Below are 72,089 nucleotides of genomic sequence, written 5' to 3' on the forward strand. Positions count from 1 at the left end.
TCACACGGCAGCAAGTGTCGGGTCAGAATGTTGTTCTTGAACAACAATTTGGCTACACATCAGATCTTGCGGCGATTCGATGGTCACTGGGGTGACACAATCTGGAGCCTCAGCCATGGCTCGTTTTACTCTAGCCGAAGTCTGCGTAGCGTCATCTTCGGTGCAACTATCCTTGACACCGGGAATATTGCCTACGATTAGGTCAAATAAAGGTTCTGGCATGACAACTGCGAGTGTCATACCAGTATAAAATGGAGATGCCACCTGGATACATGCCTCAGGGAACAATCTCACTGATCCATCAATAAGGTTTGCATGGATCTGTCGACCTGTGTACTGCTCAGGCCGAACTAGACTCTGCTTGACAGAGCAACCTGAGGATCCATTATCTCTCAGGACCTTCACAGGGATGCCTCCCACAAACCCTGGCTGAACAAGGAAGGTACTGTCACCTGTGGGAGGACCTATGGAGGAAGCAGCTAGCTACTGATGAGGCTGCTGAAAAGATGATGCAGCAAACATAGTGCCCTGAGAATTTGATACTTGAGGGGTTGTACTCACTGCCTGTGGAGATGGAACATTGGCCATCTGTGGAGGGGGGTTCACTGTCACTGTGGGACTAGTGAACTGTGGGGGAGTACCCGTACTGGTAGGGACGTGACCATCGTGCTGCTGCTGAGGAATGAAGGCTGCATTTGCTTCCTGCCTCTTATTCACTTGAGCTGGTGGTGAAAAGGACAGTCCCGACGGTCGGTTGTGTGGCTGATATTGCTGCTGGTTTGGGTACTTGTTGTACCTCTTCCACTCAGGTTTCTGAGTGTTTTGCCCTTGGTCCTTCCACTGCGGTTTTGGACCTTGGCCATTACTCTGAGAATGGCCTTGTTGCTGGGGTTCAGTCTGAGACGGCTTCCCAGACTTATCAGCTTTACTGTTCCAGGTATACTGCTTGCGAGTTTGATACCCGTATGCAGTGAAATATGCGTCAGCCTTTTCCACCATTTGGCTGGCATCTTTCACCTGGCAGATCTTAAGCTTTGCCATGAGCTCAGCAGGCCACGACCTCTCTAGCTGTGTATGTAGCATAAGGTCAATTATCCCCTCACGCGTGGAAGGAGTTTCATCTTTCTCCATCCACTCACCTAAGCAAGCAGTGAGACGGTCGAGGAACTGAATAGCTGTCTCCTTGTCTTGGAGACGAGCTCGCATGAACTGAACTTTGGCGTCGTCTACTGTGAGACCATACGCCTTAATGAGTGCAGCTTTCATCATCTCATACGTGAGATTGTCTCAACGAATTCTGTGGAGAATATCGAGGGCAGGGCCCTCAAATAAACTAAGAAATTGGAGCCGCTTAGCTGCCTCATCCAGTTGATACATGTCTGCCATGTCCTCAAAACGAGCTATGTACGGCTCGATTCGCTCGCCTTCCTTCTATGAAGGACGCTTGATGTGTGGGGTCGCCATAACATGTGCAGGGAGAACGCTCGTGTAGCTTGGACTAGCTGCACCAGATGTGTCTGAAGCCAAGGAATCTCTCTTGAGCTTCAGCACTTCAAGTTCATGGTTTTCGCATGCTTTTCGCTCGGCACGTTCGTGTTCTCGTTCTCTGTCTCGTTGTTCACGCTCGTATTCGCATTGTTCTCGCTCGTATTCGCGCTCTTTCTCACGCTGCTCTTGCTCATATGCACGCTCTCTTTCACGTTGTTTGCGCTGTTCTCGCTCGTATTCGTGCTGAATCTTACGCTCTTCACGGGCATCATTCTCGCGCTGCTGCTCCTGATTATGCCGTGAGAGTATGTACTCTTTAATTTCCTGGGGCTTGGTAAGCCCCATGTCTTTGGCTTCTTGTAAAAATACAGTGGTAGACATGATGCTAATTTACTAAACAAGCCGAAACTGAGTACTGACTGCTGCTTCGCAAACGAATGCTAATAAACACAAGTAAAGAATAGACACAAGCTAGTGGTGACCAGTCTTATCTAGTTAACTGGAAAAGAATAAAGCAAAAATGCAAATGACTGGGAAGACTCAATAATCAATGCAATGGGTACGGCGACTTCCATGGAGCGAATAAAATCGTCTGGCATTACCAAGAATAAAGTACTAAACAGAGTTAAGTACTCTATGGATTAATAAAGCAAAAATTAACTTGCTAAACTAATGGTAAGCACCAGTAAGCTTGTGCCTATAAACTTTAATGATAAATACCTAAATATGAACGAGTGAGTATTTTCTCGTGAATAGCTTTAGAGCTAGGAGTTAATATCCTGGAATGAGGTTACCAATTGTTACGTTTTTTTTTTTTTTTTAATAAATGCAAAATTAAATGATAATTCTCAATAATACTGAAGAACAGGGACAATGAATTGTCTTGCTAAATCAAGCATTGATTACTTTATATCGGCTCGCTTCGCCGATTCTCTCAGAACGAGAATTTATAAACTTTCTCAACAGTACACAGCAGAGACCTATTACTCACAACTGCTGTTTATTAGTACTGTTAGCCTCTGGAGAAAGTTACTTCACCCCTGACAATAAATAACTAATACTATTAATGACATCAGGTTCTTGCTGATGCGTTAACTCCTAGAAGGCACAACGGATTTTAAGCTTAATACAACAAGACTGGCCTAAGTACCAGTTATGAATGGCAAAGCGTTTATGCAAGCTAGGAGCTATAAGGGAAATAAGCTTAATTATGGAGAAATGAAACACGAGTTTACATTACATTAAGCTCAAAGAAAAAGAACGGTTAAATTTATTGATTACAAAGGAATAAATTTAACGTTACATTTCAAAATGAATTCAAATAAAGAGATCGCACTCACTCACTCAAAAGCTAAATTCTTAAACCTAGGAAAAGCACCTTAACTAAACTCTTAAATCTAGGAAAACGAAAAGAAAATACTGGTCAATGTAGCATATCACCAAGGAAGGGTGGGAGCCTGGAGAACTGTATTCTAGTGGAGTCTGGGTGCTAGATGACCTCTCTCACTCTCACTACTGGAGCATAGAACCTCACTCCGTCACGACAGACAAAAGACTGAATTCAAATACGATGCGTGTGGTAGGATATTGAATATACATGCACAGGTCAGCCAGAAGAAGGTGTGGACAACGGTTGAGGCAAGCAGGGGTGAACAATAAAGAAACAATAATATTGCTCAGTAGAGCACTTAATGATGTGCATTAGAACGGTCACTTTTGAAACAGTGATGAATGTTTTGAAAAAAATATACCACCGAAATGGAGAGAGAAACGGTCAACTGAACGATACACAGTGAGTTTTCCACTAATAATTTGTGGTTTCTCACAAAGGAAAATGTCGCGAATTTGATTCGTGACATATTTGGAGTAAATGCGAATCTGTTGAATGCGGTGGAGAGTTTTATGAGGGCGCTAAGGTTGCAAGGCTACAGTGTGTGTGGGTCGTGAACTGAGTGAATTTTTCTGTCTGAATGTTGGATTGAAACAGGGATGCGCTATGTCTCAATGGTTGTTCAGTCTGTATATGAATGGGGTTATAAGAGAGATACAAGGTAAGACGGTGGATGTTGGAGCGTCAGTAATGAGAGAGGGCAACGTTTGTAAACTTCCTCTTCTGTTGTACGATACTGCATTGTTAAATGAAGACGAAGGGAAACAGCAAAGCTTGGTGCATGAGCTTGGGAGACTGTAAGAAACGGAATCTACAGGTGAATGTAAGGAAGAGTAAAGTTGTAGTTTTTGAGAGAAATGAAGTCACTTAGTGATCAATGAGGTTGGATGATGAGGAAATGGAAACTGTGAGTGCATTTAAGTACTTGGGCAATGTGATGAGTAAGGATGGAAGTTTAGAGAGTGAGGTGCTTGAAAGGGTACAGCAATGAAGAAAGGTTGCTGGTTCTTTGAAAGCAGTGATAAGGAACAGAGAAGTGAGCATGAAAGTAAAAAGTCGCTGAATTACAGTATTGTGATACCAGCTGAAATGAGTTGTTTGAAAGGAGCATGTGGAGTTAGATAGAGTGACATACTGACAAATGAGGAACTGAAGGACCATTGTGGTGTGGATGTGGATGTGATTGAAAGTGTTAGAAATACACTAAGGAAGGTTGGCCATATGGTGAGGATAGAGTGAGAGATTACCGAGGAGAGCGTATGTGAGTGAGGGGGAGTACAAAGGAGTACAAAGGAACGCAAACAGCAACAGACCTTATGGTCCTTTCGAGGCTGTTTGGTACAGAGTAGACTATGACTACAAGATCTAACTCTACATGCTGAAGGATAAGGATAGTAAAGCAAGAAGGCTCCCCCACGTCTCGAAACCCTCCAGCCAAAACTGACAAGAAAAAGCGAGAAAAACCACCATGCAGCATGGAAAAACTGACATGGAAATTTCATAGGAAAGACTGAAAAGGAAAACTACATTCTATAATACATTATGTATAAGTTACCAGTATGAATAACCTGAAAGAGAAAGGAGTAAAGTACAATGAGTAATTGAATAAATAAATAATGCATGTCGCTGTACAGGTACATTGAGTTGACGGGGTGTCTGCGGACACAGTGTGGACATTGCACAGTGCACATTGTGGATATTCAAGAGTGGTGTGGCAGCCTTGCCTGGCGCTATTAAGGTAGGCAGCAGTCAATCAGGCCCCAGCTCCATTCATTCCACTGAAACTAGGAACTTTCCCATGCAGGACAAGCAAACAAGTCACCTCCTGAAGCAGTGACCCCTGGTACATTTAAAAAATCCCGATGGTGGCCATGTAACTAACAGGGACCCTCAGTGATCCACAGCCCATCACAGGTCGAAAGTATGAGTAGTGACCGTTAACTCAAGGCTATCTGTGTATATCCTAGTCTGTGCATATACTATATTTGCATTTAATAAATTGATCCAGGCTCTAAAAAACTAAAATAAAATAAAACAGAAAATTATGCGTACACAAGTGCTTTATTCAGGAGTAAACATATTAAGCTAGGGGTTGGATGCCAAATACTTATCCAGGCAACCTTCAAAGGTTTGTACTGTATTACAATCTATTACGTTGGAGGGCAGTTTATTCCATAAATTTACAACTCTATTGAAGAAGAAATGCTTAGCTTCATGCAACTGGAATCGTTTGCCAATTATTTTATGCCCATTGCCTCTAGTGTAGTTCGAGTGATCAAATGTGAAGTATTTATCGACAGCCATGTTATCATGTCCTTTGAGTTCTTTGAATACTTGAATTAAATCTCCTCGTATCCTCCATTTTGTTAAGGTAAAGAGATTCAGGGCTTCTAAATGTTCCTCGTACAGTTTATTTCTCAACCTAGGTATCATCTTTGTCATCCTTCGTTGCACTCTTTCAAGCTTTTCCATATCCTTTTTATAATACGGTGACCAAAACTGAACGCAATACTCCAAGTGCGGGCGTACTAAGGAATTATACAAAGTGAGGACGATATTATCGGATTTATATTCAAATGCTCTGCCTATGAACCCGATCAATTTGTTGGCTTTTTTCACAGCTTCTGCACATTGTTTGCTTGGTTTCAAATCATTTGTTATTATAACTCCTAAGTCTTTTTCATGGTTTACCCTATTAAGCTGGACATTATTCATGCTATAACTTGCTCTTACATTTTTACTGCCAATGTTTAACACTTTGCATTTATTAATATTGAAATCCATTTGCTAGACTTGGGCCCAGTTAAACAGTTGGTCAAGATCTCTCTGAATTGTCTGTCTTTGCAGTGCTGTATCTGCTCTGTTACCTATTTTAGTATCATCAGCAAATTTTGAAATCTAACAACACAATCCTTCATCAATATCATTCACATATTTTAAGAAAAAAATAGGACCTAACACTGAACCCTGCGGCACTCCACTTGTAACGTTTATCCAGTCTGCCTCTTTTCCATTTATTATGACTCTTTGTTTTCGTCCAGTGAGCCAATCTTCTACCCACCCGAGAACACTGCCGCTGGAACCGTGTGCCTTTAGCTTCTGAAGGAGTCTTTTATATGAAACTTTGTCAAAAGCCTTTTGAAAATCGAGGTAGACCACATCAACAGATTTAGTCTCGTCATACATGTTCAGTATATCATTGAAAAAGTCCAGCAAATTCGTGAGGCAAGAGCTATTATTACGAAAACCATGTTGCGAATCTTTTATGAGATTGTTTGTTTCTAAGTGTTTTACAAACTTATCTCTGATTATAGTTTCAAGCAATTTGCAAACCACCGATGTTAAACTAATTGGGCGGTAGTTTTCTGGTTGGGCTCTGTTGCCCTTTTTGAATATTGGGGTTACGTTAGCAAGCTTCTATTCCTGTGGCACCTTACTGCTTTAACTGATAAGCTAAAAAGTTCAGCTAAAGGCTTTGATATTTCATTCTGTAGTTCCTTCAATACACGTGGTGATATTTTGTCCAGTCCTGGTGTTTATTGCAAGCAGTACATTGCGATCAATGACTGTAATGTCAGTGATTATGTTGCCCTCTTCTATAGGAATGAGGGAAACAGTAGGAATTGTATGTACATTTTCTGTTGTAAATACTGACGTGAAGAAAGTATTAAGAATTTTCGCCATCATAGTTTCATCATCAGTGTGCTCTCCGTCATCTATGACTAGGGGACCGATTGATGGAGTTATTACCTTTTTGCTTCTTATGTAACTGAAAAATTCTTTGGGATTTGATTTACTGATACTTGCAATATGTGTCTCAAGATTTTTCTTACTGCATTTAATTAATTTTTTGGCTTTTCATCGAAGGGCATCATATTCATTTTTATCACTTTGACTCTTTGTGGTATAATAATTCTTATATGCAAGATTTTTTGCTTCTAGACAATGTTTAATGTTGGAGTTCCATCATTTGGGTTTTGCATTTTTGGCGGGCCTTCTGTTGCGCATAGGAATACATAATTTGATGGCACTGTTGAGAGTTTCTGTAAAGTAACTCCAAGCGTCATTGATATCTAAAGTTTCGACAATGGGATGCCAGGTAGCTGCACCTGCAATTGCCTTTAATTTCTTAAAATTTGCTCTCTTAACCCTTAAACTGCGGGCTTGTTTTGTTTTGACTTGCGGCTCCCGCGGGCATATTCGCACTCCGACAGACTCTCTAAAAATTTTTGCCAAAAATCAATTATTAGTCCTAGAATATGAAAATCACATTTGCTTATGGCACATACTTTCAGCTTTCTCCTGGGGTGTTTGCTGAGCCTTCATCGATTACCGTAGGACTTGTGGAGACCTCTGAAGCTGGGTAATGAAGTCTCCACTTTACACTTCCCAACAACTCGTAATATGATTACCACAGCCTGATATTATCACTAGAAACACTATTCTATGATTCTCAAATAGTTTGGAATCCATATTCCCCCCCAAAAAAAAACACTGTGAAAGCAATGAAAATTACGAGGGCGTATGACCATCCCACTTCCGATCATTCCCAGCTGGTGATGTCATTTATTATTCATAAAAACACTCACAGTTTATATTTCTATTACTATATAACACATATATATCTACAGTCTTTATCCATAAGTTTCCTTCAGTAATAGTAGTTTATTGCCACTGTAGGGATTCAATTTCTTTCAGCAAAATACGTAGCATTCACTTTCTCGTCCTGTATACTAGCATTGAGAGTGAGTGTCACTTTCACCTTCACTCTCATAACTCATAGTATTCATACATGCTAGAGTGAAACTTTCACTTTCATTACTCCTAGTATATATACTCGTATTCTTATAATACTACTCATTTACATTTCTATTTACGTTCTCTATTTTATTTACATTATTTACATTTCTATTTTATTTACACTGTGTTATGCACTGTCACTTGAAGTAACTTATAAAACTATTTTCCACTGTTCACTTATATTTACATTCATTGCTTTCACTTGCTGTTTACAAATTATTTACACATTATTTACAATTTCACTTGCACTGTTTTACTCAACAGAAAGATCGTAGTCACTCTCTTTCAATTGTCAGGCCTTTACCTCTTTCCACACGAGGTTTAGTAGGGGGTAAAAGTCACAGGGCCCTTTGCATGGGGCTAAAAAGCGGCAGAAGTTAGCAGGAGCGAATCCAACATACTTTCACCTTGAAAGACGACAGTGAACTGATGGTGGTGGCCTCCTGCCGCCTGGCTAGGGTGAGTACAATACTGCCAACTTCAGCCCTGTGAGACCTGCTAATATATAGCAATGAAATGATTGGCAGGAAACCAAGACAATACATAATAAATTAGGTAGTTTCAGGTGAATGTAAATATCACTTAGGCTTCTCCCTTCCTTTCTTATATATATTTTTATTACGAAAATAGATTATATGGCATATTTCAAGGGGAAATAAACAGGGAAAATTAGCGAACGAGTGCACGTGAGGTGTTGTCAGGTGAAAATTAGCCAATTCTAGGTGTATGTCACTCTCACTTACCTTATTTCTTTCTTGTATATATTATTTGGTATAAGAACAGGGCATAGGGCTTATTTCAATGGATGAAATCAGCGAAAAATTCCAGGGAAGATTTACTTAGCGTTACACGGCCGGGCAGGCGAGAGGATAGGGTAATGGTGGGGAGATAAGGAGGGGAGTCAAGAACAGGGAGAAATGGCTAAATTGTCAACAATGGATGGGAGTACAGATGAGATTAGGAGTGCTGACTAGTGTTGGACATTGGCAGTATTGATAGATGATACAAGCCACCACTTGGAAGCCCAGGCGAATTCAAAATAACACAGAATCACAAAAGTGACGCCCCATGGTATGATCCCTTGCTCCCAAATGTCACGAAAGTGATGCCCTGCGGTTAAGGGGTTAAAGTAGGGCACTTTCTTACAACTGGCCTTGACACTGTCTTCACTGAATTTAATGGTAACTGTAACTATGCGATGATCACTTGTACTAAATTCTTCTCCTACAATAACATTACTCACTACATTTTCTGATGTAGCTAAGACAAGATCTAGAATGTTAGCTCCACATGTCGGATAATTTACAAATTGATACAAAGAACTTTCCTGCAAATTTGTATATAGGTCTGACCCTGTGTGTCAGGATAGGGCTTCTCCCCATTTTGGAACTGGTAAATTAAAGTCATCAAATATTACAGTGCTTTGCATACAAGATAGTTCAGCAATTTGATTGTAGATTTCATTATCAATGTTGAGTGGCTGACCAGGTGGACAATAAATTAACCCAAGAGTGCTTTTATGACAATACTCATTTCTAAGCTGAATATAAATAGTCTCAATGTTTTCAATACATGGCTTGGTAATTTCGACTGAATGAAATCCTGATTTAACATATAACAACACGCCGCCCCCTGCTCAATTCTTCCTTTCACAACTGAAAATGTGATAGCCTGGTAAATTAAACTCTGCTAGAAAATCTCTCTGCTCAGTATTTAGCCACGATTCTGTTACTCCAATTACATCATAATCTTCGGTAAAGGCAAGGGCCCCTAAATCAGGAAATTTATTACATAGACTTTGAGCATTTGCAAGGATTGCTTTAATGTGCTTTCCTTTCTGATGATGGGGAGCTTCCATTATTGATTTATCAGATCGTATGACATCTACGTTTGCCTCCCGTGATGCTTGTTTTTTCTCCAGAAAAAACTTACGGCATCATTAAGCAAACGACCGAGACGGGCAGAACCAACAGCATTCAAGTGTAGTCCATCGTTCGTAAACAGTGTAAGCTGCTCGTAAAATTGGTTCCAAGTGTCAATGAACTGATCTCCTTCCTGTCAGCAAAGTGACTTGACTCTGTTATTAATACTAAATGCTCTGCTGAAGAAGGCATTCCCTGCATTAATCCTTGGCAGTATGCCTGAAATTAAAATGTGGTTAGTTTTCTCCCTGTAGTGTCAGATCATCTTCCTGTACTTCTCCATCAGCTCCTCTGATCGGGTTTGCATGACGTCGTTGGTACCTGTATGAATGATAACAAAGCTGTCAGTTTCCGCATTCTCAAAAACGTCATCCACAGCCTCTGTTACGTCATCTTCTCCTGCACCTGGAATACAAAAACGCTTTCATTTAGAGGGTGCCCGGCCGCAAAATTCCACCAACTGACCACGGATGATGGAGTCCCCCACAACCCGTGCCTCATGGGGCTCTTCCTCTACTTCTGTGTGAATCTGAAACTTGTTGTATGTTGTTACTGGAATGATGCTTCTTTTCTTTACAAGCCTTGCACCATTCCGCACTGGCTGGAACTCATTCTGTACAGTAGAGGGAGAAGTAACTACAGCAGGAGGAGAATGGTCATCCTGGACTGCAGTTGGCCTAGCAGTGACATTGTCCTCTGCAGTGTGTCCAACATTACTCGCAATGAATTCCTCCAGCACATCTACTTTATGGGTCAGACTGTTAATTTTGTTCGTAGCCTCGGTCAGCTTGTCTTCCAGGCTCTGATGTAGTTTGCACATCCTGCAAACAAAGGTGCGGTCCGTATAAAAGGATCCGGTGAAACTACCGGAGCAGGTTACACAAATGATGTTCCGCGGCATTCTGAAATGCGAGGTAACTGCGAGGATTAATCAGAGAAAATTAATTTGGTAATACTGATTAGTACCTGGGAGAGATATTGGAACAAGAATAAGTTATATACAAAACCTGCTAGAACAGTGACAATTTATGCAATGGTTACAGGTTTTACTGGTGGGGGTCTTGTTGCTGTTTAGAACTGTACAGGAATAGCTACCTTACTGGTTAGCAATACACGTGTTACAAAGAATGAAAAGCTAACCGTTACCTGGAATGAAGAACTAAAATTATACTACCTGAAATACAACAACAATGAAGTTACAACAGAGTCTTACAATACACAGATAAGTTGTTTATCACCTGAAAAGTTACAACATATGAAAATACAATTATATCTTACCTATAAGGGTAACTGTAAACCTCGTGTATAAACAAAAACTAAGGGAATAGTACTCACTCACTCACACACTGTGCACAGTGGAATGCTTAACACTAAATACACCAAGTATACTGTACCAGACTGCAGTTGTTTACATCTACCAACACAACGGCGCCAACCACAGCCACAACTGATTGCCACAAACTGCTTAAATCGTCAAAAATTCGTTCCCACACTACTGTTAATACACAACAATTACACTGAACTGCTGTATCACCAGAAAATATAGCTTAGTTCATACAAAGACAAGTCAAAACATTACAAAATTTCACTCAGCCTACATCAGTTCGAACAAAGAAATCAAAACAAAACAAAAGTTCTACTCAGTTCCGAATGGTTATAAACTGTTCTTACTGGTGAAACAACATACAATTAACACTCACCCAATTCTAGCTCTAATTTACACCGGGTAATACTAATCACTTCCACGAGAATAATAACCACCCACCGGTCACCCTATTGGCGCCAAACGTAGATAAACAAACACACGACTAAACAGAGCTTTTCACACTTAAAACACAGCAAAAAAATCTGGCATTCACTGAACTTTCACACCTTTCACTGGAATAATACTTCCAAGACACTTATATACACAGATGCACTATTTGCACACGGAAAAATCACTCAAATTCACTTAAATCGTGTAAAAACTGGTGAGTGAGAGCGGGTACGTCTTTCCGCAGCGGGGACAACGGGAGGGGAAAAAAAAAGTGAGAGGTGTGAGGTGGGGGAGAAGGCACCGAAATAATGGGAGACAGAATGAAACGGAGGCGATTTCTTTTTATAGCCATCACTTACGAAATTAAGAAGTTTGGCAATAGACAGAGAGGGCGAGCATACAAGGCAGCTGGAGTCACCTTCGTGCGTGGAGACTGGTCACTTCTCCAGCAAAATAATGTGGGGGGGGGGGCTCCAGGACCCGCAAAACACGAGCTGATCATGAATAGCAGAACTGCCAGCCCATGTCAGGGATTTGCGAGTCCGCACCTACAATTTATTTATTCTTTAACTCATTACCAGTATGCTGATACCACCGCTATCTCTATCACACTCACCACCACCATATGTATCCGTCCACATATCCACTTACACACACAAACACACATTCCTTTCCCTTGGCTGTGTCAAAAGGTTATGGCAGAAACAACACCATGTTATTCCTCCTCTGCCTGGCTAACTTTTCACGTCACACACGAGACCAGCTGCCGAAAATGTGTGCTGTAAAAGCCTTTTTTTTTTTTTTTTTTATCTTTCTTTGTTCTTTTATTACTTGTGACAACAGTAAAAACTGAAAATATTTTGCTGATTACTGAGATAAGTGGAGAGAGAGAGAGAGAGAGAGAGAGAGAGAGAGAGAGAGAGAGAGAGAGAGATGCAATAGTTTAACAATAAAATTATCAAAATATAAAGGATGGTTAATATATCACACAAATAGAAATAGGACTACAAATATTTAACATCGCAAATCCGTATCACAAAAACAATATCATTACCAACGAACAAAGAGGCAAGACCGCGAAAGGATTAAATTCTGTTAAGGTATCTGTTTACGTTGCTAAACTTTCTGTAAACTTTGTCCCTCATATTTACATAGAGAAATACTTTTTTTTTTTTTTTTATTGTGGTTACATTCACTTCCCAAAACTGGCATGCTCTATTCCCAACTTCCCGTAATTCTTCCTTTTTAATACTCATTCTTTCATACATACATTTTCATTACCCACTCTTCTCAAACGGGTATTCTCTCTCTCTCTCTCTCTCTCTCTCTCTCTCTCTCTCTCAGTGATTACATTGCATCACCAACATTTACTCTGTTTAATCATTTGACAGTTTCCTTCAGGCGTCAGTTCTTTTGCATCTTTCTTTCTTTGCTCCTGTGTGCGTGTGTGTGTGTGTGTGTGTGTGTGTGTGTGAGTGTGTACTCAGTCTAAAATCATTTACCTTTCATTCATGAACACACACACACACTCTCTCTCTCTCTCTCTCTCTCTCTCTCTCTCTCTCTCTCTCTCTCTCTCTCTCTCTCTCTCTCAGTGATTACATTGCATCATCAACATTTACTCTGTTTAATCATTTGACAATTTCTTTCTGGCATCATTTCCTTTGTATCTCTCTTTTTTTTGCTGTTTTTTTTTGTTTTTTGTTTTTTTTTGTGTGTACCCAGTCTCAACTGATTTACTTTTCGTTCTTGAACTCTCTCTCTCTCTCTCTCTCTCTCTCTCTCTCTCTCTCTCTCTCAATTTACAGATCTCATATATCTTACCCCTTATGCTCAGTTCTCCCCACCTTCATTCTATCAATATCCTGTTTCCACATTCACACTCGCCATTTCTCTCCTTTTCCTACTTCCCCGACTGTCTCCTCCTACTCACACATCTTGGTGTCTAGGTCGTGTCAAAAGGTCACGTGAAGGTCAGACATTGTGTTCACCCAGTGTCAACCTTGTCATTCCCACAGGTGCCAAATCAGACAAAAATGCGTGTGGCCCAAATATCATTCCTTGTGGTATGTCCTTGCACTGTTGATCCATTACGCAAGATATTTCCAACCTTAGAGAGAGAGAGAGAGAGAGAGAGAGGTTGCCCATTACCACAGAAGGGATGTATTCACTAAGCTCATTTTGGTGTTATCATGCTACACGGAGCCGTGCATAAAGCCAGGAGCAGAGTAGAAGAGCTGAGACGTGAGGTGGGGAGACAAGACAAAAAAAGGGAAGAAGAGACAAGGCAAAACAGAGGAGGAGGAGGAAGAGGAGGTGAGCATGAGGGAAGAGAGAACAGTGAAGGGTGCTGGAGGGATATTGGATACAGTGAATATGGAAGAGAGGCAAGAAAAGGATAGACATTGATCAGTGGAGGAATGAAGAGTAATTGTCTTTTTTATCTGTGTGTGTGTGTGTGTGTGTGTGTGTGTGTGTGTGTGTGTGTGTGTGTGTCCTAATGTTTGTTCTATCACTTTCAACTTTTTTTCGTTGTTATTATTTATTCCAAACCAACTAAACTTTATATCCTTTTTCTTCTTTTTGTACTCTTCTCTTACCTGAAATACTCTACTGTTAGTTCTCTCTCTCTCTCTCTCTCTCTCTCTCTCTCTGTTTCTGTCTGTCTGTCTGTCTGTTTGTCTGTCTTTCTCTAATAGGTCTGCCTCCAAGGGGTCAAAGGAAAGTGCGAAAGAGGGGAAGGGAGACAGTGAGTGGAGGACAAAGATGTGGGAGAAGAGAGGTGAGGGAAGAGAGGAGAGAGAATGAAATTCAGGGAATATGAGATAAAGCAAATGAAAAGGAAAAAATTTATGAGACGTGTGGGAAGAAATGAGAAGATGAAAAAGAAGGCAATTATAGAAATTAAGAAATATTATGTGCAACAGAATTAGAGAGAATGGGGACATGAGGGTGATAATGACCTTGGAGAGAAAAAGAGAGGTAGAACAGAGAAAACATAACATGAAAAGGCAAGAGAACGTGGGAATTATAAACACAACCACCTCATGAGCCAATAAATTTAGCAAAAAATATATTAAGTCCAACTACTTTGGGGATGAGAAAAAATAATATAGAATGAGACTTTAAAACGAAGAACAGAAATTAAGGTATAAAAACTCATGAAAAATAATATAGGTATTAATTTAATCAAAGTCTTAATTACCCAGTTTAAGACTTATGTCCACTTATTAAAATCATCCATTTTGTACAGAAGCACTGTGAATGGACAAAAAAGTCAGTAAAAAATATAGAAAAAAGGAACATTTGAAATGTGTGTGTGAGAGAGAGAGAGAGAGAGAGAGAGAGAGAGAGAGAGAGAGAGAGAGAGAGAGACAGACAGACAGACAGACAGAGAGAGACAGAGAATATACAGGAAGGTAACTAAAGACAAGACAAAAAGGAATATAGAACCAATGAAGAAGAAAGTTAAGAGAAGGACGAAAGGTGTGCTACAGGAAGAAAGAATTGATATGTAAGACAGGGAGTGAGGAAGTGAGAACATGTGAGACGAAAAGTATAGCAAAGGGACTACAATTGAATGTCGGTGACTAAGACGTATTGATATGCAAGATAACTGGCAAGAAAGGGAGTGAGGGAGTAAAACAATATTTGGAGATAATGTTGTGTAAGACAATGTGAAATAAGGAAGAGAATATGTGGGACGTGAGGCTACTAAGAATAATGCATTGATAAAGCCGTATGAGGCGGGAGAACGAACTGTGTGGCAGGGATTAAGTTGGTGAGAAAAGTCATAGTGGCAAAAAAATATAACGTGAGGAGGTGACCTTTCCTAACCTTTAGTATTCCTTTCCTTTACAAACTACTGCACTATGCTCTCTCTCTCTCTCTCTCTCTCTCTCTCTCACACACACACACACACACACACACACACACACACATACACACTATTTCACCTTTACTGCCCTCATTATCTATCTATCTATAATAAGGTTTTTCTTCAGTCCTTTATTATTCTCTGGTCCTCTAATTCACACAAAATACCTTGCTTAATTCACCTTCACCTTGAGAAAAATATTCTTTCCCTGGGATAATATTGCTTAATGGAACACATGAGTCATGAGATTACGGGGCTGATATTCATGAAAATATCTTTGTACGACACCTGCTATTAGACGGTGAAAGCAGGAAAAGGAGAAAGGAAGGAAAAGACATCTGCTATAAGACTTTTGAAGCAGGAAAAGGAGGCAGGAAGGAGAGTATACACAACTGCTATAAGGAGGTGGAGGCAGGAAAAGGAGGAAGAGGAGGAGGAGGAAGAGTAAAGGAATGACACTTGCTATAAGATGGCGTAGGCAGGAAAAGGATGAGGAAGAGGAGGAGGAAAGGAAAGAAACCTGCTGTAAGAAGGTGGACGCCGGAAAAAGAGGCGGCATGGAAAGAAAAGACAACTGGTATAAGACTGTGGAAGCAGGAAAAGGAGGAGGAAAAGAAAGAGAAGACAATGGTAGAAGACGGTGGAAGAAGGAAAGGGAAGAGGGAAGGAACAGAGAGCAAGACGAAGAAAAGAAAGTGGAAAAAGGACGTTAGATAATAATACAGAAAAAAAAAATTGAAACACAGGAAGAAGGACAACAAAGTGAAGAAGATAAGGTAAAACAGACAGGAATAATGAATACGGGAAAGAGGAAGGACGGACGGCAAAACGCAGAAGACGAAGACGAAGACGAAGAAGACGAAGAATAAGAAGGAGAGAGAGAGAGAGAGAGAGAGAGAGAGATCTAATTTTGTGAACAATGTAATTTGCTATGGAATGTGAACCGAGCATATCCGGAGCCGTCTCATGGTTCTGAATGAAGATAAATAAACTTCATTAGAAAGAAAGGTCACAGTTCCCGTCAAGAGAAGGCTTTATCACTTCCTGCCCACCCGTCCTGCCAGCTGTACTGTAACTCTGCAAAAAGATTACAATTTCTTACCTAGGATACAAGTTGTCTGGGACAGCTCTAAGTTGTGTCTTTTTTCTGTCAACTAATGAAGAGTGTGCAAACAACCATCTTCCTTTAGCTTTTAAACTCAAGAACTCACAAAGTATGCAGGTGCAATGGAAGTGAGGGACTAAGCAAAAGAAAGAGGAAGGTAAGAAGAGTGGAGAGTGTCGAGTGCGATAAATTTGTATATGCAGCAGAAGCTGCATATATACAGGCAATGCTTGCTATTAGAGGAGTATACAAATATTGTTTATGGTCACTTATAAACAATGATCATGCTTTGCTTTTTCTCTTCTTCATAATATATCCACTTTCATCTAATTACTCTCCATCTCCTGTGTTCTCCCGTACTCTTACCCTTCTTGTTCTTCGTTTACTGTCTTGCTTTTCTTTTCTCATCTTTCACACTTTCTTCCTTGCCATTCTTTCGTTCACCCTTCTCCTTTGCATTGTTCTTCTCTTCCTTCCTTCATTCATTTCCTTTCTTTTCATCATTCACTTTCTTATGCCTAAATTCTCCTAGGCTCATTTTCCCGTCCTCCCACCCTTCCTTCCACCCTTCACACAACACTTCCTTCCCTCCTTCCCTCCAGACAACACCACCCTTCTTCCCTTCCTCCCTCCTCCACACAACACAGCCTTTTCACACGTACATAAACAAGGACACAGATGCAGTTACATTTTTAACTTTCCTTCTCTCATTACGAGTAAATATTACGAATCACACAGAAATTTAAAAAGTGCTGAACGTTGATTACATCCCAGGTCCTCCTCTCCTACCCAACAAACTGCTTTAATAGAAACAACCAGCCGAACTAACTGCCAAATAGTATTCGTTTCGTTTAGCTTCTTTTGCAAAGGCTCCAACATGCATGCATGCGTCGGCTTTGGTCACCTAATGGCGGCTCTCCATTCTGTTCGATCTCTGGCAGCCTCCTTATTCAATACCTTATCCTTGAGGTCTTTTTTTTTTTTTCTTTTTTTCGGTCTGCCTCTCGCAGCCCTACCTCCGACTTTCACATTTCTCACTACCGTTTTATGTCCATAATAATCTCATGAGTTTTCTCATGGTAGAAAATACACAGTCCAGAATGATAATGGAAAGTTCTGTATGCCAAATTTAAAGCCTTATACAACACAACTTACTGTCCCGTATGACACAATATATAATACAGTTCCGTATGACACAAAGTATAATATAGTTCCGTACGACACAAAGTATTCTATAATTTCGTCTGACACAAATTATACCCTAGTTCCGAATGACAGTAACTACAGATCAAAACTGAAATTATATCATTGTACATCAAAGCGAACATTAATTCCAGCTTCGTACAAAATGTTGTCTTGTATGGTGTCAAGTTCAACACAGCAGTTGCTTGATTCCAGTGTTTTTGGATAACCTCTTACTTTTAATACCCATTGTGTACCTCAGCTTTAAACAACAAAATGTGACTTCAAACATTGGCATTGTTGTTAGCATCTCCGAAGAGAATTACTTGCAAAGACCCGTTACACTGAAAAGTACAGCCTTCTTTATCTGTTACAGTATTTCAACACATGTGATATTTTAAGACTGCTTCCCCACCCCAACACAAACAAAACAGTGAGTTATACCATCTATCAAGGACCACCACGAAAAGTTTAAGATTTTTTTTTTTTTTTTTAAGATAAAACCGTCCATATCTAAGTAAAAATGTAAGGAAACACATTGTATCTGAAGGGCTTTTTCTTAAACTCAACCGTCATCGTATAAACAAAGTAAAGAGACTTGCTTTAGCTGATAAAACGGTTACGAGACATAAACACACTTAAGGTATTGCATGAACATTTTCCCCAACACCAACAGACAAACAGAACGACTTACAGGATTTAACAACCAAACCAACGTACCTTAGCTACACTGCGCGGTTACATAAACGTGAGAAAACCTATGATAATTCAAGTATTATCTCCATGCACCAACGACTACACGCAATAAACTACGACTGATTTGTTGCCTGAAAATGAGAACTAAAGATGAATTCGCTAACAAAAAATAATATACATACTCACGTAAACTCCTTCAAAGTGGCGTATCATAATCCTCTATCCTCCATTATCACAAACTTCAACGTGATATATTAAGACAAAACATGGTTCCGTACAGCGTTTGTGCAAGAGTAATAGGTATGAAACAATGGTAATAGATCTGATGAAGTGAGGGTAAGAAAAGGTGACTGGTGAAGTAAGGGTGAGAATTAGATGAGGGAAGAAAAGGTGAGTGATGAAGAGAAACAGAAGTATAAGAAAAGGTGAAATTAAAGGTGAGGCGAGGTAGGAGGCTGACGTGAGCTGAAGCAATCACTTTGGAGAGGTGTGGTGAGGAAGAGGTGAAAAAGAGAACTGATATGAGAGACGGACGCGATATGAATTGAGAAGTGAAATGGGCGAGTGGCAAAGATGAGCTGACGATAAGTGAGCTGATAGGAGGTAATTAAACAAAGTTTTGATACTTCAGTCCAAATCCAGGTTTGAATAATTTAATATCATACCATCTATCACTCTGCTTTAACTCATTATAATCTGTCTATCCTAATCTTTCAAAATATCACCTACTTTGCTCCGATTAATTGCAGTTTAATTAAGTGGACTTAGAGTTTTCAACAGCAGCTAAGGTAATTAACTACGGCATTCAGCACGTAATACGAATGCTGATTTGAAATGAACGAAATGAGGTTAAGTCTAAAACCGCCTCTCTATCAAAGTATTCTTTTAACTTAACTGAGCCTGGAATAATTCCAATAATGAAAGAGCATGAAGTATACGCCAAATGAACAGTAACTACATAATATATGCTTCGTGATAATTGTATGAGGACGTTTTCAATAAATCCGTGTTCGCTATTCTTTCCAATGGTGATATGTATCTGCATTGTGGCTGATTAATTATACATGGGAAAAACGGTGTGGCCAAAATTGTACGGGAAGGGGGGGGGGGGCAAGGGTATGGTGATGGCTTGTATTATGGAGTAAAAAGGTTACTGTTTACTACATACATAAACTCTGCTTCGGCTAAAAATGTACTTACACACACACACACACACACACACACACACACACACACACACACACACACACACACACACACACACACACACACACACACACACACATCAGACTAAATTATGAACGTGAACAATTATGCAGTATATAAGAGATAAAAGCATACTGGATTGGAAACACAGCAACAAACTATTCATACAGACATTAGAAACATACCGTGGTTTAAATGATAGGACAAGGTGATTATAGGAAATATTACCAGAGTAACATCCCATATATTACGTATAATTCATGAAAGGACACTTTTGTCACAGAATTTATAATAAAGAAAAACTTAAATTTAATAAAATCCCATATATTACGTACAATTCATGAAAGGACACTTTTGTCACAGAATTTATAATCAAGAATAACTTAAATAACTTAAATTGACAATGCAGGAGAGAGAGAGAGAGAGAGAGAGAGAGAGAGAGAGAGAGAGAGAGAGAGAGAGAGAGAGAGAGAGAGAGAGAGAGAGAGAGAGAGAGAGAATCACTAAGTGTCTAGATGGGTCAAGAATCACTAAGTGTCTAGATGGGTCAAAGAATAAGGTTAACATCCTTAATTTACCCCCCTCTCTCTCTCTCTCTCTCTCTCTCTCTCTCTCTCTCTCTCCCAGCCAATATCCGGGGTACCTCTTCCATGGATACTGATATTGTGGTTGTCGTCCTATCATGCGTCTTGTTTATATTGACACTGTTGATGTGCTGAGTTGTATATGATGGAAGTCACTCAGAGACCAGATACTGAGCGAATCTCTCATCAATACATAGGTTTGTCCCTCTTTATACATGTCTGTTTTCTTTCCTTGAAGAATATGGTTCATTGATTGTTTAACATCCAAAATATTTCAGTTGGTGTTAGTGTGTTCTTAATAAGCTACATTGACTGATGGAGGTGTATATATAATATATATATATATATATATATATATATATATATATATATATATATATATATATATATATATATATATATCAGCAATCGCAAGTCCACTGCTGAAGAAAGGCCTCCCCCAACCTTCTCCACGATTTTCTTGACTGAGCCAGTCTGGGCCAAGTATTGCCTGAAAACTTCTCTCTCTCTCATCGCTGCACCTTCTGGCTTTTTTCTACTTAGCTTCCAGTCTTTTGGAGTCCAGTCAGTCAGCCTCCTGCTCCATCGGTTACCCCTTATTCTTCCTACACTGCATGACCACCTCCATTTTGGTTGTATTATAACTTCTGTAATGTGTTTGAACTGTAGTCTGCTTTTTCACCCAAGTTGATCATTTTTTGTCTCTTAAAGATTTTCCCATCACTGACCTTTCCATTGCTCTATGAGAACGGATTAGTTAATTTTTCCATCAATTTTGTCAGTGTCCAGGTCTCACAACCTTACGTCATAGCTGGAATTATCCATTCGTAATATACTTTTCGTTTCACACATATTGGCAAGCTACTTTTCATGATGTCTATGTTTACCAAAAGCTGTCCATCCAACTGTAATGCGTCTTTTTCTTTTGTTATCATGGTTTTTCGTTAGTCTTAGTATATGCCCCAAGTAATTGTATTCCTCGACTTCTTCAAGAATTTCTTCGCTTCATCTGATAACGCTCTTTGGTGCAGTTGGAATAAACATTAGTTTTACTCCGGTTCATCTTTAACACTACTTTGAGACTTTCTGTGTTCAGTTCATTTAATGATTCTTGCAATGTCTCTGTTCAAACTGAGATTAGGACCATGTCAACTGCAGATCCTAAATGGTTCAGCTTTTCTCCATTTATGTTTACTCCATTGTCTTCCCAGTCTAGCTTTCTGAAAATTCTTACGAGGCAAACTGTCAATAATTTTGGTGAAACTGTATCTCCCTGGTGCATGCCCTTTTCAATCTTAATTTTTTGTTTTCAGTACTTTAACTGTAGCAGTTCACTCTTTGAATAAGTTTTCGAGCAGTTTTACAATGTTCTCATTTACCTCTTGTTCTCGCAATGAATTTATAATTGGTATATGCTCCACTGAGTCGAAAATATTTTCGTAATCAGGAAAACCTAACCACAGTGATTTGTAATCTTCTATAGTTTTCTCAGTTTGCTGATGCATTGCGTGTATATGATCAGTAGTCTAATACCCGCTTCGGAATCCTGCCTGTTCACGAGGTTGGTTTTCTTCCAGATTTGTTGTTATTCTGTTGGTAAGGACTTTAGTGAAGAGTTTGCATATAACTGATGGTAAGCTAATGGGTCTGTATTTACTAAGATCTCCTGAGTCTCCTTTTTTGTTAAGTAAAATAACTAATGCATTTCACCTTGTTTTGGGAACTTTGTTTTATACAACGAGTATATAAGTGAGTGAGCCTGATGTGTACTTTTACTGCTGCATCCGACAGTAAATCTGCTACTCCTCCATCTTCTCCTGGGGCCTTCCCTCTTTTCATGTTTTTAATTAGAGTCTTTACTTCGTCTGGTGTTACGTCGGGCATTTCACTTGTGTCGACTGAAAAGTTATCAACTAGTACTATTGTCTTTGATTAAAACAAGTCTTTGTAAAATTCTTCAACTCTCTACTATCTTACCTCTGCGTTTAATGACTTCACCGGTTTTTTCTTTCAGTGATATAATTTGTTCCATTCCTAGTGCCATTTTACTTCTTACCTGTTTCAGACTTTTTCATTTTTTGTTGGTTTCTTTGACCTGATCCTCGTTTCTTTTTCATTTTTCTTGTCTCTGTCTCTTGTTGATATGCTTGTTTAATTCCTCTTTTTTTTTCATGTTTGTTTTTACTATCATTTCCTTTCTTTTCGTGAACATCAGTGTCTTTTATGAATAGTTCTTGGCTTTGGTTGTATTAGGTTTCCCTGCTACCTCTGCTAATTCTCTTAGCACTTTTGTTAATCTATCACACAACTCATCAATGCAGCACTCAGCATAACTTAGAGCCTCCGATCCTTCGTTATTTCTAACTGAAAGGCGCTTTGTTTCCGCGTACATTTATTAGGCATAGCTTTTATATTTTTTAACAATTTTTTTCTTTCACTTCTGTAATTGAATCAGGCTGTGCAACCCTTCATTCTATGGTCACTTCCTATATCTGCTTTGATGATAACTGTGACATTTATGATCGTTATTCTTATCTGCTATAATGAAGTCAATTTCGTTCTTTGTTTTTTCATTTGGACTTATCCATGTCCATTTTTTCCCTGTCCTTTTGTAAATGAATGTGTTCATTATTTTCATGTTATTCATTTCAGCAAAATTTTCCACTATTTCTCCTCTTTCATTACTTTCTCCCACTCCAGTTGTTCCCATACAAGCTTCTCCATTATCCTAAATCCCAACTTTTTCATTGAAATCTCCCATGAGAGCACTTTGTGTGGTCTTTTATTTTTCTGTAATCTGGAAGATGTCGTCATAGAATATTTCTATTTCATCAACTGAGCTTTGAGAAGTCGGTGCATATACTGATATTACACCCAAGGTGTATTTTTTGCACAACCTAATTACAATCCAAGTTACACTGTCAGATACCTTGGTGAATTTAACAGTGCTGTCTGCAATATTTATTTTAATTAGAAATCCCACACTACTAACTCTTTCATTTTGTTTTCCTCTGCAGTAAAATATGTGGTTACCGTCTTGGAGCTGAATTACTTTTTGTTCTTTTCTGTGGATCTCACTCAGACCTACAATAATCCAACTAATGTTTTCTAATTTAGTCATTAAGTTGCCAAGCTTGTAATCTTCTGCGAGGCTTCTCACACTGTACTTATAATGGATTTCAATTTCTTTAATGTCCCGGTCTCTAATTTGCCAAGACAGTGCCTACTCAGTTTCTATGGCACACTGTCCTTAAGCACAGGGGGTTTTGCGGTTGGACCTTTAGTATACGATGATCCAACAGGAACACAAGTCAAATCATTTGTAGTAGAATTCATGTTTGGTTGGCAGAAGAACTGTGGCAAATAAAATCACCTTCCTGCCACATAGTTTCTGATGAGATTATTTTTTTGTGTGTGCCACCTTATTTAGTATTTTCGGTGGATCTATGGGGGTCCCATGATCCGCCCCAACTAAGATGGTTTCTCGTACATCTGCAAGACCTTCCCCTATCAGCCACCTGGGGACCCATCAGGTAACAGTGGGATCCTGCCCTTGATAAGTAATTATATATATATATATATATATCTATCTATCTATATCTATATATATATATATATATATATCTATATATATATTGTTACATAGCCTATGATTTCATCATCCTTTGTGTAATTTTAAAGCACAGTATGCTGCATGTTTGATCACGAGCGTGTTCTGCCTCAGTCCCCCCCTTCTACCGTTATAGTAGAGTAAGTCGTTCTTTCTGTTGTTCAGAGCGGGATTGTCAACTCTTTGTCCCCATGGCTTCATTTGCACATCCTTCTTACAAGTTGTATCAAGCTCTGCTGGCCCCTATATAATGAGCTCAGTCTCTGCATTATTGCCACTTAGATCTACTCCTCATTTTGTTCACATCTCTGTCCTCCCCTGTACAGTTATTATTGTGAGTGCTCAGGAAGTCTCCAACCATCTAGCAGCTGTGTGTAATTTGAGTATAACTGTTGTTGCATTTTTTCTTGTACTGTGTAGCATAAGGTCAATTCTTGGGCCTAGTGAGGTTTTTGTGATTTATGTAGGGTTCTGGTTGTCAGCCATCATTAATAATATTTTGTATCTGTAATAATTTATCTTGCATTAACTGAGCATTACCCAGTGTATTTTCATTTTATCAGGGCTGACTTAGGTAAATTTACTCATGCTAATTTCGTGTTATTAGAGGCTATTGCAGTTAACCATATATTTAATCTGTTTTTTGCCATTACATTATCCTTATGAGTCCTGAATGTTTTGTTGTTAGTTTGAGCATTAAACTTTAACTTGTAATTTTACCTAACTCTTTGTTTTGAACCTGGAACTTTACGGTACAGTAGTGATTTTTAGTATTCTCACTTAAAGTGTACATTATCTTTCTCTGTTCCGTAACATAAATTTGGCGACCTCGCCAGGATATTCAGGATATTATCATAAGGATATTGCTTGATATTTTGTGACTGTGATTTATTCATGATGTCTACTATTACTACACTTGATGAAGCCAAAGATTTTTTGTCAAATGTGCAAACAGTGTTGGATGTAGAAAACAGAATAAAGAATGAACTTAAGCTTGTTGCTCAACAATTGGGAATTGCTGTTCGCTCTCATCATTCTAAAGATCAAATTGTTGACATGATTAATGAAAGCTTGTTTAATGTAACTCCTCCAAATGAGCAAACGCAGATTGAATTAGCTAAGTTACAGCTAGCCCTGCAGGAGGCTCGTGCTATGGAGGCGGAGTCCCGTTCTAAGGAGGCTGAGGCACAAGTTGAAATTGCTAGGATTCAGGCAGACCATGAGTATCGCATGAAACAAGGTGGAACTGGATCATCTAGCTCTGATGATTTTGATGTGGCTAAAAATGTTAAACTTGTCCCTCCTTTTAATGAATCTGATTTAACAAAGTATTTTCAGTTGTTTGAGAGGGTAGCTACAGGTTTTAATTGGCCCAAAAAGTATTGGCCAGTACTCCTTCAAAATGTTCTCACCGGTAAAGCTCAAGTAACTTATGCATCTTTGCCTCAGGATCAATCTGATAATTATGATGTAGTTAAGAGCTTGATTCTTAAGGCCTATGAGCTTGTTCCTGAAGCCTATAGGGTAAAATTTAGGACAACTTACAAGCAAGATAAGCAATCCCATGTTGAGTATGCAAAAATCAAAGAAGATCTGTTAGAGCAGTGGTAAATTCTAAGAATGTGGATTCTGATTTTGGTAAATTTAAGCAGATGATTTTGCTGGAGGACTTTAAAAGGTGTATTAATAAAGATGTAAGCCTATATCTTGATGAGAAAAGAATAGATAATTTGTCTGATGCTGTAGTTTTAGCTGATGAATATGTTCTCACTCACAAGAGATATTCTAGAGAAAAAGGGAAAGCTGAGAGTAAGTACGTTGCCTCTACTCAGAGTACAGGTAACATGAAAGAGAATAAAGATGATGTTTCCCAGGAAGTAAATACCAGCTTCACCTCTAGATTTCAGAAAAGTAAATGTACTTATTGTAGTATGCTTGGTCATACTACGGAGAAATGTTTCAGGAAACAGCGTGATGTGAACAAAAAGGAGTCTTTAAATATTCAGTCAATTGGTCTAGTGTCCACTCTTGAGAGTTCCCAGAATTCTTTAACTGAGTTAACTGAACCTGCTTTGAGGGGTAACTTAAATTCTCATGATGGAGCTCCTCTTTTGAGCAGTAACGTGGGTGACACTCTCAAGAGTTCATGTGCTAATTTCCTGTCTGATGGTTTTGTCAGTCCTCTGGACAGTAATGACAGGAAATCAGTTAAAATATATTGTGACACAGGTGCTTGCCAATTCCTTATGCTGACCAGTGTTCTAGGCTCTAATGTTAATTCCTCTGATGAAACTGTAATCTTACAAGGTGTAGGGAATAATTACTTCTCTGTCCCTCTGTGCAGAGTGAATTTAGAGTCTGGTTTTGTTAATGGTTCTGTTATGGTTGGGTTGGTTGAGACACTCCCAATGTCAGGTGTAACTTTCTTACTTGGAAATGATATTGGTGGAAGTCAAGTGTGTCCAGCTCCTCAGTTGACTAGTGAGCCAGTGGCTGCGGCCCAGGATTGTGATGTCCCTGATGTGTTCCCTGCATGTGCTGTCACTAGGGCTAAGTCTAAAGTTACTGGTGATTTAGAGGATAATGATGATGATGATGTTATCCTAGCTGACACTTTTCTTGCTAATTTGGACCACTCACCAGATGAGGCAGTACCCCGTAGTGTTGATAATTTGTCTCGTCAAGAGTTGGTTGAGTTGCAGGTTGCTGACCCTGAGTTGAAAGGTCTAGCTAACTCTGCTTGCAGTGAGGAAGAGTCAGCTGGTGCTTCTACTTGTTATTATATATAGTCAGGAGTACTTATGAGAAAGTGGAGACCCCCAACAGCATCAGCCGACTGTGAGTGGGAGGTTGTACATCAAGTTGTCATCCCTCGTGTTTGTAGGCAGGATATCATTAGAGTGGCTCATGATTCCAGTTTGGCAGGACACCTTGGAGTGAGGAAGACTGTGGCACGCATTTTGAAACACTTCTACTGGCCAGGTATCTTCAGGGATGTTTCCTGGTATTGTAAGTCTTGTCACACCTGTCAAGTTGTGGGGAAGTGTAATCATACCGAAAGGGTTGCACCTCTAGTTCCCATTCCTCCTTTTGAGGCGCCTTTCACCCGTGTGTTGGTGGATATTGTGGGCCCTCTTCCTAAGACTTCTTCAGGATTTTCTTATGTGTTGACCCTGATTGATATGGCTACTCGTTATCCTGAAGCCATTCCACTTGGAAATATCTCAACAAAGAACGTGGTTAAGGAAATGCTAGGGTTCTTCAGAAAGTTTGGTCTGCCCAAGGAGGTACAGTCAGACCGGGGAAGTAATTTCATGTCAAATGTTTTCAAGCAGTCTCTCAAAGAGTTGGGCATCTCCCAGATCACGTCTTCAGCTTACCATCCCCAGACCCAAGGAGCGTTGGAGAGATATCATCAAACACTCAAATCGATGCTCAAGAAATACTGTTTGGAACATCAAAAAGACTCGGATAAAGGTCTTCCATTTGTTGTGTTTGCCGCAAGAGAATCTCCAAATGAATCACTGGGCTTCTCACCTTTTGAACTACTGTTTGGCCATGAAGTAAGAGGACCCCTTAAGTTACTCAAGGAATGCTGGCTGTCGGAGGAAGATGACGTCAACCTGCTGGAGTATGTGATGAAGTTCAAAGAACGGCTGTCCACTGCTTTACAGCTGGCGAGAGAGAATTTAGGAGCTGCTCAGGAGAAGATGAAGACTTGGTATGATAAGAAGTCCAGGTTACGCCACTTTCAGCCAGGAGATCAGGTTTTGATTCTGCTACCGGTTCATGGGCAACCTCTTCAAGCCAAGTTTAGTGGTCCTTATTTCGTGGAGAAGAAACTCAGTGATGTCAACTATGTCATCGCCACACCAGATCGTAGAAAGAACAAGCAACTATGTCACATCAACATGCTAAAGTTATATCACAGGCGGGACGAAAATAATCCAGTCTGCACTGTAGCTGTTCCACCCGAGTCTGCAAGTGAAGCTCTCCCATGCAGTATGAGCCTGAGTGATAGTTTGGGGAAGAATCCTGATATCATGAATGATCTCCAGACTAAGCTTTCTCATCTACCTCCCGAGGAAAGGCAGGAGTTTTCGGCATTACTGCAGGAGTACCCGCAAGTGTTCCGTGCCACTCCAGGAAGAACCACTGTGTTGATGAATGATGTCGATGTTGGAGACGCAAAGCCAATTAAATTGCCTCCTTACCGTGTGAACCCAGTGAAAGTTCCTCTCATCCAGAAGGAGCTTGGCTACCTGTTGGACCACAAGATGATTGAGCCCTGTCAGAGCGAGTGGAGTTCTCCTGTCACTCTAGTCCCTAAGCCAGGTGGGTCACAGCGGCTTTGCATCGACTACAGATGTGTTAATCATATAACCAAAACAGACACTTACCCTCTCCCTCGCGTGGAAGATTGCATAGACAAGATCGGAAAGGCTAGGTACATAAGTAAGTTTGATTTGTTAAAGGGATACTGGCAAGTACCTATGACTGAACGTGCTAGGGAGATCTCATGTTTTGTAACACTAGGAAAGACTTTTGCATGTTCGATAATGCCATATGGTATGAAGAATGCACCAGCCACATTTCAGAAGCTCATGAATGTTGTAACAGAAGGTTTGGCAGGGTGTGTTGTTTATATTGATGATGTATTAATCTTCAGTGACAACTGGGAAGATCACCTATGCCATGTCAGTAAATTTCTTGAACGTTTGGTTCATGCTAATCTTGTAGCTAATTTATCAAAGTGTGAGTTTGGTCAAGCTAAAGTTCAGTACCTAGGGTACGTAATTGGTGATGGAGATGTTGCACCACCAGGAGCTAAGGTTCAGGTTATAAGTGATCTTCCCAGACCTAAAAGTAGGAAAGAGCTACAAAGATTTTTGGGAATGGTAGGTTATTACAGGAGATTTGTTCTTAACTTTTCAATTCTTGTATCACCACTTACAGACCTACTGAAAAAGGGAGTTAAATTTGTCTGGACCGATAACTGTGAATCCTCTTTCAACAAACTTAAAGCTATCCTATTAAGTCAGCCAGTGCTTGCTACTCCAAATTTTGCTAAGCCTTTTAAGATGGCTGTTGATGCAAGTGATACAGGAGCTGGGGCCGTTTTGCTGCAAGAGGATGATCAGGGTATTGAACACCCTGTATCTTATTACAATAAGAAGTTCACTCCACCTCAAAAGAACTACTCAACTATTGAGAAAGAGCTTTTGGCCTTGATTTTGGGTTTACAGCATTTTTCATTTTATTTGTGTTCTGGTTTTGACCCCACAGTCATTTATACCGATCATAACCCACTGAAATTCCTTAATAAGTTTAAAGATAAAAATCAGAGATTGACAAGATGGAGTCTACTTCTTCAGGAGTATTTATTAGACATACAACATGTCAAGGGGAAAGAAAATGTTATTGCAGATTGCTTATCTAGACTTTAGACAGATTGTTTTAGAGTAATAAGAAATTTCCTTTGTAAATTTCTTTTTCTTTGTGGGGAGGTGTTACATAGCCTATGATTTCATCATCCTTTGTGTAATTTTAACGCACAGTATGCTGTATGTTTGATCACGAGCGTGTTCTGCCTCAGTCCCCCCCTTCTACCGTTATAGTAGAGTAAGTCGTTCTTTCTGTTGTTCAGAGCGGGATTGTCAACTCTTTGTCCCCATGGCTTCATTTGCGCGTCCTTCTTACAAGTTGTATCAAGCTCTGCCGGCCCCTATATAATGAGCTCAGTCTCTGCATTATTGCCACTTAGATCTACTCCTTATTTTGTTCACATCTCTGTCCTCCCCTGTACAGTTATTATTGTGAGTGCTCAGGAAGTTTCCAACCATCTAGCAGCTGTGTGTAATTTGAGTATAACTGTTATTGCATTTTTTCTTGTACTGTGTAGCATAAGGTTAATTCTTGGGCCTAGTGAGGTTTTTGTGATTTATGTAGGGTTCTGGTTGTCAGCCATCATTAATAATATTTTGTATCTGTAATAATTTATCTTGCATTAACTGAGCATTACCCAGTGTATTTTCATTTTATCAGGGCTGACTTAGGTAAATTTACTCATGCTAATTTCGTGTTAATAGAGGCTATTGCAATTAACCATATATTTGACCTGTTTTTTGCCATTAAATTATCCTTATGAGTCCTGAATGTTTTGTTGTTAGTTTGAGCATTAAACTTTAACTTGTAATTTTACCTAACTCTTTGTTTTGAACCTGGAACTGTACGGTACAGTAGTGATTTTTAGTATTCTCACTGAAAGTGTACATTATCTTTCTCTGTTCCGTAACAATATATATATATATATATATATATATATATATATATATATATATATATATATATATATATATATATATATATATATATATACAGAGAGAGAGAGAGAGAGAGAGAGAGAGAGAGAGAGAGAGAGAGCACCAATCACTGACGGAAAAGTAACACAGCAAGAAAAATTAGATTGGAATGACTTAGCATGAGGAGGGAAAAGGTTAAATGGATGAAAACACCCTGTCCAATCAAGAACCCTTAACTGATAGAAGAAGGGATGGAGTAAATAATGAGACATTTGTTGATGAAATGGCAGGCGATGAAGGTGAGAGAGAAGGATGATGAGGGGAGGCTGGAAAGAACCAAGGATGGAGGGGGACGAGAGTGAGGGAAAAAGAAAAATTGCTAGAGACTTTAAGTTAAAGGAAGAAGATGAAGGTGAGGAAGCAGGTTGAGGCGAGGAGAGGGTCAGGTGGGCGTTGGAGTGAAGGCTTGTGATATAAAGAACTGCATATTTCTCTTCAAGAACAGGTTGAGCTTTTTCAGACCTATGATTGAACAGGAGAACACAGTGATTTCTCATTTCTTGATCCGTATGTAAAGTTTTGCCTATCTAGCTACCTTTTTTCTATATTGGTATGTAACTTTCTATTTATGTGTCCATACCAGATTAAATATTTACTAGCTTCTTATGAATAACTTACTGGGTAGGAGAACTAAGTTATTACAGACATTATAATTGGTGAACTGAATTAATGTAATTAAAAATTAACTAGCATCTTAAAAATAACTTACTAGGTAGGTGAACTGTATTATTGTAAAAGTTAAGTACCAGATTAGTGAACTGAATTACTGTAAAGGCTAATACCTAAATTGATGAACTAAGTTTCCACAAAGGTAAATTACCGCAATGGTGAACTGAATTCCCGTAAAGGTTCATTACCATACTGGTGAACCGAATTATTATAAAGGTTAATTATGACATTGGTGAAGTGAATTACTGTAAAGTTATTTACGAGATTGGTGAACTGAATTATTGTAAAGGTTCATGATCAGGTTGGTAAATTACATTACTGGGATGAGTAATGACAAGGCAGGTGAACTAAGTTATTAAACGTTAATGATCAGGCAGGTGAACTAAATTATTGTGATATTTGATGACCAAGCAGATTAACTAAATTATTAAACGTTAATAATCAGGTAGATGACCAATTTAACTGAGAAGGTTAATGATCAGGTAGACAAAAATTATGATGAACGTGAAGTTAAGCAACTCTAAACATGATATCAGTTGCTAGGTGTAGGTGGAGCAACTTGAAGGGCACATAAAACAAATTCCGGATAGTGAAAGAAAAATACCGAAGCTTAAACATTTCCAGACATAAATAAATGGTGAGCGGGTTTACTCTGTTGCTGCCAAGAGGGACAACTGTTCAGGGAAGGGTACATTAAGTTCAATTCAGATTATACTGGAGAGGAAGGCAGAATAGGAAGGAAATGGTAGGAGATGTGTACTATCGGTAATTGATGCGGAGGAGCAAAGGAGAACTGGGAGACAGAGCTTGTAGGTGTATTAGACCCAGTGTGTGTGTGTGTGTGTGTGTGTGTGTGTGTGTATCTTCAATAACTAAACAATAATTACCTTCCTCTATCTCTTGACTGGCTTTAAACACATCATTAACTCCCGTCTCTTTTTCCTACTAATAATTCATTTATATGTCCATGAATATATCTCATCTCTCTCTCTCTCTCTCTCTCTCTCTCTCTCTCCCTTTTCATCTGATCTACTTTTACTTCTATTACAGTGTTTCCCATGTAACTCCTCCCCTCCCCTGCGTGCAATAATGGGGGCGTTTATCAACAACTTTTGTAAATTTCCTGCATTAGTGGAATTACTGGGAGACGGGCCGCTATTTCTGGTGGGTTTGATTACACAAGACTGGTTTATGTGTTGTGGGCTCGGGAAAAAATGCATTATAACCCGACGCCTGTGGTTCACCCTCACACATACCCTCACCTTCACACTCACACTCACCTTCACCCACACTTATCACCATTACTAACACCCTAAACCTCACCTTCACCCTCACGTATCACACATACCAACACCCTCACCTCACCTTCACCCTCATTTATCACACTTACCATCACCTTCACCTCACCTTCACCCTTACTTATCACACTTACCATCACCCTCACCTCACCTTCACCCTCACTTATCACTCCTTTTTTTAAGAACACCCTCACCTCATCTTTACCCTCTCTTATCACACTTACCATCACTCAGACTCCCTCACCTTCACCTTCATTTATCACACCTACCATCACCCTCACCCCCACACTCACCCTCATTTATCACACGCACCTTCACTCTCACCATCACTTATTACACTTGCCTTCACTCTTACCATCATCCTTCACTACTCACACTCACCAACAACCTCACACTTACCTTCACCTATCGTACGTACCTTCACTCTCACCCTGACCCGCATTGTCAAACAGCGACAGCTCTCATTATCAACGCATCAGCAGTCATGGTGATATGAGGCAGTTGCGGTAACCTTCCTCTGTGAAGGCTGGTCAAACTCCAGTAAAAGAATTAAGTGTTGGCTTTCAGGACCCTCAGAGCAGGACCTGAACGTGTATAAAAGTGTGGTAGCTCATGTCAGGGATATGAAGTTCCCTGCTTACTAACTCATTCACCACCACCACCACCATGCTTGAATATCCACCCACTCACAAACACGTTCCTTCCCCTGGTTATGTTAAAATATCAAGGGAAATACAATACCATCTTGCATCTCCTCTGCCTGGCTAACATACATTCCTTCCTATGGCTGTGTCTAAAAGCCAAAGGCAGGACTATACCATCTTGTTCCTCCTCTGCCTGGCTAACTTGTCATGTCCCGCACGTGGTCAGCAACCAAAATGTATCAAACAGTTCTGTACGAGACAGCCCTAGCATGTATTCAATATGGACGGTGGGTTTTAGCGCCGAAGTGGTGACATGTAGAGGTGTATGGTATGTAGGAGGACTACTGGGCCCTGGGAACAGGCTGTGAAGCCCATGCCCAGAGTCGGGGACATAAAAAAAAAATGTTTTTCTGTTTTTCTTGACCATTATCTTTAGGACAACACACATACCCTTTAAAATGGAGAGAGAGAGAGAGAGAGAGAGAGAGAGAGAGAGAGAGAGAGAGAGAGAGAGAGAGAGAGAACTTCCATTATCACTATGACCCCCAGGGCTGGAAAAAAGCCATGGGCAGGAATGTTATCGGTATTTTATGCCAGATGTTGAGTGTTGTGCTAGGATGGAAGAAATCGTGTGTGTAATTCACCGGGTCGGTCATTATCACTTGATGGTCGTGATCGTCAGCTTTTTACCCTCCCGGAAGGGAGCTGAGAGCTCATATAGTCCGATCTAAGGGCAAGGCTGTGACCTTCACACACACACACACCAATCCCCTTGCTCAAGGGGGACAGTAACCATCCACTTCATCAGTAAAACTTTTCGCAACCTGAGCGAGGCGCGAACTCCCGTCCACCAGTTGGCAAGCGAGAACTGCACCAGCGAGTAAGAGATAATAAAAAACTTAATGGAGCCAAGGAAGAAAGCAATTATTGATTAAAATAGATTATACAGTACTGGAGAAAAAGCAGAAACCAGAAGATATTTCAATATATAAAAAAAATAAAGAAAAATCGCCAGTGAGCAAAGAATCTGAAAAAGAAAAAATAGCCAATGAGCAAAAAATCTGAAAAAGAAAAATTATGTACAGAAAAAAATAAAATAAAACGGGAGACTTGTTACGATTAAAAGCAGACCAACACGACATGGCAGGCCTTTCATTTACCGCTTGTGAAACAATAAAGGTGTGTTTATGTGTAAGTCAGTACGTCCCTGACCAAAAGGCAGGAGTGACCTAGATGGAAAAACCGAAACTGGGAGAGGAAAGGCACAACATTAGAAAAAAAAAAAATCCTACAATGAAAAGTACCACTCGATACGCCACAAAGGATGCAGACAAAGGCCTCTTTTATGAGTTCAGTGGTGCTGAAAAGGTGTAAAATAAGTAGATATGTGTATTTTGAAGTTTTTCAGTACATAATACACGAGGTTTGAATTTTAAAAGTTTATAGAGTTTGAATTTATTTTATATTTTTCAGTGTTTATTGTGTTTATGGTAGTATCGACTTATATTTGTAGTGTGGGTGATGGAGTTTGTTGGAAAAGGGAAGCAAGTGTTTTTGTTTTGAGACCTAAACGAGATAAACGTCTTCCCTTGAGTGTACAGGCTGGACAGTGAGGGTTGAAATGCGAGATGACCTGCCATTCACACCTCGCAGGAGATAATTAGCAGGGAGGGCAGGGAGGCCTTTCCACCCACGAACGCATCACGTTAACACGAAAAACTTACCTGTTATGCTTGTAAAAGGCAAATAATATGTAAATTTACTCAGAACAGTACAACAAACCTGAGCAAATATATATATATATATATATATATATATATATATATATATATATATATATATATATATATATATATATATTTATTCTGTCTTTTTTGTTTATGCCCGTGTTTATTTATAATCGTAAACAGGGTGGTTGTGTGTGTTTCGCAAGGGAGGAAAAAGATGATATCTTCTGTCTGGGTCGAAATAATGGGTGTAACTATGTGTGTTTAGGCATGGCCACGAGCGAAAAAACTGTACATTCACTGGTCACGGCAGCAGGTAACTGACAAATGAGGCGTGAGACTCTGATAGGGTGAAGTGAAGGTCAGCCTCATGTCCCATATGGCCGTTCACTTCTCAAATGTGATCAGTTTTCTACAAGTCGCACTGCATCGAATGATCCAAACCAGTACAACAAACCTGAGCAAATAGGTAAAGACACCAAAAAAAAAAAAAAAAAAAAAAAAAAAAATTCTCTTATCATGTCTTTTTTGTTTATGCCTGTATTTATTAATAATCGTAAACAGAGTGGTTGTGTGTGTGTGTTGCAAGGGAGGACAGAGATGACATTTTCTGTCTGGGTTGAGATATGGATGTAGTTGTGCTTGTTTAGGCATGGCCACAAACAAAACAATTGAAAATCTAACTGCTTGATGGGGTGAATGGGAGTGTAGTGTAGGTCAGTCTCAAGACATTCAAAAAATTCGTTCACTTCCCAAAAATCTTCTCCATTTTTTGTAAGCCGCACTCGAATGACGCCAGTAGCCATGCTAGGGTAAAACTTCATTTGACGTCGGTGGCCACAGAGGGGTTAAAGGGAGCCACCAAGAGGAAGAGAATTAACGAGACGAAAAGCCTTTGACTCCATCTTGTTGAGGAGAGTTCTATGTGGGGAGCCTCCCCACACATGAGAGTTGTACTGTACACAGAGAAGCATAAGACCCCTGTACAAAACCAAAAACTGTGCAAGAGTAAAGAAAGCATGGAGTTGCCTTAGTGTACATAATTTCTTAGAAGCAGCTTTTACTAGAGGTAATAAGAACTTTTCAAGTTAAATCGCTAGAGAATGAAACCCTAACAATGTTTGAAGGTAATGAAGGATTGAGATGTATATTGTTAAAAATTATGGGACACTTCTGTGGTAGATTTTGATGACTCGAGCGATGTAAGAACTGAGTTTCTGATGTATTAAAAACAACAAGATTACATTTCTACCAGTCAGAGATATGAACTAAGTCAGATATTATGTGTGCCATAGCCTCATCTCTTGTTTGTTGAAGTAACTGCTGAGATGGATGCCACAGGAAGCAGTTGGAAAGATGAAGTGTGGAGTCATCAGCTTGTGAGTGGCCAGGATTATCTGTACATCTTAGGTCATTGATGAATAGAATGAAGACAGTTGATGATAGGACAGAACCCAGAGGAACACCATTGTTGATAGCCATAGGAAGATAATGGTGGCTCTCTACAACAGCAGCTATAGAATGACCAGAAAGGAAGCTACAGATGAAGGCACAAATAGAAGGATAGAAATTGTAAGAGGGCAGAATGGAAATCTGAAAATTAAAGATTTATGCTAGGCTCTAGTGAAAGCCAATAAGATGTCAACTGCAATGGCAAAGCCTCATCAAAGTGGCGAAATAAGGATGACCTGGTGTCTCAAAGGAAAATGAGAAGATCGCCAATGGAGCGTCTCTAACGGAACCCATTCTGACGATCTGAAAGAAGGTTGTGATAAGAAAGAGTCTTTTTTTGTTTTTAGAATAGATTCAAAACTCTAGAAATATAGGATGTTAAAGAAATTGGGTGTTAGTTAGAGGGCTAGGAATGGTCATCCTTCTTTGGAGAACTCTGAGTGAGAGCAAACGTCCAGCAAGAAGGAAAGGAACAAGTTGACAGACAAAGGCGAAAAAGTTTACTTCGGGTGTAGGCACAGATGCACATTTAGTGAGGACAACAGGAGGGACCCTATCAGGCATGTATGCTTTATTATTCGTTTCTCAAGAAGTGGAATCTTAGGTTAGGTCATGTCCATCAATCATTAAGTCCGTTAGTCAGTACGTACTGTGATCTGATCCACGCTGTATCTCAGAAACCACTTGTTAGAATATTTTCATACTTTGTATGATTGTAGGGCCATAAAGGAGGTTGATGCTCGTTTTACGAAAACTTGAAAAAATCCAAGATGGCCGACTTATGACCAGTTTTCTAATCTGGAAACTTTAAATCCTTTATATCTCCTTTACTTTAACAGGATTACAGGTTGTAACAAAGTGGAATATAGTCTCTGGGACTCGTTACTACTGAGGCCAGTGATTGCAGAAAACACATCAATTAAAGAAGCTTTAATGTCAACCATGGGGAAGTCAACGTTGGGATGTGATGGAGGAACAGCACCGGAATCATCTAAGGTGGCTTGCAGGAGAAAGTCTAAGTAAAGAGTTCTGCTTTATCAGTAGAAGAAACAGCTACAGAGCAATCCGAGAGGAATAGAGGAGGGAAGAAGGTAATGTTGTTAGAAAAGTTTTTGGGAAGGTGCCAGAAGGAGCAGCAAGAACCCGAGTCAGAGAGTTCAGAGCATTTTGTAAGAATGAAACTTCCCAAGGTTCCTGGCAGACATAAAATGGATGAGAGCCAGGGGTGGGTTGTTTCCTGTACCTCTTGTAGGCCGTCGCCATGTTGTGGTCAGCATTAGAAGAAGCGTGATCAAACTTTTTTTTTTACAATAGTCACAGGAAAAGAGAAAGGAATGCATGCTTCTATGCCCGAGAGAATAAACTTCGTAATGTGCATGCCCCACTGAGGCGGCTGTCGGCCATGGAAACAGTAATCATTCCAGGGAAAATCAAACAAGTATTGCCTGAGAGCCTTCCAATCAGCAGCTCCAAAGTGCCACTGGCGACGCGTCTTAGGACGGTCCACATGCCCCATTGAAACGATAGGGCAGGTTAAGGTGATAAGGTTGTGATTGGAGAAGTCCAACAGAGAGAAAAGATTAACTGCATGAGCAGAAGGATTACTGTTGTTGCAAGGAAAAAGTCAAGTATGCTGGAATATATACATATACAAAGACTTTTTTTTTTCTTTTACACATTACTGTTTCTCTCTCTCTCTCTCTCTCCGCCTTGCACTCAGTCTCTCACGTCCTGCTCATTCACTGAGCATGCAGTTCAACTCCACCAAGTTGGAATTTTTGTCACAAGTTCCCAGAAACGTCAAATGAAAAGAACGGAAGAAAAAATATTGCTGTCGGCTATATATAACGAGGCAAAATTTGGATGAGAGAGAGTGAGAGAGAGAGAGAGAGAGGAGAAGGGGGTTGGGAGTGGAATTATGAATCCTGTCTCCAAACAACGCGTCTGACACATATGTGCCAGACGTACCATTGCTTGGTACCTCTGTTTACAACTGGCGGGGTAATTAATACTCGTATAATAACGTGGGTGGCTGTGAAGGCTGCGTGGATATATCAGGCACACGAAACAAATGTAAGTCAGTGTGTATGTGTATTAAATATATCTGGATATTTATTTGCCACTGTCATTACCACCACGACCCAGCGGGACGGAAAGACGCACGGGCGGCAATATTTGCGGCCTTACATGCCACTTCATTATTAGCTACGTTGTTATCTGCCTGGAGGACACACCATAAAAACGTCAACAAAATGACGTTAAGAATGATGCATTAAGCCAGTGAACGGGTGTAAGCGCAAGGAAGGAAAAGATAATTTAGGAACGCAGCTCAATCAATTAATATTTTGAACAGTTAAGTACGAAAAAGAACAATTTCCTCAAAAAATATATATGCAGGAAAGTAATAACAACGGAATGAACAAAACTGTATATGATAAAAATCAAATACATAAACAAAGTGTGGTTTGGGGAAAAATTTTAAATGATGTACAAAACAAAAGAATATAAGACATATATGGAGAGAACATGAGAACTGCTTTGCGAAATGAAAAATGAACTTAGTTTAAGGAAGGCATGCCACATTTAACAAATAAAGTAAAAGCCTGCAGAAGAAACATGAAGACAAATAAGGTGAGTAACAAATGCCAGCGACTTAAAAAAAAAAAAAAAAAAAAAAAAAAAAAAAAAGGGAACAAGTGCTGTATCACTACACTGGGAAATGGTGGCAGAAAGAGCAACAATGGTGGCAGAGCAGCACAGTAAGAAAACTTAAGATGAGATTACTAAGAAATATGGGAGAATAGAGGTTAAGGGAAACACTGTAAGAAACAATCATGGCTGAAACACACACACACACACACACACACACACACACACACACACACACACACACACACACACACACACGAAGGAAAATAAAATGTTACGCTTGAGATGAAAACTAATTTTATAAGCTCTTGGAACTCGCTACCTTAACTAGAGTTACAAAATCCAGAATAAAGTGTATGTTTGTGTGTGTGTGTGTGTGTGTGTAACTCTCCTCTCTTATCCACACCCTTGTTCCATTCCTTACAATAAAATTGGAAAGTCAGAGACCGAGGAGGTAAACCTGATTTGGAAGAAATGGGGAGAAGGAAGGTAAGGTAATAAAACAGAGAACAAGTACGGTATGATGGTGAAGCAGAGGGTGAGGCTGGGAACATAATGGGGCTGGGACAGTGGTGAGGCAGGGATCCTGGTGATACAGAGATGGTGGTGAGGCTGGGAATGTGGGGATAATGGTGAAGCAGGATTTCAGCACTTACCCAGGCCTCCCTCACCCTAAATTCCAGCACCTGTCCAGGCTTCCCTCACCACAAATTCCGGCACCTGTCCAGGCCTCCCTCACCACAAATTCCAGCACCTGTCCTGGCCTCCTTCACCACAAATTCCAGCACCTGTCCAGGCCTCTCTCCCTCTACAAATTCCAGTACCTTCCAGTACACTCTGAGGCACAGGAAAGCTGGCCAGCTGGATATGCGGCTGTAAACCAATTTGGCCTAAAGAGTCCAATAAAATCACACACACACACACACACACACACACACACACACACACACACACACACACACACACACCTCTAAATAACCTTCACCCTTACTACAGTCGTACCTAACACACTGAAGTCACCATTTTCCATTATACTGTGACAAAAAAGTTTTATATGTCAGTGGACTAATACCCTTGTTGCCCCTCTGTCTGCTGGAAAAAAAAAGAAGAAAAAAACAGGGTAAAAAAGCGAGATGAGGGGAAGGGGAGGAATGCACTGGGTTAGTCATCAGTGGCGGAAGGGGACTGGGAGAATTGGGGGAGGTGGAGAAAAATAAATGAGTGAGATGAATGTGTAGGTGGGAAAGACATAACAGCAGGAAAAGGAAAAGTGTGTGAGTCAGGGAGGGTGTGTGGAGTAGGGAGATGCTGTAAGTTAACGAAATAGTGTTGAAGAAGAAGGAGAATGTAAGGTATGGAGAGATGATGTGAGGGAAACTAACAAGGGAATGTGTGTGTGTGTAAGAGTATTGAAAAATAAGTAGGACGGTTGAATTATGAAGGGAAAGGTTGAGGAATGAAAATAATATTGAGTTACAGGAAAAGTGTATGGATTGAAGGGACGGAATGAAGACACTATGTAAAGACTGCAGGAAAAATGGGAAATGTCAGTGTACAGCTATGGAGCGAAAGAGTGAGAAAAAAAAAAGAAGAAATGCTACCCCCAAAAAAAAAAAAATTACACGAATTTAGTGATGTTAATTGACTACAAAACACAGAATGAAAGTGTTAGAACCAAAAATGGGAAACAGTTAAAATAAAAGAAAATCATTTGGGAGCCGAATCCTAATAGCCCGCCAGAATGTGGTTTTGACCAAGTACAAGATTTTGACTATATTTGATACCCTAAAGGTTTAATGTCCACAAGTCAAGCCGTTCATGAGATATAATGGTGCTAAAGGCGGCCGATAAAAACTAGTTGAACTTTGGCAGCCATTTTGATCACCATGACTTTGCCCCCGAGTCCCAATTTCCTAACTCGTCCAGGATTTTGGTCATATCATGATACTCTGAAGGTTTCATGTTGATAGTTCAAGCCCTTCATGAGATATATATATAATGGGAAGAGATCACACACACACACACACACACACAGGCGGGCAAAAACATAATCGCTCCGCCTTGTAAAGGCGGGTGCTAATAACCAAAAAGTTAAATTTTAGAAAACGAGGGAAGATAATTGACAGAAAATAAGGACTTACTGAGTAATCAACAGTTTTTGGTGCTGTAGGTATGGTCCTGCTCAGATGCCTGGGGACCACAGTGTGGTGTATGGGAGTCATGGATGCAGCTTTTCAGTAGTGGTGTGAAGTTTTGAGGGACACAGGTGTAGGCACAAAATGCTGACAACAGTGTTCTTGAACGAGTTCGTACGGGCACCGCCTTGTGTGATGTTGTCCCGTAGTAGGGAAGAGTGCTTTCCTGTGTTAGAGCAAGGGACAGTGCGACTTATGAAAGAGAGGAAGAAGAGAGGAGGAGAGGACATGGTGTCTATATGAGACGACAGGAAGTGTTGGCGAGGTACTGTTTAATGTAAAGAGCAGAGTCCACAGTTTGAGATGTGGACAGGTGTGGTGGTGACGTGACTGACCCGCTGTGCTACAGTGGTGGTGCTACATTCACTGGTGTCAAGGACTCAGAACAGTGAAACTCAATGCACTTTTAGTCGTATAGTGTCATCGTGGTATAGCCTACTGCACTCATCGCACTGCTGTGACAAGAGTTTACAATACACATAACAAGCGATGTGGAAAAACTGAAAACAAACTTGAAACAAAGCATCTAAAGACAAGATACTTCTTTACAAAATCACAGCTGAAGAATAAACGCAGAAATATTCCCGGCGGCCATTAAGTGGGACAAAACCCACAATAAAACCATAGGGGGATGATAACGAAGGGAAGCAAGGAGGGAGTATAAGAGGTTTTGGCAAGGTGAAGAAAAAATATATTGCAAAACTGATGGGTGACTTTGGATGTAATTGTATTACTGCAGCGATGAGGGGGATGAAGCAATGTACACGATGCAAATGTATGTATGTACAGTATGTATGTATGTATGTATGTGTGGGCGCGCGTGTTCTCTTCCATCTAGTCATCATTGCCATATCTCGTTAATTCACCCTGCCTCATTACTGTTACATCTCACCCCACCATGTTTTTTTTTTTTTTCTGTTTTGTCAACCTCTTACGTAGGATGGTGGGGATGTGAGGATGAGATGTGGGATGGGCAAGGAAATGTGCTGGGAGGTGTGGGTGCTGCCTTGTCAAACCAATATTTGGGGTGGGGTGGGTGTGTTAGGTGGAGGAGTGGATTCTGCCTGTTATTATGTGGGGTGTGGGGTGGTGAGGGTGTGGGGTAGAGGTGTGGGTGCTTTCTTGTCAAGCCATTATATGTGGAAGTGAGGTTCTGGGATTTGGGGTATGAGTTGGGTAAATGAATGTGCTGGGGGGTGTGGGTGTTGTCTTATCAAGCCAGTGTGTGGGGTGGGGGGGGGTAATGGGTGATGGTGGGGGTGTGGAGCAGAGGTGTGGATTGATTGTGAGAATGTGCTGGGAGGAGGTATGGGTGAGGCCTGGATGTGTGTCAGAACGGAGGGTAAGTGGATGCGGCTGTAACGCTATGAACTATTGTGGTGTGAAGTGTGTGTATGTGCCATGGTAGGGGTGAAATTATGAGAGAATGTGTTTTGGACGACACAGTTATGACTGGTATGGGTGTGGGTGTGGACGTAAACACAGAGAGTGTGAGTATAGGTCATGGTAATGTTAGTGTGGTAAGATGTGATATATGAGTGTAAACATAATGAAAGAGTGAGTGTGAGTGGGATATGATAGTGTTGGTGTGAAGCAGGATAAAGTACAGGACTGAACTAGTGGACTGAATCAATATCTATATTAGTGGGTGAGAGTAAGGTATGGTAATGCTGGTGGAGAGGGGGAGGGGGACACTGTAGAGAAATGAACTAATACAAGTAGCTTACATCGCACTAGTGTAGTGATGGACGCTGTCACATTTACCTTGAGTTATAATGCAAACGATAAATGCCACATCCCCATCGAGGTGAGGACACTGATAATATTATACTGGTTTGCGATATATCCCTCTTCTAACAACCAACACCACCATCAAGTTTTCACTGCAATGACAGATTTTTATTGTTATTCCTACCACCGTGAAACGACTTTAACCAGGTTAGGAGAAAACCCTGAATGTGCGAGTAGTGCTGATGGGAGAGTTTTGAAAATCGTGGATCTGGGATGAGGATGGTTTAAGCAATGGGTGGGTGTGGTGTTGATGATTGTTTGGCATGGGATGGGTGTGGTGTGGATGATTGTTTGGCATGGGATGGGTGTGGTGTGGATGATTGTTTGGCATGGGATGGGTGTGGTGTGGATGATTGTTCGGCAAGGGATGGGTGTAGTGTAGATGATGGCTTTGGCAAGGGGTGGGTGTGGTGTGGATGATTTTTTGGCAAGGGGTGGGTGTGGTGTGGATGATGGTTTTGGCAAGGGGTGGGTGTGGTGTGGATGATCGTTTGGCAAGGAGTGGGTGTGGTGTTGATGATGGTTTTGGCAAGGGGTGGGTGTGGTGTGGATGATGGTTTTGGCAAAGGCTGGGTGTGGTGTGGATGATGGTTTTGGCAAAGGCTGGGTGTGGTGTGGATGATGGTTTGGGCAAAGGGTGGGTGTGGTGTGGATGATGGCTTTGGCAAGGGGTGGGTGTGGTGTGGATGATGGTTTCGGTAAGGAGTGTGTGTGGTGTGGATGATTGGCAAGGGGTGGGTGTGGTGTGGATGATGGCTTTAGCACGGAATGGGTGTGGTGTAGATGGTGGCTTTGGCAAGGGGTGAGTGTGGTGTGGATGATGGCCTGAGTAAGGGGTGAGTGTGGTGTGGATAAAGGCTTTGACAAGGGGTGGGTGTGATGTGGATGATGGCTTTGGAAAGGGTGGGTTTGGTGTGGATGATGGCTTGGCAAGGGGTGGGTTTGGTATGGATGATGGCTTTAGCACGGAATGGGTGTGGTGTAGATGATGGCTTTGGCAAGGGGTGAGTGTGGTGTGGATGATGGTTTCAGCAAGGAGTGTGTGTGGTGTGGAAGATTGGCAAGGGGTGGGTGTGCTGCTGCTGATGGCCTTAGTAAGGGGTGAGTGTGGTGTGGACAATGGCTTTGGCAAGGGGTGGGTGTGATGTGGATGCTGGCTTTGTCAAGGGTGCGTTTGGTGTTGATGATGGCTTGGTAAAGGGTGGGTGTTGTGAGGATGATGGCTTTGGCAAGGGTGGGTTTGGTGTGGATGATGGCTTTAGCACGAAATGGGTGTGGTGTAGATGATGGCTTTGGCAAGGGGCGAGTGTGGTGTGGATGATGATATTAGCAAGGGGTGGGTGTGGTGTGGCTGGTGGCTTTAGCATAGGATGGGTGTGGTGTGATGTGGGTGGTGGCTTTAGCAAAGGGTGGGTGTGGTGTAGTGTGGATGATGGCTTTGGCTAGGTGTGTGTATGTGTGTGTGTGTTGCTGTTATTTTTCAGTACTGTTTTGGCAACAACGATTAACCCCCTATATATTCTGGCAGCAGAGGCATCAAAATTACTGGCGAGCGTGAGTCACACTTTTTCAGAATTTTAAACACTCATTCGGTTCACCCAGCCGTCCTGGTGTGGTATAATGAATAACGTTAATCTGACGCGTTATATCGCATGTTGTTATTTTATTTCTTGGTAAGTGTTGAGGTTCCTGAAAGAGGGAACATTTCATTCAGACACTAATGAAAGATACGACATACAGAAATACCGGACTTGGGTATGACTATACCAGGCGGAGGAGTGACATGCACACACGGCGGCAGCAATCAACAACCTAGACACATTGGCCAAGCTTGAACTTCACAGTCGTCTATGTTTCATCAAAAAGAACTGACCTGCCTCCTGGGTCTGGGATGGTCATTTGGCCGGGATTATGTTGTGCTGACGGACTACTCCTTCAACCTTCTTGCCCTTCAACAACTCACACAGACTTAGGTTCTTGATGTTGCCAACTTCTGCTTCTCATACAGAACAAAATTGTTAAAGTTATCAACGAGGGGTAGGGTGATGGAGTGACTCCAGCTTACCTGATACTGCGTCAACCATCTTCTGATCACATGGGATCTACCTCTTAATATCCTCAACTATCAAAGTTTAACAACCTCAAGTTACTGACACGCTCAACCTCTTATTACTACCGGCTCAAAGAAGTTAAAGTTATTCATACACTGTATCCTCATACTATCGGGCCAAAGAAGCTAAAGTTATTAATGTGCTGTACCTCACATTACTGCCAGTTTTCACAGGTCAAAGAAGTTCAGTTTATTAATATCACAGGCGTCCATGATATTAATATCGTCCTCTTCTCTAATTGACATTTGGTATGACATTTATTTCGCCAACTTTTATTGCATCACATTCTACGAACCACACACAAGAAAAGATATTGTTATCGCTAAATTTTGTCAATTACAGATATTTATTTTACTATTACCATCATTAGAGTTTCCCGGTGTCAATAATGTTTTTATTACTGATGTGGCCTCAACCAACTCACTGTCAACAAATACTGTTCTATTCAATATTAATTCAATTATTAATATCTGTAATCAAATATGGGAATATTAACTATGTCATTGACATCGCCTATTTCCACCAAACATATATATCTAGACGAAAGCGAAGTCGATGAAGGAAAAAATGACAAAACCTAAGAAAAAATATGAAGGTGAAAGAGGAAGGCATGATAAGGGGGAGGCCTAATGAAGATAAACAAGTTGGTGACAACATGAGAATCAGAGATGATGAGAAATGAAACGGATCACAAACAAAAAGGATGAAGTAACGCAGAATGCGGGAGGATTGACAATAAGGCGTAAGGGAGGGAATGAAAGGCAGGAAAAACAGAAAGAATCCGGGTCAAAAATAAATAGATCAGGGGAGATAAAACTGGAGATAAGGGAAAAGCTATTGCAGAAAGAGAGAGAGAGAGAGAGATACAAGAAAAGTAACAAGAGAAGTACAGTTCACCTGGGTAAAGAAGATGAATAAGATATAATGAGGTAACATATGTAGGTGGGTTATGAAGGGATGGCAAAGTTTATCAAGAGGGGCTAACCTTGGCCGGGTAGGGTTGGTCAGGGCTGGGCTGACATGTAGCAAATCACCACTATAATTTTATAACCAACTTAACCACAAAACTAACAGGATGTTTATTAAAGCGGACACCATAATGAATACTCTATACATATTAAGGTTTGAGACCTCTCTCTCTCTCTCTCTCTCTCTCTCTCTCTCTCTCTCTCTCGCCTCATCTTGCGCAAGAACAGAGTACAGTTGGTTAGTCCAAGTAAATTCCTGATGTGTACACCATTATTGTTGTTCTGCCGATAACATGTGTACCATCTTGTCTTTTTCTTTTGTACAGTCGCCATTTTAGTCATTTATGTGTGGTAGGGTGGGGTTAGGTTGGGTGAGTGGCATGAGGTGTGGTGTGATGGGATTAGGTTGGATGAGGTGTGGTGGGGTGGGATTAGGTAGTAGTAGTAGTTGTTTCCTAGGCTGAATAGCCTCGAGTCCCTAAAGAAGGTCATGGTCGAGACCGGGCTTTCCCACAGAGCTCTCAAGGAGTGTATGTTGTGTTGTTGGCGCAGGTGATTGTGTGCAATGCAGTTTTCCATAATGTGCTTAACCCCTTAACCGTGGGGATGTCAGAAGCGTTCTGATCACGTCCCGCGGGGATAATCGCTCTCCGACTGACTTTTTTTTTTTTTAATATTTGCCAAAAATCAGTTATTAGACCTAGAATATTATAATTAAACATGATCATGGCACATACCTTCAGCTTTCTCCTGAGATGTTCGTTGAGCCTTCATCGACTACCGTAGAACTTGTGGAGACTTCTGAAGTTGGGTAATATGATTACCACTGCCTGATATTATCACTAGAAACACTATTCTATGAATTTCAAGTAGTTTGGAATCCATACTAAAAAAAAAAAAAAACACTGTGAAAGCAATGTAAATTATGAGTGCGTATGAGCTTTCCAACCGCGCTCGTTCCTGGCTTGTATTCTGTCATTTATTATTCATAAACACACTCACACTTTATATTCCTAGTACTTTATTACACTTGTTTACATATACAGTATCTATCCGTAAGTTTCCTTCAGTAATAGTAGTTTATTTTCACTCCAGGCATTCACTTTCTTGTTCAGTAAACTAGTGTAGAGAGCGAAGCTTTCACTTTCACTGTCATTACTCCAAGTATTTGTACTCATATTCTTATATTACTAATTATTTACATTTCTATTTACATTTTCTATTTTATTTACATTATTTACATTTCTATTTTTTTACACTATATTATGCACCGTCACTTGCAGTAACTTATAAAACTATTTTCCTCTGTTCAATTATATTTACATCCATTGCTTTCACTTGCTATTTACACATTATTTACACATTATTTACATTCCCACTTGCACTGTTTTAGAAATGTTTAAGGCTGTAGTAATCAAAGAAGCAGGGTACTCCAAGGGGAACCTGGCACTCAGCGCACTGCCAAGAGGTGCATTTGTGCTCAGATGTGCGTCAGGTGGTGTGTACACACACATGGCACCTGCAGATCGCAGCCTTCCTCTTCGTAGTGGCAGGCATCTGCATCAGTCTGTGCCGATCCATGTACGCCCTCTGCTCAAGTCTATTGGGAAGTCTTACAGCATGGCGCCTTGGAGCTGCTGCTGTCACCCTACCATATCTCTCTAGCAGCTGCTGAACACAGGTCCCGGCGAACATCCACAGGGAGGATTGATTGGCTCTACCTTCATCTTGTACAGGATGAAGGTGTTCAGCATCGTCATGTCAATGAGATGCAGAAACAATTTCCTGTACCACCTAGTATTCTTCCTGAGGCAGTTGATCTCTCCAATCATCACGTCAGACTTGTCCCCAGTCGCATGTTGATATTATGGTCGATGACAGCATCAGGTTTCAACTCAGGTTCGTCTATCCTATGGTCAACCTTCCCACTGTCTTTCAGTTCCCCCTTGTGTACGGTGGTATGCATGTGCATGACCCTCTTATCATGCCACTGTATTGCCAGCATCTTCTCAGACTTGTGTAGGTGCACGTTTCCCCGCTGCGAAGTTCCTGCCTCGGGGAATTTGGGGAAGTGGGCACGATTGCTCTTGACAGTGCCGCAGGAGCCAATGCCGTGCTCTGAAAGGCATTTAGCAAGTTTTGGTGCTGTATAATAGTTGTCAGTATACAGCACATGACTCCCACCAAAATACCTTTCAAGCAGCACTTTCACTACACAGCCTGAGAAGCCAAGGGAGTGTGTTTTGTCCAGATCGTCAGTGCTAGCTGAATAGATGACGAAGTCAAGGATGTACCCCGTCTTACAGTCGCACAGTACAAAGAACTTTATTCCAAACTGCTGACGTTTGCTTGGAATGTACTGTACGAACCTCAGACGTCTTCTGAACAGAACCAAGGATTCATCTATGACAACCTTCTGAAATGGGTGGAAGAATTACATAAATTTATCCTTCATTCTGTTTAGAATCTCCCGGATCTTCCAGAGTGGGTCAGTCTGGGAAGGTACATCGTTGTTGGTGAAGTGCAGGTTTCCCATGATGTTACGGAACCAATTTCTGGCCATGTGCATATTGAAGGTGGGTGAGGGTAATAAAGAGTCCATGGACCAGTAATCTTCCAACTCATGCTTCCTTGAATGAGGCATGAGAAGCATGAGGGCAAAGAACACATACAGTTCCTGCACTCCAAGCACGATCCACTGTTGCATTTTCTCTGTACCTGCACCACTTGCAGCACGTTGTGATTTGTACCTATTGGTCTCATCACGTATGTGCTGCATGACTTCGTCATCAAGGAAGGCCAAAAGGTAGTCCACACACTCAGCATCCTCGTCAAGAGTGAAGGCAGGCTGTATCCCTGAGGAACCCTCGTCAAAGTGGAGTTGTTCCGGGACGAAATCGGAACCTTCCATCCGCACAAAGGCATCCCGGCTTCCGTCTCGTGGCAGTGTAGGCTGAGTGAGGGTAGATGAGGGTGGCTGTGAGGCAGACTGGGCCATTTCAAGGTCACTCCAACTGACCCTAGGTTGCCGTGTACCACTAGTAGCTCTTACTCCAGAAACAACTCTACTTTTACAACGAGTAAGGGATTTACCTCGTCCCCTACGGCCTGCCTTCACTGTAGGTGCTGGTGGAGACTCCGATGACGAAGACTCAGGAGAAATTTTGGCTGAAGAGGTTGAAGATATTAGTGAAGTGGGGCTGGGAGAGTGAGGAGGTGATTCACCTTGGGACTCATGGTGGGCTTGGTCACACGGGGCCATTGTTCTGGGGCTAACCCACTTCCTCTTCACTCCCTTCCCTAATTCCTTCCCTTGCTGCACTAAGGGCTTCTTTCTCTTGGAGCCAGGACGAACTGGGACACCAAAGTACTTGTACTTGGAGTTTCTGTTACCATTTCCTCCACAGGCTCATCACACGATTCACCAAAGAGATCGTAGTCACTGTCCATTATTATCATCAATAAATCAGCCAGTTCATGTTCAACAGCAGAGTCACTTGGTCCTTTACCGCTTCCCACATGAGGTTTAGTAGGGATAGAGGTCACAGGGCCCATTGCAATGGGCTCAAAAGTGGCGGAAATGGAGGGGCAAGAATCCGACATGGTTTCACCTTGAAAGACAACAGTAAACTGAATGACGTGGCATAAATGGGCAGCCAAGGGTTGACAATGTCAGTGTGGTGACAGCTGCTAATGTATATGCTATGAAATGATTGGCAGGAAATCTAGGGAATATATAATAAATTAGGTAGTTCCAGGTGAATGTAAGTATCACTTCCAGGTGAATGTATCACTTAGGCTTCTCCTTTCCTTTCTTATATATATTTCTATTATGAGAATAGGTCATATGGCATATTTCAAGGGGAAATAAGCAGGGAAAATGAGTGAACGAGAGCACGTAGGGTGTTGCCAGGTGATAATTAGCCCATTCCAGGTGTATGGCACTATCAATTACCTTTTTCTTTTTTATTTTTATGATTTTGTATAAGAATAGGGCATGGGGGTCATTTCAATGGATGAAATCAGTGGAAAAATCCAGGCAAGATTTGCGTAGCGCGGCGCGGCTGGGCAGGCGGGAGGAGAGGGTAATGGAGGGGAGGTTGGGAGGGGAGTCAAGAAAGGGGAAAAATGGCTAAATTGTCAACAGTGGATGGGAGTACAGATGACATTAGCAGCGCTGACTATTGTTGGACACTGGCAGTACTGATAGATGTTACAAGTCACCACTTGAAAGCCCGGGCGAATTCAAAGTAACACAGAATCACAAAAGTGATGCCCCGCAGAATGATCCATTGCGCCCGAGCATCACGAAAGTGACACCCCGCGGTTAAGAGGTTAATAGTATGGGGTGTTGTGTTGCATCCTGGACAGGTATCAGTGACGGAGTCAACCAGCCTCTTCTGATAACTCAAGAGGGCTGGTTGATGCCCACATCTTAGCCTGGTCAGGTGGACTCTGTCTTCACGAGGGAGATAGGATTCAGAAGGGTGGACATCAGGAGGCCATGCATGGGGCTGTGTGTTGTCTTTGAGTGACTGAATGGAACGGTGGGTGATCTGAGTATGGATATGCTTCTGAAAGCTGGTATGAAGCAGGCGAGGGGGTAGAGATGACAGTATTTGTGTATGATATCGTGTACTGGGTGTTGTTTTGATGTTCCTTGGTGTGTATGGATGTGCTGCTGTGTAGTATAGTGGATCGTGTGGGTTTGTGGTGGCTGTGGTGAGAATTTGGGTGCCTCTCATGTCTAGATGATCCTTGACTTTGAGGAATTTGGTTTCTTGGTGTAGGTGGTCTGTTGGTGTAGTACCTGTGCAGCCTGTGATTATTTTTAGGGCCTTGTTCTGCATGGTCTGTAGAGTGTTGTAGTGTGTTTTAGTGAGGTTTGAAGCCCAAGGAGGGCTTGCATAATTCATCACTGAACGTATACATTGTTTTTATACTGTGGTGGTGGTTTCTTTGTCGTGTCCAAATGTTGTATGGGCAAGTGATATCAAGGCATTGAGTCTTGGTGTTAATTTATCTTTAATGTTTGTGATGTGTTGTTTAAATGACATTGATATATTGTATGTTACACCAAGGATTTTGTGTGTGTGTGTGTGTGTGTGTGTGTGTGTGTGTGTGTGTGTGTGTGTGTGTGGTAGGGGAGTGTTGTTTATGGTGAGAAGTGGAATGTGACCACGTTCTGCTGTCCAGTCGTGAGAAGGGTCACTGTTGATTTGACTAGGGCTATTTTGAGCCTGTTTGTGGTGACCCATTCGTGTAGTGTGTTGAGGTAAGGTTGGAGGATGTGTGTTATTTAAAAGTAACTATTAGAAATTCTTCAAAGGCCTGTATTTCATAATGTCCTTCACCAATGTAATACCCGACTTCAGGTTTCTGAATGCTAGCGTGATATTTAACTTAGCTGGAATAAACAGCGAAATGCTAGAACTTTTTTCTCGAGTTTGCGGAAGATGCGATGATATGCCTTCGATTGCCAGAGGATTACTGATCTAGTTATCTTGGGATGGCGGGCTATACGCATTCGTGGGCGAATATATATGCAGGCCACCTCTCTACCGACTGAGTAAGCAAGAATGAACAGACAGTGAGGCTCGGGAGATGGAAAGGCTGGCTGTGAGAAGCCAAAAAAGACTGAAAAACAGTGGACAGAATTATATTTATATATTAGCCAAATGCCAAACGTGTTTAAGGATATACAGTGCTGGAAATATTAAATCGACTCTCAGACCAGAAGTAGAAACAAGAAGAGGAAAAGAGGTAAAGAAAAGGGTTGAACGAAAGTGACATTTACAAAGGATTTAGAAGACAACAGGAGGGGAGGGAGGGAAAGCATGACCGTGAGCTATGAATTAAATAATACCTTATATTAGATTCACTTGCTGCTTAACTCCCTCTCAACCCTCACAAGAACCAGTAATGCAGAACTGATGGCAATAATAAGGATCAAAACAATACATCAAAGGAAAGGGGCTGGCCAGTAATTATGTTATCATGACCGCTTGAAGGCAACAGACAACACCATCGGGAAGAGATATACCAACAAAGGCTTACACAGCGTAAAAAGAAAAAGATGAAAAGTAAGATATCTAAGGAACATTTATTCTCTCTCTCTCTCTCTCTCTCTCTAAGAGGAAGAGTGTGAGAGGGAAGGATGGGGCATAGGCTGGGAGGATAAGAACAATGGAGAAGGAAAGAGAGACACGGCGGTGGTGGGATGAGGACATTGTGATGAAGGGTGTACATTTAAGTAAAAAAATATGTGTGCACATGTTCAGTTTAACCTATCAGAACAAAAAATTTCGATGATTTTGTTGACAGACAGACAGAGAGACAGACAAACAGATTTATAGAACTCATCTATTTTATACCACCATTCTCACTTTGCTCACGGGGTTCAAAAAATGTGTTTGGCACAACCCCTCTCTCTCTCTCTCTCTCTCTCTCTCTCTCTCTCTCTCTCTCTCCCTGTCAGTCAGATACAATCCAGCATTCACTTCAGACTCAAGATTCTCCCGTCCCCCACTTCACCCCTCCTCAATGACTCTCTGGGGGACTGCTACCACAAGCTATCAGGGACACAGCAGCACCGGGCAGGGCGTACAGGGACAAGGAGAAGGAGGAAGAGAAGAAAAGAGAAGTGAGGGGAGAATGGAAAAGTGATGAGAAAAGGTGATAAGTGAGGAAGGAGGATAGAGGAGAGAAGAAAGAAAAATAAAATTGAGTTGACGAAAGGAGCTAGTAATGAAGAGAGGAGGAAGGAAGGGAGGGGGGAAAGGCAAAGGGGAGAAAAAGATGGAATGGGAAGAGAGGAGGAAAGATGAAATGAGGCAGTGGAAAGAAGAGGTAAGGCAAGCAGGAAATTGGAGAGGGATTAAGTGATGAAGGGAATCTCTCAAGTGACAACAGCCAGCAGGATTACACTAAATTAAGGCGGCGCGGCGTGCTGAGCCACCAAACGATACCACATCAGTGCTATCAAATATTGTCAAGTGGGAGCGCACGCTTGCCAAATGTGCCCATGGATAAGATGATTTACTGAAGGTGGGGTGTAATAGAGGGAGGGAGGGCGGGAGGAAGGAGATGCATGCATGAAAGCCAAGCATGAGGCTGTGAAGAGGAGTGGAAGGTAAGGGTAAATTGAAACCTACAGAGAGAGAGAGAGAGAGAGAGAGAGAGAGAGAGAGAGAGAGAGAGTATCGCACTTTCGTTATCACTACGACCCACAGAGCTGGTAAATGCCTTGGACAGGAATATTATCGTTTTTTTTTTTTTTTTATCAATCGATGAGCGTTGTGCTAATGTGGAAGAAATGGTGTGTGTGTGTGTGTGTGTGTGTGTGTGTGTGTGTGTGTGTGTGTGTGTGTGTGTGTGTGTGTAAGAAATTATATCCAATTACAGAAAGATAAAATTACTAATGATACATAATAATGTTACCTAATGAAACACAAAAATGTTACAAGTCAAAAAATGAGAATGAAATAAGAGATGACAAATAATAAATAAAAAATATTGGAATCACGAGAAAAAGAAAATTATTCATCAAACTAATAAAATTTATATTGGAGAAAGAGCAGAAAACAGAAGAAAATTGATATGGAAAATAAAAGACTGGGAATAAACAATGAAATTTTAGTATGAAAATGCTGTATAGAAGAACGAAATAAATGAGAGGAGTTGTTAAGATTAAGAGCAGATCAGCACGACCTGGCAGGCCCTTCATTTACTGCTTGTGGAACAATAAAGTTGTGTTTACAGTATGTGTGTGTAAGTACCCCCTGGACCATAAGGCAAGAATGGCCTAGATAAAAAAAAAAAAAAAAAAAGAAGAAGAAACTGGAAGAAGGGCAGAACAGTAAAAAAAAAAAAAAAGTTCTAAAGTGAATAGTACTATTTCCAACTCCACAAAGGGGTAACAGCAAGGCCTCTTTCATGAGCCCAAGTGCGTGAGCGGATTTTAAACCTCTGAAGGTTCCACTACAAACAGGTTTTGGGTGTTGTTTTGTTCCTCTCCACATCACATTTCACAATGCTGACACACACACACACACACACACACACACACACACACACACACACACACACACACACACACACACAGATGCAGCAAACTATACTGGGGTTAACACTGAAAGAGGATGAGAATTAACTCTTTCTACGTAAACATCACCAGCCACTTGTGTTGCCAACAGCCTCATAATTACCAATTTACATACAGTGAGGGATATGGATCTGAGACGTTCTATTCTGGCTTATGTTCCATAAGACACCGAAGAGGATGACTTTATATCTCCACCAGCCAATGTGTACTGATAAACAGAGCCAAGATAATGAATGATTTACTGTGCAAACCATTGTCCCATTTACTTTCCCTTCCATGCAATAAATTTCAAACTATCACACCAGGCCATACAGGACAGCGTGAGTGTTGGGTGTGTGTGCCTGGTTGCATCCATAATTGTTTATTATAATGTAAAAAGGTGTATAAGACTATTGACCACCATACACATTCTTCAATCTTACCCTCAAACAATCCTCTTTCTCTTCTTCAGGTTATCCCTTCCTTTCCATCCTTAGTGCTCTTTTCCTTTACTCACCACATATCACTTTTCCTATCCAAACATTCCCTTTTAACATTCCCTAAAAATTGCAATCCCCGTATCTTTCCCTTCCCAACACTCATTTCACCTATTGTACCTCCCATAGCCATCACTCCCTTTTTCATTGGCTTCAAATACTTCGTTTCCCTCGCATCTTTTCTCACTATTTAAATCCCACCTCCCACTCCATTAATCACCTCCACGTGAGAGTTTCAAATTTAGAATTTGTACATGTTAGTTTACACACACACACACACACACACACACACACACACACACACACACACACACACACACACACACACACACACATTAAAGCTGTCCTGCAACAGATGACGACGTCTAGTATTCCCACAAGGATGGCATTTTTCTCATTGTCTTTGGAGCCAACGTGTGCAACTGTGCAGACCAATCCTGGATCCGAAACTTTGCCACACAGACAGCATGTTAAGTCCGGGTTTGCTGGGAGAACTCTGTTTTGGTTGTGCCTCCGCTGTCTACGCTCTTCTCTGCCCAGGTCCCAACCGTCTTCGAAAAAATGGTTTCTGCGCTGCAGAGCGCTCGCATTGTTTTTTGTCCAAGGCATTGGTTTCAAGATCTTTTGGAATGATGTTGCATTACATTTCACTGTAATCCATCAGTATTTAATCTTTTTATATATTTAGCTGTCCTCCTGGATTGCTGCGTGTTGCAGGGAACTGGCCGTTCAGAACTTGGAAAGGTTGTGCTCACGCATGCACAGCACGTGTCCAACCCATTTCAGCTGCTTTTTTAGCCAGCACGGATTCTGTGCTGGTTGCCTTCTCCCGCTGGAGAGTTTGCGAGTAAAGGACTTTATCCTCCCATGTGAGTCCTGGTATTAGCTGTAAGCACACACTCCCTTCCTTCTTTACCCCTGCACAATTGTTGACTCTATACACGGGTTTTATCCGCCCCTGTGCGGAGGAGTACAACTCTCATGTGTGGGGAGGTTCCCCACATGCAGCTCTTCTCAATAGGGTGGAGTCAATGGCTTTTCGTCTCGTTAACTCTCCTCCTCTTACTGACTCCCTTCAACCTCTGTCACTTCGCGCACTGTTGCATCTTTATCTCTTTTCTATCGCTACTTCTCAATGGTCACTGCTCCTATGAACTGTTTGCATGCATTCCTCCACCTCTACGAGGGGCTCGTGGCACCCGTCTAGCAGCAAACGCTCATCCATTTTCTGTCCAACTCTCTAATGGAAGAGTTAACCGTTACTCCCAGTCCTTCATTTATGCAACAGGTCAGCTCTGAAGCTGTCTCTCTCTGTCTGTATTTCCTGTTTCCCATGATCTCCAGTCTTTCAAACGCAGTGTGTCCAGGCATCTCGAAATCATCAGATCTTGAATTTGGCTCTCTCTTGTATTTTGTTTTTCTCTTGGAAGGAACAGTTATTGCGGTCACTTGTGGCCTTTGGTTCCTTCTTCCTGACATAAACACACACACACACACACACACACACACACACACACACACACACACACACACACACACACACACACACACACACACACACCAACTTAGGGTTATGGACCTGCCATCGAGAGGTTAAAGAATAGTTTGAAAACAGGGAGCACAGGAGAGGAAAGGAAGGAGGGAAGAAAAGAGGCAGAAAGAAATAGAGGAAGTAAGAAAGAAGAAACATAAAGGGAGAATGAGGCGAGGAGAGGAAGGAAGAAAGAATGGGGAAAACATAAAGAAAAAAGTGAGTAGGGGATGGGAAGGAATAGAGAGTTGAAGAGGAGGAAGGAGGGAGAGAAATATTAAGAAGGAAGAAGGAAACATGACAGGCAAGAAATGGAGGAGTGATGCGTGGAGAGGAATGGATGGAGAGGTGAGACAGAAGGAGGGAGGAAGACAGAGATGGGGGATGGGAGAGAAATCGAATGGAGGCAAGTACACAGAGATTGGAGGAGAAAGGGAGGAAAGAAAGAAGGATTAAGAAGAAACAGAGAAAGGAAGTGGGATGAAGGACGGAAGAATGGAGAGAAAAGAGCAAAGGGAGAAAGAAAGTGAGGAGAGGGAGGAGACTAGGAGCAGGGTGGGGAAGGGAAGGTGTGAGGATATAGGGAGGAAGGTGTAGGATAAATTAAGGAACCAGGAAGGAGGCAGGACGAGGGAGGAGGAAAAATATTGGGAGTATGAAGGGCGAGGAAACAAAATATATATATAGAAGGAAGAATAAAGGGAACGAAAACGAATGGAAAGAGGACGAAGGAAAGAATGAGTGACAAGAAAAAAAAATGAAAGAAAAAAGAAAAGAAAATGGTAAATGTAGGAAAAAATGATATTAATGATAGAACTCTGGCCACGACTAAACGAGATGGACTTGAAGATTTTATTAGAAGGAAACGATTATACGAGAAGGAGAGAACGAAAGGAGACGAATGGGATGGAAAGGAGATGATGATGGAAGACAGATTTCGAGTAGGTTGATATAGGTGAGAAAATAAGTATGAGAAAGATTAGTGAGTGAGACAGAAATGACAGTAGTGATGGGAGAAAATGAGAAAGCGTTTTTTTTATTTTTTTTTGGAAAGTGTAAAAAAACTGAAATTAGTTTGGGCGTTTGGAAAAGAGATGATAAAACTGAGAAAATTAAAAGAAAGGGAATGCACTATAATCTAAAAATAATTGTTATTATGAAATCAATGGGAAGCAGAATTGAAAAAGCAGTTAATATAAAGAGAAATACAGAAGTACTTGGCTGAAGGAGATTAAAAAGTGAAACAATAGTAGAGGGTAAATGGAAATACCAAACTAAACTATCGAGAACAAATTAAAACATCCAATTAAAAATCCAAAACATCAATTCCATCTACAAAGTGAGGAAGAAAAAATGAAAATGAAACCAACAGAAGAACTAAAAGAATATTACGAATCATGAACAAATTGTCTTTAGAAACGTCAGCATAAATGTATTATAAGTCAAAGTTATCCAGTTCAGGACATTTACATTTAAAAATTGTGTATGTGTGTATGTGTTCTTTTTTGAGCGTCAAGCTGCTTTCGTGTTTTATCCTTTTCAGTTGCGTGCGTGCGTATGCCTCCACCATTTAAAAAATCTGGCTTTCCATTGAGGAACACACACTCTCTCTCTCTCTCTCTCTCTCTCTCTCTCTCTCTCTCTCTCAATAAAAAGCACTCCATAAAACACACGCAATTGGCAAGCCGATATATTTTGTTTCAATTCAGCATTCTTTCCATCTGCTTGCACGCCATTCACTCTGTAAAAGGACCCTAACACCCCACCCAGTTGTCATAAAACCCCTATATATATATGCAACTGATGGTGACGCCTTTCACTATGTCATGCAGGATTATAGGGTCAAGTGGAATCTTTTGTCGCACCCTGCCACTCTCACTGTTTCCTTGTGTTACTGTTCTCTCTCTCTCTCTCTCTTCTTTTTTTCTTACCTCCTCGCTTTCTTGTAAACTTCTCCCTTTCTCTTAGCTTGAATAATTTCTCCCCGTCCTTTCCCCCTTGACCGCTTCCGTCATCTTTTGTTCTCTCCAAAATCTCAACCACCACCATCACTACCACCACCACCACCATCATCATCATCATCACTGGGGGAGGAGGTGGTTGAGAAAGCGGCGGCCTGCAGTCCTAGTAGACCCAGGTTCGAATCCCGGCTGGGGCAGAGAACAGTATAAGGATTTGAATTTCATAAAAAGCAGACTTTCCTGATCTACAAGAAGATCCGCCGACATGTCGTAAAAATACCCCCGCTAATACCAATACACCAGTCCTGTATGAGACAGCCCTAGCATGTATTCGTCATGGACGGTGGGTCTTAGTGCCGAAGTGGTGATGTGGAGGTGTAGGAGAACTACTTGGCCTTAGGATAGGCCACTGCCCCCGAGAAATAGACCCGTGATACCAGCTGTATGTGAAGATCAAAACATTTCTTTATTCCTGGATACAGGCTCTTCAGTGAATTTAATAACAGAAGAAGAATTAGATAGGACTTTTAGAAATAAGAAGAAAGTATCTTTTCTAGAAGAATCTGATTTAGACTTATATATGGCAGATGGCAAACAAATTACAGTAAAAGGTATGATACGGTTAAACATCAGTTTCACAGAGACTACAAGACCAATTTCTGCATTTTCCTAGTTTGTTGAAATTTTAGCAAAAAAAAGCTAATATGTTCCTAGGTTTAAGAACAATGAGAACAGAGAAAATAATTTTACTCCCACAAATGAATGGGATTGACTAATAATGAATTCATTGAGGTACTAGCATCAGATTTCTCACCCATCAAAAGTAGAGAACCAAAAAGAATTGTAAATATTAAATCCCTAAACAGAAATACACAAACAGACGAGGGTATAGATCCACTCACACCACCCCCACAGCCTCCCGGACTAGAGATCGAGGTAATAGTACTGACTCATCAGTTTTTCCCACCCATCTCACCAGTAATATAGTTATTCCCTCTGACTCATGGAAGTTACCATGAAGAGCAAATTGAAGAAAAGTACCGTTCTTGTCTTAGAGAAATTATGTAAAGTGAAAGAAGTATCAATGGAAAACACATTATGTCAGGTGGATAACGATGGGCAAACTCAGGTGTTCCTAATTAATCACATGAATGGAGAAGTACAGACGAAAAAGGGGACTTGTATAGTTAATACAGAAAAATGTCCTGCCCCTGTAATGGAGATAGTTACAGCTGGCATGACAAGTAAGATCAAATCTACAGATTGAGAGACCATAAAAGATAATTTCATTCACTCAGATGAATTTAATGAAGAAACCGATCTGTTAAATTTATTGGAAAAACATCGACAAATGGTAGCATTACCTGGACAACAGTTAGGGTGTACTAACCTGATTAATCACAAGATTAACGTGCACCCAGACACACAGCCTATTTTTGTACCTGCCTATAGAGTTCCACAATCACAAACTAGTATGTTGATGGAATGCTAAAACTGGGTATTATTGAGCCATCAGTCTCCCTGTGAACTGTCCCATCATTTTTTGTGCCCAAACAAAAGGGAGAAATGCGTGCGGTAGTAGATTACCATAAACTAAATAATCACACAATCCCAGACTGGTTTCCCCGGCCATTGCTAAGTGACGTCCTGCAAAATATTGGACCAGAAAATAATATACTTTCCACAGTCGATTTGCTTAATGGGTATTGTCAAATAACATTAGATGAGGAGTCACGTAAATACACTGCCTTCTTCACAAATACACGCCATTACCAGTACAAACGATTGCCAATGGGACTGAGGACAGCATCAGGCCCGTTTGAACGCTTAATGAATTACGTATTGTCCAGAATACTAGGAAAAGGAATATTCGTATATCTTGATGACATAATTATTGCAACTAAAAACATAAAGGAACATCTCCAGAAATTAGACCAAGTCCTACCAAAGCTTGGTGATGCTGGTTTGAAAATTAAGCAGTCTAGATGCAGTTTTTGCTTTAAGGAAATAAAATTCTTAGGTCACAAACTGAACGCAGAAGGAATCTATACGTCTGAGGACAAAATACAAGCAGTAAGGGATTTCCCTGAACCCCAAAATATAAAGTAAGTCAGACAGTTTCTAGGTCTTGCAGGATATTATAGATCTTTTATCCAACCATTCTCTCATATAGCTTTTCCTCTATTCCAACTACTCAAAAAGTTACTATATTCCAATGGGGAGAAGAACAAAAACTAGCATTTAATGAATTAGATAAACTTGCATGTGCACCATGCTTGGCTTATCCTGATTTCACAAAACCATTTTCAATTTGCACAGATAGATCTATTAAAGGACTAAGGGCTGTATTGATGCAAGAAGATAAGCAAGGAAAAAATCAACCAACTGCATTCGCCAGCTGACAAATATAAGGTGCAGAGAAAAATTATTGCACTACAGACTTAAAGGCACTTGGAATGGTTTTTGCATTACAAAAGTTTTGAGATTTGGTAGCCTATATGGTTACGAAATTCACTTATTCACCGATTATAAACCACTCGTGAGTATGTTCCAAGGAAAACTTCTCTCTGGGAGGAGAGCAAGATGGAAATGTACAGTTGAAAACTACAGTGTACATAAATTATTCACTACATACAAGACAAAATTAATTTAGTGGCTGATCCATTATCTACGAACCCGACGACTACTCATGTTGCGGCATTAGATCTCAAACCATGATGAAATCTCGAAAGCACATAGTCTTGATCCAGCGTGGTCTGAAGTTATATACAAGGTAGAAAGTGGAGACGACATACAATTCCCAAAGCTACATATATCACTCGAACAATATTCACAATAGTCAATAATGCCTTATACAGAATCGACCCAGGACAACCGAAACAGAAAAAATAATAAACAATTAGTGGCACCTAATATGATACCTCAAGTATTAAGAACAATACACAATAGTCCACATCCTGGACATCCTGGAAAAGATAGGACATTTAAACAAGCCCAGTTGTTATACTATTGACCATCATTACGAAAAGATATAAACAATCATATAGACAGATGCGAGTCAAGTGTGAAACACAAAGGCTTCACGATAACACCTGCACCTATAGGTAATTACCCTGTACCACATGAACCACGGGACGTTGTCGCGGTTGACTTACTCAGGTTACCATTATCATACAATAAAAAGCAATACCTATTCGTAGCAACAGATCATTTCTCAAAATATGTAATTTTAGCCTCAATTAAGGATAAGACAGCAGAAACAGTAGCAAAAGCAATAATAGATAGCACATCACTTCACAACCCCAAAGGTACTAATAAGTGATAATGGAAGTGAAATTAAGTCTGAAATCTTGTAAGAAATATGTAAACAATACAATAACATAAAGGTTAACGTTTTAGCCTATCACCCAGCATCCAATGCGTTAGTAGAGAGACAAAACAAAAAAGTATTGGATGTGCTACGACACATTCTTAATGAAAATTATGCAAGCTGGGATGATTGGATTCCCGGAGTAGAAGCATCAATAATAAATGGATCTACAAATAAGTCAATAGGAGACACACCACATTTCATGATCTACGGGACAGATAAAAAAATTACCGTATGAAATTGTCAAAGGTGAAAATCTGCTTACATACAACTACGATGATTATCCTAAACTCCATTTGCGTGAATTCCAGACATACACAAGAGGGTGAAAAAACAATTATCGATGTCCAAGGAAGAAATGACAGAATCATTCAATAAAAACGCAAAACAATCAACTATCAGCTTAGGAGACATTGTCTATGATATCATTCATACTAGAGACAAAAAATTATCACCGAAATTTGAAGGCAAAGTAATTAAAAAGACAGCAAACAAGGTAGTAATTAGGTCACTGTCAAGTGGCGAAGAAAAACAAATTCATGTTGATCATTTAAAAGGGGTCCCAAGGGAATTAGTTAGCAATTATACAACCTCCGACACCACCGAAAAACCGAACAATACTCATGAAAACAATCACGAAGACAACAATGACTGCAAAAATAAATTAAGATCGCATAACAAACAAACACAGGTGCAACTGTTGCTAAAAATGCTATAATACAGCATTTACATGATCTAGATATCGATTTAAACTCCTTCTATAAGTGAAACAACAAGCAAGTTATTGTTCTTCATGTGCCAGCTGTAATGCACATCATCACCATCATCGACCACAGCATGACTGGATTAGTTAATTAGTATTTTTTTTTTTTTTTTTTTGGTAGGTAACGATGAAGGGACTTATACCAAGGATTTTCCTCTCCACAGCAAGAAGATATGCTCACTTAGACCCAACATATAGTACGGCAAGGATGTCTCATATCTCCAACGGCCTGGACATTAGTCGTGAAAGATGTCATGAGTACTGAAAAAAGTTTGGATTTCTTATACGAATTACCTACTTATTTGGAGAATATTGCCAGACCAAAAAGGACCCTGGACTTTATGATAGGAGGCTATGTTTCAGAAGCTCATAACACATAGGAAGTGACTGATATCGTGAAGTTAGCGAAATGGAAGAAAAAACAGGCGAAATCAATCATGCTCATGATCCAAGATATCCCATCTCATGGAACGGAGGCGTTAATGGACACGAACATCACACGTACTCGCCAAAGGCACGGCTTGTTTGACCTGGGTGGTGCAATTCTAGGGAACATCTTTGGATTGACTACAGAGGAAGACCTTCAAGTAATACACAACAAATTTAATTAAATAGCACAGGTACTAACATATCAAAGCCGGCCAAAACACAGCAATGAAGATGACCGTGACAAATCTAAGAAAGGCAGAAAGTATAACTCACCAGAATGTGGACAAAATAAATGCCATGGAAGGAAACATGACACTTTTCCAACACTTCTCAATAAATATGGAACATATTGACACAATAATACTTCAGTTACATAACACTAGAGTTCGTTACAGGGCACTCATGCAAGGTACTGCAAATGCTGGTATTGGCAAGATCACTACTGACCTACTTCCAGTTCACGATCTATTTCAGATAATTAGTCAAGGCATACATGAACATGGTTTGAAGCCTTTATTCTGGGGTAGGGGTCTCATGTTATATTATCCATATTTAGAAGCAACTCTAACACCATCAGTAATAGCTCATGTATCATTCATAAGTGACGATCTGTTCACAGTCTATCAAATATACCCTTTCCCTTCTAAGAAAAATGACATTTTGGTCATCATCAACATCAACACAGACACCGAACTCATCATGGTCTCCAAGAGACAGGACACTGTCACTTTCGCCAGTGAATCAACGATTGAACGAAAGTGCCGTACATCCTTACATGCTGTTCACCTTTGTCCTGCGTACATTTTCATGTTTCAGCCTACTGATACAGTCCCTTGTGAAATGGCTATCATAAGAAATCATGACATTCATCACCATTGCAACTTCACATTTGCTCCAGATAAACCTACACACCATCAACGGATTGGACATTCACAGTGTTTTTACTTCACTCATAACACATCAGTTTACATAATTTGTCCAGATATACCACCATCTCATATTTTAGCATCAGGATTATACATAGCACTAGACTACTGTGCTGTATTTACGCCATCCATAATCACTTTGTCTACCAGAAATCACTATGTCATCCTCAATCACACACAAATATTTCCACCCACTACCTAATATGGACTTAAACATGAGCACAAGTATTAAGCTGACTTCACCTAAGTTTGAAACAATGCAACTAAACAATGAAACAATGAAGCCCTGGGAAGAATTGAGCAAGAGTATGTTCAACCCATATTATGTGTATAGCCCAGCACAAACTGTTCTTATAATCTTCTCTATTGTATTTGCAGTAGTGCTGTTGGCAATGCACAGAATGCATGCAAGAATTGCAAACTTGGAGTCAGTATTTACTGGAGGAAGAGTGAACATTCAAGTGAGACCCGTTGAATGAAGTGTATATGATATGTAAATAATGTAAAATGTATTTATAAAAAAATATAGGAAATCATGGGATGACACATGAATTAATATTACATGATATACAATGATCCAATTCTTATAATAATATCATTATATCTCATTTATATGAATTACAAATACATTAATAACTCTTACTATAATCTTGGGACTGTACTGTTTTTGCCTATATGTGTGTGTCTGTTATACATACACGTTTTACTATATGTTGTCCTGTAGGCATAATATAACACAATACTATATGTAACTACGGTATGCAGCTATATAGACATAAGTAACAATATGTAAAACAGGTAGTTATGTCTGAATTCTCCAGGAAGAGTTACAGAACACATCCCCTTACCCAAGACTAAGCAAGAATGTCAAACATCTCTGATCATGTGTCGGAAACATGACAGACATACACAAACACAAACGTACGCCCATGTACGGCCACACACTTTAGTCGGAAGCTAGAGGGAGGTATAAGTCCGATAATACATGCAAGAAGGTTAGAAGGTAAGAGAAGACAGAATGAGACAGAGTAGGACAGGAGAGAACAAGAGTTAGACAAGGAGAGAGCGATAGGGAGCAGGAGAGTGAGAGTAGAGTAGGAGGACAGCAGCTAGCACAGACTGCTGCTAACCAGGGGCTATACGGGTCACGCCAAGCTCTTAAATTTTATTCAAGTAACAGTCTCACAATAAACTCTGTCTACCCAAATCTGCCTGTTTCATCATCCCACTTAAAATACGAAGAGAATAAAGGAACAGAGAAGTCCCACACTGATTATCTCCTACACGCCTCACCATTACTCTCTCTTGGTGTCTCTCCATCGACAAGATAACCTTCTCTATAGAATTACACCCCTCGGCTACGTCTACTTACAGTACAATATTCTATAATCAGTTTTATTATAGTGTATTTGCTCCATTATGTATACAATATGTTTACAATGTATTAAGTTTCTAGAATATTATTAGGTCACTACAATATTATCATGAATATTATTTCTATACAACACTATAATCAATATTATGTATTAATAGATTAGAGTGTGTCACTGATACATCCTGTCGTATGTTCGCCAACTGGCGTGACCGAGCGATGTCAGGACTCTGTATTGTTATAATACAGATCATAATAGACAGGAACATAAATGTGTAGTCTTAAAAATACATGATAGTCAAGCTAGGTGCGGGAAAGGAAACGTCTTTGCAGATTTCTGTGAGGAATGCCAAGACTGCAATGTGTCACGGGAAATGCTACATACACACAGACACACAGGCTTCTAGAACTCTCACATACGTCCAGTACACGTGACACAAGCTCTCCTATACAAGAAAGGTGGAATTAGACAGGGAGAAGGAAGTGAGAGACAGGGGCTAGAGGTTGTCGAGAGATAGAGGAAGACAGTGTGGGAGGTAGCTAGCGGAACTCTACTCTATGTCACTCGTGCGTGAGAGACTTTAGTTAATCTTTTCAAGAGAATAAAATTATAAATAGTCCCATACTCATCTATACTTCTCCTGTCATTGCATGCCAAAGGGAACTAAGATTATCCTTACACACCTACTCACGTATAACTACAGCTCGTCCACGAGTACAATATATGCATAACGGATCTACAAAACCCACTACAAGCAGTTACGAAGATACTGCAACACCTCTCTCTCTCTCTCTCTCTCTCTCTCTCTCTCCCTCTCTCTCTCTCTCTCTCTCTCTCTCTCTCTCTCTCTCTCTCTCTCTCTCTCTTTTAGGCCTGCCCACAATGGGTCAAAGGAATAAGTGAGGGAGGGGCGGGAAGAGAGTGAGAGAAGAAAAAAGAAGTGAGAGAATAGAGTAGAGGGAGGAGAGAAGAGGGAAAAGAGAAGGAGGGAGAATTCCATAAAGTAAATGAGTTGGATAAGACTGTTGAGAAAAGTGGGAGAAAATGAGAAGGAAGAGAAAGTAGCTGTACTTATTGAGACACATTATTTGAAACAGAATTACACACAAGAGGAGATATGAGGAACATAAAGACACAAGAGAGGAAAAGACAGAGGGAATTGAGAATACGTAAACTGAAAAGGCAAGAGAACGCGGAATCACAAAGACAACCACGTAATGAACCAATAAAATATACAAAAACATATCAACTCCAGGTATTATCGGTATGAGAAAAAATAATATAATAGAAGCATTTTAAAAAGACAATTCAAAAGTAATTACGGCAAAATGAACAAATTAACTTGTGAAAAATGTCAAATATATTTAATCAAAGTTTAGATCACCTAATTTAAAAATAATTACCAATTTGTAACAAATATTTACCACTTTTTAAGGAAAAACCATGAATGGACAGAAGGGTCAGTGAAAGAATGTACAACAGACAGATACTTGGAATATGTTGGGGTGAAATAAGTGTGTGTGTGTGTGTGTGTGTGTGTGTGTGTAATAATACACTTGTCTCCAGCCTCATTACCCACCACATCCACACACTTCCAGCATCTTACCCTGCTGGTTTCGCAATCCAACATTTCATTGGCCTGTCTTCCTAAGTATTTGTTATCGGTCAGGAGGGTGGCAGAGATGGAGGAGGGCGGGATGTGGGTGCACAGCGTCTGCAAACAATGCTCAGATATCTCAGCTGCAACTAAGTAATTCTATACTTGTTGTTAGATGAAGTTAGGCATCTCTCTCTCTCTCTCTCTCTCTCTCTCTCTCTCTCTCTCTCTCTCTCTCTCCCAGTCGGCATGTATTTCAGTTCCCCAGCACAGGTTTAAGTCCCTGTCAACCCTCTTTAATCTCTTGTTCAATCTCCTCTATGCCACATCAATACTGCATGCACAGATTTGCATCTACACGAGGCGCAATGAGTTTTTTCAGTCATATAATGCCACAATGGGTCCTGGCTGATTACCTACCCTTTCTATGTTGTGCACTAAGCAGCCTTGTCATATTGCCCCAACACTTCACAAAGGCTAACATAACACTGGCTATCAGCAGATATATTTATGAACACTGCTAAATCACTGAACACCCTGTCAAATTCTTCACGAAGTTTTTCTTTCGTCAATGTTATTTTAGTAAAATATTTCAATGCGCTACAGTCCTTTCGTATATTCTTCAGATATTTATGTAACATTACTTCTGCAACAAAATTTAGTTGTTACCTCTTGAAATATCAGTTGTTATTCTTTACATCTCTCTCTCTCTCTCTCTCTCTCTCTCTCTCTCTCTCTCTCTCTCTCTCTCTCTCTCTCTCTCTCTCTCTCTCTCTCTCTCTCTCTCTCTCACTGGCTTCTGCACAACAATCACACCCACATTTCATTTCCTGTTGCCTTCCCCTCTACTCCAGTCAAGCTCTTTCATTTAATTCTTGACTTTAAAAATTCGTGTTTTGATCCATAATAGCTGGACAGATTTATTACCCACACTTTTGTGCGTCTGATAAAAATACAACGAATAACGTTATATAACGTGAACTAATAATCCTCCCAAATGGCGCAACAATGTTATATAATTCATTCTGAGTATTAAAAGCTGCTTAAACCAGTGTTTACATCCTTGCCATACATTACTTGCACCAATCATCAGCAATATTATGCAGGTGACACTGTATTGCACCAATAAACAACAATATTATGCAGGTGGTACTGTATTGCACCAATAAACAACAATATTATGCTGGTGGTACTGTATTGCACCAATAAACAACAATTTTATGCAGGTGGTACTGTATTGCACCAATAAACAACAATATTATTCAGGTGGTACTGTATTGCACCAATAAACAACAATATTATGCAGGTTGTGCTGTATTGCACCAATAAACAACAATATTACGCAGGTGGTGCTGTATTGCACCAATCATCAGCAATATTATGCAGGTGGTACTGTATTGCACCGATAAACAACAATATTATGCAGGTGGTGCTGTATTGCACCAATCATCAGCAATATTATGCAGGTGGTGCTATATTGCATCAACCATCAGCAATATTATGCAGGTGGTACTGTATTGCACCAATCATCAGCAATATTATGCAGGTGGTGCTATATTGCACCAATCATCAACAATATTATGCAGGTGGTACTGTATTGCACCAATCATCAGCAATATTATGCAGGTGGTACTGTATTGCACCAATCATCAGTAATATTATGCAGGTGGTACTGTACTGCACCAATCATCAGCATTATTATGCAGGTGGTGCTGTATTGCAGGCCAGTCAGGGGAGGTCAGTGGGGACAGATAATGTTACTGTTACATTACCTGGACACAATATTGTACCTAGCATCACTATAGTAATTCTCTGTCTGTCTGTCTGTCTGTTTCTCTCTCTCTCTTTTATTACAAATGTTCAGCCATATTTATATAATCTCGTCATATCCTAACCAATTCATCCATCCCATCGAACTCTTCATCGATCCACTATCTATCTGCCTGTCTGTCTCACTAAGCTGAACAAATATCAGGGAATTTGCCGAGGATCAATGTCAGGCAGGTGTGATGTGTGTGTGTGTGTGTGTGTGTGTGTGTGTGTGAGAGAGAGAGAGAGAGAGAGAGAGAGAGAGAGAGAGAGAGAGAGAGAGAGAGCAGGTTGAAAGAAAATTATTTGGATTCCAGAGTGACTGTAGCGAGATATATATTATCTGGATAAGCTGGAACAGACGACGCCTGGAGTGCTCTTTTTCTGTGTGTGTGTGTGTGTGTGTGTGTGTGTGTGTGTGTGTGTGTGTGTGTGTGTGTGTGTGTGTGTGTTTTAGATAAACAGATAGATAAAGAGAGAGAGAGAGAGAGAGAGAGAGAGAGAGAGAGCAGGTTTTGAAAAACTTTTTGTATATTTGGATACCACAATTGGCTTTACTGAAATTTCTTCTGTCTGAGGTGGCATACACGAGACCTGGAGCTGTGTGTGTGTGTGTGTGTGTGTGTGTGTGTGTGTGTGTGTGTGTGTGTGTGTGTGTGTGTGTGTGTGTGTGTGTGTGTGTGTGTGTGTGTGTGTGTGTGTGTGTGTGTGTGTGTGTGTGTGTGTGTGTGTGTGTGTGTGTTTTAGCTGCATTCTGTAATAATTTAAATAAAAATCAATAATAATACGATTAATAAAACTACAATAATAATAGTACAACCAACATGAACCAAAGGGTATTGGTGTCTGCCAGCGTCAGCCAGTATACTTAATAAAGGACACCAACACAAGAGCCAAATCACAAGAAAAACATCCTTGCACTAAACACCATTCTAAAGCCACAAAACCCACCATTATAAAGCCACTAAAGACCATTATGAAGCAAAAAAACTATTATAAAGACTAAAAACACCAGTATAAACCCACAAAGAACACTGTTATAAAGCCACATAAACGTCATTATGAAGCCACAAAAGGCCATTATAAAGCCACAAGAAGACCATTATAAAGTAAAAAAATACCATTGTAAACCTACGAATTCACCAATATGAACCCACAAAAGACCATTATAAACCCACAGAAACACCATTAGAACCCACAAATTCACAATCATAAAGGCAAAAAACTTCATTATTCCAAAAAACACCATTATAAACCCACAAAAACATTACTATAAACCCACAAAAACACCATTGTAAACCCACAAAAACACTGTTATAAACCTACAAAAACACCATTATAAATCCACAAAAACACCATTATAAATCCATAAAAATACCATTAAAAAAACACAAAACACCATTATAAAGCCAAGAAAGCCATTATGAACAAAAACACCATTATAAACCCACAAAAACACCATTATAAACCCACAAAAACACCATTATAATCCCAGAAACACCATTATGAACCCACAAAAACACCATTATAACCCGACAAAAACACCATTATAACCCGACAAAAACACCATTATAACCCGACAAAAACACCATTATAAAGCCTCAAAACACCATTAGTCACAAAACACCAATGTATATAAAGATACAAAAACACCATTATAAAGTCACAAAAACACCATTATAAAGTCACAAAAACACCATTATAAAGTCACAAAAACACCATTATAAAGCCTCCAAAACACCATTATAAAGTCAGAAAACACCATTATAAACCCACAAAAACACCATTATAAACCCACAAAAACACCATTATAAACCCACAAAAACACCATTATAAACCCACAAAAATACCATTATAAACCCAGAAACACCATTATGAACCCACAAAAACACCATTATAACCCGACAAAAACACCACTATAAAGCCTCAAAACACCATTATAGTCACAAAACACCAATGTATATAAAGATACAAAAACGCCATTATAAAGTCACAAAAACACCATTATAAAGTCACAAAAACACCATTATAAACCCACAAAAATACCATTATAAACCCAGAAACACCATTATGAACCCATAAAAACACCATTATAACCCGACAAATACACCATTATAAAGCCACAAAACACCAGTGTATATAAAGATACAAAAACACCATTATAGTCACAAAAACACCTTTATAAAGCCTCCAAAACACCATTATAAAGTCACAAAACACCATTATAAAGTCACAAAAACACCATTATAAAGCCTTAAAACACGATTATAGTCACAGAAACGTCATAAAACCATAGTAACCTATTGTAAATCATCAAACACATTGTAAAGCCAAAAAAACAAACACCATTGTAAAGCTACAAAAACACCACTCTAAAGCCAACAAAATACCATTATAAAGCCCCAAAACACCATTATAAACCCACATAAAACTATATTAGAAAGCCAGAAAAGCACGCACTTGCACACATTTCTATGTAATGATCTTAAAATAATCGTACATAATTTTTATCATCGTAGAATCCAATATTTTGCCGTGGTTAAAGTACAAATGATGAAGGTAAAAAAAGAAGGAAAATGCTGATGTTGGAACTTATTTTTTATAATTTAGGACTTGTTTTTGTGCGTGCGAGCGTATGTTTGCACAAACTCTCTCTCTCTCTCTCTCTCTCTCTCTCTCTCTCTCTCTCTCTCTCTCTCTCCCCACAAAAGTCACACTGTACAGTACACTGGACCCAACCTGACCCAAATACAAGGTTAGCACTTGAAGTCAAATCATACTCATACTTCTCTTTTATTTTCTCTCTTACCTGATATCCACCCACGTTGTCCTGAGTGAAAAAAAAAGAAAACAGAAAAGAGTGAGAATGTGTAGAGAGGTTCCAACAAATCTGTCGCGGAAAAATTATATCGTCAAAAACCATCCGACAAAGAAAAATTCACACGGACGACTCAGAAATAAAGTTATTTAAAACCACGAATAAAGTAAAAACCCATATGAAAATAAGCAAAAAAAACATGAAAAAGACTTGAATGAAACGCAGCAGTACGTTGTTGCTTTCATTTTCATGTTGGCAGAAACGTTTACTGAATTAAATTATCGCTGCCAGATACGTTAACTGAACGATATTGGTGGCAGAAACGTTCACTGGGAAACGTTGGCAGGGAGAAACAGTCTTGTGGAAAACACCAATTAAGTGATACACGAAGGAACATAAAGGAGTGAAGGACACTTGTGACGTGGGACATGAGAGACTGCGAGGGACGAGGAGGAGGGTGAGGAGGAAAAGATGTTGTAGAAGGAGAAAAATGAAACGTGAAAGACACACACACACACACACACACACACACTCTCTCTCTCTCTCTCTCTCTCTCTCTCTTGTCATGACCAAACAAGAGCCAAATTTCTTTATTATCTTGTCTTTGACGCGAAGATTGATACCAGCGGGTTCCAGAGCTGTAATTTTTGGTGTTGTATTTTTGTGTTGCTGTTGTTGATGTTGTTTTGACCAACACTTTGAACGCCGCCACATTTTCAAACCAATCCAACACGAAACCAAAACATACAGAACTCGCTTCCTAGTAAAACTCTTGATGTCTTTTCCAGTATAGTTTTGTGAAAGTTATTTATTTATTAACTACTGTACACACTGGCACAACTACACACACACACACACACACACACACACACACACACACACACACACACACACACACACACACACACACACACACACACACACACTGCTCGCTAGCTCAGTGGTAACGTTCTCGCTTGCCATCTGGTAGCTGGGAGTTCGCGCCTCGCTCAGCTTGCGAAAAGTTTCACTGACGAAGTGAGTGGTTACTGTCCCCCTGGAGCAAGGGGATGGGTGTGTGTGTGTATGAAGGTCACAGCCTTGCCCTTAGATTGGAGTATATGAGCTCTCAGCTCTCTTCCGGGAGGGTAAAAGCTGACTATCACGACCATCAAGTGATCCTGATCGACCCGGTGAGTTACACACACACACACACACACACGCACACACACAAATCCTCGTTTTTTTTGTTTTTTAAGCACACGAGAACATTTTTACATTAATTGTGGCCGCTGCATTATATTTGTTGAACGTAAGAGTCGCTGGAAAAAAAAAAATATTGAGGGGAGATGAGGAAAGGTTCGAACGATTGATGTCTGAGAGAAGCACTTGAGTATTTTATTGTGAACAGCGACTGACCATTTTTGTCAACTGAGGGACACTTCTCTTCATAGAAAAGTTATGGGTGAAC

This window comes from Coenobita brevimanus, chromosome 17 (assembly GCF_032717465.1).
Source record: "Coenobita brevimanus isolate Jiangsu-jjx chromosome 17, ASM3271746v2, whole genome shotgun sequence".
NCBI classification, from domain to species: domain Eukaryota; kingdom Metazoa; phylum Arthropoda; class Malacostraca; order Decapoda; family Coenobitidae; genus Coenobita; species Coenobita brevimanus.